Source organism: Pseudorasbora parva, chromosome 8 (assembly GCF_024679245.1).
Source record: "Pseudorasbora parva isolate DD20220531a chromosome 8, ASM2467924v1, whole genome shotgun sequence".
Lineage (NCBI taxonomy): Eukaryota > Metazoa > Chordata > Actinopteri > Cypriniformes > Gobionidae > Pseudorasbora > Pseudorasbora parva.
Window position 1 is genome coordinate 11,586,526 of NC_090179.1, and position 71,405 is coordinate 11,657,930.

General features: G+C 40.8%; 4 protein-coding genes and 1 pseudogene across 4 annotated transcripts; all 5 read right to left on the bottom strand.

The window, feature by feature from the left end:
- Nucleotides 1-3,606: 3,606 nt before the first annotated feature.
- LOC137084458 (olfactory receptor 52K2-like) lies at nucleotides 3,607-4,545 on the bottom strand. The gene has a single exon (XM_067450728.1). It carries the CDS (start codon nucleotides 4,543-4,545, stop codon nucleotides 3,607-3,609), a length of 939 nt encoding a protein of 312 aa, XP_067306829.1.
- An 8,354-nt stretch (nucleotides 4,546-12,899) lies between these two features.
- On the bottom strand, nucleotides 12,900-13,514 carry LOC137084459 (E3 SUMO-protein ligase ZBED1-like). Its single transcript, XM_067450729.1, has 2 exons — nucleotides 13,434-13,514; nucleotides 12,900-13,328 (listed from the first exon to the last, which is right to left on the bottom strand). Exons 1-2 carry the CDS (start codon nucleotides 13,491-13,493, stop codon nucleotides 12,900-12,902), a joined length of 489 nt encoding a protein of 162 aa, XP_067306830.1. The 5' UTR covers nucleotides 13,494-13,514.
- A 4,324-nt stretch (nucleotides 13,515-17,838) lies between these two features.
- Nucleotides 17,839-18,783, bottom strand: or55d1 (odorant receptor, family 55, subfamily D, member 1). The gene has a single exon (XM_067451570.1). The coding sequence runs from the start codon at nucleotides 18,781-18,783 to the stop codon at nucleotides 17,839-17,841; it is 945 nt and encodes a 314-aa protein (XP_067307671.1).
- Nucleotides 18,784-30,384: 11,601 nt separating this feature from the next.
- Nucleotides 30,385-33,193, bottom strand: LOC137084460 (zinc finger BED domain-containing protein 4-like; annotated as a pseudogene).
- Nucleotides 33,194-45,986: 12,793 nt separating this feature from the next.
- On the bottom strand, nucleotides 45,987-46,943 carry LOC137084461 (olfactory receptor 52E8-like). Its single transcript, XM_067450730.1, has one exon. It carries the CDS (start codon nucleotides 46,938-46,940, stop codon nucleotides 45,987-45,989), a length of 954 nt encoding a protein of 317 aa, XP_067306831.1. The 5' UTR covers nucleotides 46,941-46,943.
- Between the last annotated feature and the right edge of the window lie 24,462 nt (nucleotides 46,944-71,405).

The following is a 71,405-nucleotide window of genomic DNA, read 5'->3' on the forward strand; positions in this document are numbered from 1 at the left end:
GAAAAAAAACACATAAACATTTAAAATGAGCCATTATTTTCACTCATTTTTAAAATTAGCCTACTTATTATATTTAAACAGGACATTTAAATAATTAATAATGTCCTATTATTAAATATAAATTTTTTTTTAATTCCAAGCATATGACATTTTTACAACAGACAATCATTTGACTTACGACGCGTGCAGTGTTCCCAGGTGCGGACGAGCCCAAAACTCGCTCCTCCACCGGGAATAAATCGCCATCCGAATACACGAGTTTTATCAATATATCAATAATATCAATAATATTCTGATATAAGATATAAAGTGACCAGACGTCCAAAAGCAAAATATGTGATGTAGGATATAAGGTGATTTATAAAACCACACACTATAAATATGATAAAGAAGCAGAAACAGATAGTTAAAGTAAAAGGAAATCTTTAAATTGAGAATGAGGACATATGTCATGGTAGCTTGCTGTCACGTGACAAATTGGGCGGTGTTTGGGCCCGTCCACCATTTTGGGATCCGATGCTATTGGCATAGCTGCAGTTAAGATCATAGATATCCATAATAAAGGCTAGATGTCTTACGGTGGAGTCACCATCGTCATCACCGGCGGCCATCTTGTCACAGGCAAGCTTTCTGTCGGGCCCTGTGGAACCTGATGTAAGATGAGTGATCTTTACAAACATAAGTACTCTTATCTCGCTGAAATCTTGGCGGATTTACAAATGGTTTAGTTTCTTACAACCGTTATTAACATAGCTACAAATCTGGATGCTTTAACACGTTGAGATTGCAGCTGTTCGTTTCGGTTAACGACTTAATCGGGCAGATCATGTATCACGGCTAACTTACGTGCACTTTATCAAGGCTGAGACCACAATCGAGCTTTTCAATTATATAGGTTTTATTGACACCAATAACGATTTTATGACAACCAATCTTTTGTCTAGTTAAAATAAACTTAGTTTGCATGTTTTTTGTTTTAATTGTATTTTTTTATTTAATTTTATTATAATAGTGATATTCTTATTATAAAAGTATATATATATATATATATATATATATATATATATATATATATATATATATATATATATATATATATATATATATATTTACAGGTCCTTCTCAAAAAATTTGCATATTGTGATAAAGTTCATTATTTTCAATAATGTAACGATAAAAATTAAACTTTCATATATTTTAGATTCATTGCACACCAACTGAAATATTTCAGGTCTTTTATTGTTTTAATACTGATGATTTTGGCATACAGCTCATGAAAACTCAAAAAATTAGCATATCATGAAAAGGTTCTCTAAACGATCTATTAACCTAAGCATCTGAATTAACTAATTAACTCTAAACACCTGCAAAAGATTCCTGAGGCTTTTAAAAACTCTCAGCCTGGTTCATTACTCAAAACCGCAATCATGGGTAAGACTGCTGACCTGACTGCTGTCCAGAAGGCCATAATGGACATCCTCAAGCGAATAGGCTGTTCCCAGAGTGCTGTATCAAGGCACCTCAGTGGGAAGTCTATGGGAAGGAAAAAGTGTGGCAAAAAACGCTGCACAACGAGAAGAGGTGACCGGACCCTGAGGAAGATTGTGGAGAAGGACCGATTCCAGACCTTGGGGGGACCTGCGAAAGCAGTGGACTGAGTCTGGAGTAGAAACATCCAGAGCCACCGTGCACAGGCGTGTGCAGGAAATGGGCTACAGGTGCCGCATTCTCCAGTTCAAGCCACTTTTGGTCTACAGAGAAGCAGCACTGGACTGTTGCTCAGTGGTCCAAAGTACTTTTTTCGGATGAAAGCAAATTTTGCATGTCATTCGGAAATCAAGGTGCCAGAGTCTGGAGGAAGACTGAGGAGAAGGAAATGTCAAAATGCCTGAAGTCCAGTGTCAAGTACCCACAGTCAATGATGGTCTGGGGTGCCCTGTCAGCTGCTGGTGTTGGTCCACTGTGTTTTATCAAGGGCAGGGTCAATGCAGCTAGCTATCAGGAGATTTTGGAGCACTTCATGTGAAAAGTGATATCATAGATTTCATGTGAAATCTGCTGAAAAGCTTTATGGAGATGAAGATTTTGTTTTTCAGCATGACCTGGCACCTGCTCACAGTGCCAAAACCACTGGTAAATGGTTTACTGACCATGGTATTACTGTGCTTAATTGGTCTCCATAACACCTCAGCAGTGCCACAGGCTGATCGCCTCCATGCCACGCCGCATTGAAGCAGTCATTACTGCAAAAGTATTCCTGACCAAGTATTGAGTGCATAACTGAACATAATTATTTGAAGGTTGACTTTTTTTGTATTAAAAACACTTTTCTTTTATTGGTCGGATGAAATATGCATTTTTTTTTAGATTGAGGGAATTTGGGGTTTTCATGAGCTGTATGCCAAAATCATCAGTATTAAAACAATAAAAGACCTGAAATATTTAAGTTGGTGGGCAATGAATCTAAAAAGTTAAATTTTTATCATTACATTATGGAAAATAATGAACTTTATCACAATATGCTATTTTTTTTTAGAAGGACCTGTGTTTCAATACTTAAGTCTGCAGGCACATAGTTTCTTGTCTGGCATGCATAATACAGCGTTTTTAGTCATTTCCACAGATCCATGTGAACAGGAATAATTTTGGTAACTTTTTTATTTGTACAGAGGGAATGTGGAGAAGTTGATCGAGTCTAGTTGACATAATCTCTGACTGTAAATGTTGAAAATACCTTATAAAAAAAAGAAGTATGTTTTATGGGCCTGTTTCTATCTTTCCTATGGCCTGTGCATGTGCCCCCTCTCTCCAAATTGTGGTGTGCCTTTGCTGCCATCGTTTTGTTGTTGGATGAAAGGTCTGTTGACTATTCATTAAATATAATGAAAAACTGTGTCTGATTGGTCCAGCCGCTACACATGGAACTGTAATACAGTCAACAGACCTGGAACTACTCCATAGTGATTTATAGGAAAATTGTCCACCTTGTCAACCAATTATAATCAAGGAATCAGAAGCCCCTTGGCAAAAAAAATAATATAAAAAATGTATGTAGCATGGATTGAACCTGAGTTTTAGGTTTTGTTAAAATGCAGGGTATTTAATTAGATTTTTTTGAGATTCAAAAGGCCATAGAGCTTTAAAGTATTTGAATTGTATTATTAATTGTATGGAACTCTGTTATTTTTGTTGCAGATGTATCAAAATACTGTGAAAGAGAAAGAGAAAGATAATGAAATGAGAAAATGAAACCCCCAACCAATCCCTCTTAGCCCTCTGATGTTTTAAAACCTGGAAATGCCACTGAAGAGGCTTTCGCTTTCAGTGGCAATAAGGTTCAATGCTCAAATGTGTTGCTTCTATGTTTTCCATAAGCTGTTGTTGCACCTGAGGCAAGTAATGTGCAATCTAGACTCCAGACTGCATAAGAAATAGTCACCATAAATTCATAGACATAATCACCATAGAAATGCCATACATTATTATTATTATTATTATTATTATTATTATAGTATTTGTATTATATATATAAAAAACATACACTTCTATTAAAGTGACAGATTCTTTTTAAGAGTAGCATCCATATTTATTTGATTTATTACAAGGCTAATACCTTTGCAGTTTTATGAACTTTAGAAATGTTTCTCTTATTTCTTTTGTTCTCACTCCATAAATAATTGGGTTAAAACTACTTGGAAAAAGTAAGTACATTGTGCTCACAAATACACGACTACTGGGAGATAAATTATTTCTTATTCTGTACGACAAGAATGCAATCAGGGCAAAAGTCAAAGAAAATGACATAACGATGATGTGAGTAATGCAGGTGTTTAAGGCTTTCATGTTAGTTTTACCAGACTTAAACACAGAGGTAAAAATTAGAATGTAAGAAACATTGATAAGGACAAAATCCGCAGTTGGTATAAGGAAAGCAGTCAAAAGTCCTACAATATTATTAACAGATATATCTCCACATGCTAACTGAACCAACGCCATGTGCTCACAAAAACAGTGATCGATCACATTTGTTGCACAAAATGACAGTCTTCCAGCCAGAAAGACCATGGTGACCACCAGTAGTACATTTCTGATTACAGGCGGAAGAACAAACTTTAGAAAGTTAGGGATTTCCATGTGTTTGTGATAATAAAGAGGTGTGCATATTGCAAAGTAACGATCAAGTGCCATCCACAAAAGCAAAGTAGATTGAAATGTTCCAACAAAATGAATGGAAAACATCTGTATCAAGCAACCAGTTAAAGATATCCCACTCCAATTAAATAAAAAGCTAAGAAGCATGTTAGGTACAAAAAATATAGGCAATATCAAGTCTACAACAGCCATTAAACCAATTAGTACATACATTGGAGAGTGCAGAGATTTTTGAGAGGTGATTAAATATATGAGAATATAATTTGCTATGATTGCCAATAAAAACAATAGAAAGAAAGGGATACATAAAAAAGGCCTCCATTCTCCTAGGCTGTAGAAACCAATCAGTTTGAAGTCTGTGAAAGAAATATTTTCTGCAGGAAGATCCTTCATACCGATAAACTTCTTTGCACTTAGAGTATTCTGTTCAAATTATGTTGATGAAACTGAAATACATAAATATAGTTTATCAAGTTTCACTGTATACAACGCAAATACCATACAACATGCATTTTCTTCAATGTGAGCATAAACATATCTGTGTTGTGTTCAATCACTGTTAATTACAACTAATGGCATTTTCAGATACCATTCATCATAAAGGTCTTCACAAAGAATTACAAAACACTTTACAATACCATCAATAATAATAGTTATTCGATTTTAGTATATTCCTGACAATATGCCACATATATATTTACCTAAATTCTGAGCATTTGTTTATATTGTGATTTAACCTACACAAATGAAAAGAGAGAAAAAAGTCAAAAATAAATGCGTTAGTCATAAATCATAATTTTTTCTTTTTTTAGTTACTGCCTTGTCTTACATCTTAGTGTGAAATGAAAGGTAGATTCATACCATGGTCTCTAAATACACCATGTGTCCCCAAGAGTCTGTGCACTACTGTATTCCCATATCTCATCCTTAAAAACATAACATCATTTTACAGTGTAAAAATTAAAGAAATAAAATTAAGAAAATTGAATTGTCTATTCTTCAGGCATATGAATAAGATGCATGATTTATCAAATGTTTATACACTCACCTAAAGGATTATTAGGAACACCATACTAATACTGTGTTTGACCCCCTTTCTCCTTCAGAACTGCCTTAATTCTATGTGGCATTGATTCAACAAGGTGCTGAAAGCATTTTTTAGAAATGTTGGTCCATATTGTTAGGATAGCATCTTGCAGTTGATGGAGATTTGTGGGATGCACATCCAGGGCACGAAGCTCCCGTTCCACCACATCCCAAAGATGCTCTACTGGGTTGAGATCTGGTGACTGTTGGGGCCATTTTAGTACAGTGAACTCATTGTCATGTTCAAGAAAACTATTTGAAATGATTTAAGGTTTGTGACATGGTGCATTATCCTGCTGGAAGTAGCCATCAGAGGATGAGCACATTGTGGTCATAAAGGGATGGACATGGTCAAAAACAATGCTCAGGTTGGCCGTGGCATTTAAACGTTGCCCAATTGGCACTAAGGGACCTAAAGTGTGCCAAGAAAACATCCCCCACACCATTACACCACCACCACCAGCTCTCACAGTGGAAACAAGGCTTGATGGATCCATGTTCTCATTCTGTTTACGCCAAATTCTGACTCTACCATCTGAATGTCTCAACAGAAATCGAGACTCATCAGACCAGGCAACATTTTTCCAGTCTTCAACTGTCCAATTTTGGTGAGCTCGGGCAAATTGTCGCCTCTTTTTCCAATTTGTAGTGGAGATGAGGTAACCGGTGGGGTCTTCTGCTGTTATAGCCCATCTGCCTCAAGGTTGTGCGCGTTGTGGCTTCACAAATGCTTTGCTGCATCAACAACCATGCCACGCTCAAAATTGCTTAAATCACCTTTCTTTCCCTTTCTGACATTCAGTTAAGAGTTCAGGAGATTGTCTTGACCAGGACCACACACCTAAATGCATTGAAGCAACTGCCATGTGATTGGTTGATTAGATAATTGCATTAATGAGAAATTGAACAGGTGTTCCTAATAATCCTTTAGGTGAGTGTATGTCCAACTACTGCAAAATACATTAATTTCTACCTTAATTCCTTAAAAAAATTTTTTAAATAATAATGATAATAATAAATGTAGTCCATACATGGAGATTATACAGAATAAGAAGAATGTTAATGAAGTTATTGTGTATAACATATTTAGGTTTTGCATTAGCAAGCTTTTGACCAGCAGATGTCCTCAGCATATTCTGGAGTGAGTTAGATACTGGATCACTCTCTGATAGCTGTTGCCCATCTACTCCCTCTATGCCAATGAGAATATGCAAGTATGAGCAGCTGTGCTGTTAAAGGACAACTCCGGCGAATTTTTAAGTTTATCTTGATCGTTATATCTTTGTGAGTACAGTCTATAGAAAAAAACAACAACCGGATTGGTGCTTGCAACACGGAGTTATTACAGTTAATGCCCAGAGCCCCCCTCAGCTAAAACGGCAGCATTGGACGTAACGGGTGTCTTTGTACCTCTTATCAGACACAAAATGCAATTAAAATGTCTGTCCAACATGAACAGGTCCCTTACTCCGTTCAGTTACTCTCTCGTGCTCAGTATCAGCGGCTCGTGAGTTCATCAGGTATCTCAGCAAAACATGTAATATCTCATGTACATGTAAAACATGTAATATAACATGTAATTACAGCATTAACTGTAATATCTCCGTGTTGCAAGCACCAATCCGGTTCCGTTTTTTATCTATAGACTGTACTCACAAAGATATAACGATCAAGATAAACTTAAAAATTCTCCAGAGTTGTCCTTTAACAGCACAGCTGCTCATACTTGCATATTCTCATTGGCATAGAGGGGGTAGATGGGCAACAGCTATCAGAGAGTGATCCAGCAGATTAATAATAAACCTGCTATAATAGGTCCACTGGCTCCTCTTGTTTTTATGCATTATGAATGCTTTGGCCTGGCAGACTTGCAGGAGGCCATCACATGCAAGGCAGAACTGTCCATGTCGGTGGTCCATAAGGGTGGAAGTGCGAGATATCTACGAAGTGTATCTTCAGAATGCTCCCATTTTGCAAGGTGGCCTTTTCTGTGACACTGTCGAGGACTGTGCCCAAGTAGGGTGGGGCAATCAGAAACTGCTGAAACATGACCTCTACCACCAGATTGTTGTGAGCCGTCCCTCAGTCTGCTTGTTGCCAAGGGTCCGTCCCCCTGTGAAAAAAACAAAAAAATAAAACACGCATGCAGAGCTTCAGAACCTCAGAAAAGCTCTTATTCTTCCGCGGAGTCCAGCAGAAGAGAAAGGCGGTCTCCAAATATCACCATCGTTTGTGTGCTGTAGTGGAGGTGGTTAAACAGAAGTGATTATGCTTATGCGATACATACACAAGGAAAAAAGCATGAGGATGATTGCCATAGTGGACAGGCTGCAAAAAACAAGAAGCTGTGGAAGGTTATGGAGTTCCTCGCAACATGAACTGAATTTTGAAGGTATTAACGTTAGAGCATTTACATTAAACAGTGATTGACATTATATCATAGCATGTTCCCTGTACATCATTTGATCACACCTCTAGTTCAATATATTAGCTTGTGTTCTCTGTATAGGTAACCCTTTTCCCTCCACAGAAGCACGTCGCTAAACTAGTGAATGAACTTGCGCTCCCTGGGCGGTTCAGCGCAAAAAAGGAGACGTGTTCCGGCGCAAACAATCCCTGGTGCTATTTTGCTGTTCCATTAAACAATTGCACCACTGACCAGAAAAAACCTAGTCTAAAGTCAGTGGCACGTTGCGCGTTGTTCATTATGCTATTTTAAGGGCGCATGCTTGACCATAACGTATAGCGTGCACAACGCGCATACACTTTGCTCATGTAATCTACACAGATGCAACAGTTATTTTTGCAAATCATAAATTGTTACACTAAAAAAATATTAACACGAGATGACGGAAATCATTGTGGTGTGCCACGAAGATGTGAAAAAATAGGCATAAATCTAGCTTACAAATTATTCAGGCTAATTGTAGTAATTAAGGATCAGACGTGTTTGCCCAATAGTGGCAAGACATATATGTATATAAGGACATCTGACAAATTGGTTTGTCCGTCAAGAACCAGGAAATAAAATCGACTGAAAAACTGAAAAAACTGTTTAACCGACGCTATTTTGGGTGGGTTTCTCCCATCCCCATACAACACAACTTCTCTGTCTTTCACTGCTCTTACAAGAACATCAGTCTCATCGGCTGTGAACCGCTCCTGGCGTGCGCCTGGTATATAATAGCCTGGGCGCCATAATAATAGCAATCCATAACGGAACTTGCGCACCTGCTTTTAAAGGGAATGTTGGATGATGTTCTGATTGGTTTATTCACGTTACGCCCAAACCACATGCACCTATGAAAAATGAAGCTACTTTAGACTTTATCCCGCTGGGAAAATAGCAACAGCGCCGAGACCCGCCCACAAAGTTACTTGCGCTTCGCGCTTTGACACTTGCGTTTCAGATCGTTAAAATAGGGCCCAGAGTGTGTATCCCCGTCCGTGATTTAGCGAGGACAGGAATACACTCTCTGTACGATCGCTCGCTCGCTATAATCTCCTTCCTCTAAATATCAGTGTGAGTGCAAACTTGTGAAACAGGGGTCTGAACTCAGACACAAACAGATATTTAGGACAGACAAATGACACAGAGTGCTTGTTGAAGACAACAGAAGCTAACGGTATATGTTTGCCGGTGTGCTTTATAGTTTCCAGGTCTGTGACGTCACCTGCCTATGACCTGCCTATGTTCCGTCTTCCTATTGGACTGATGACATACGTGCCTCACGACGCAATCACGCAGAGGCGTTCACAGGGAAACACTGTTTTCAATATATGTCGCACAAATTTACAGTTTGATTTTATCTGTTCTCCAGGACATGGTTCACATTGTCATACTGCCAAGCAACTTCTCCTGCTGGTGAGTTGAAGTACTCTTTGTACAGTTCTCAGACAAATCTGAGCTATAAAGAAGATCATCTGCATAAAATGAGACCTTCTGCTCAATACCTAATCTAGTTATTCAGGTTTTTAAGTGGAAAGAGGCTCAATGGTATTAAATTAATGAAGTGAGCTTAGAGGGCATCCTTGGTGGGTGGAACGTTAAAGACTGAAGTATTCTGAGTGATTATTATTAGTTCTAACTGTGGCCTGGGGAGCAGGGCTAGACTGGTAATCAGGCATACCGGGCATTTGCCCGGTGGGCCGACGCACTTTGGGGCCGGTAGTGTTTTGTAAATTTTTTTTTTTTTTGTACCACTGACAACATGCAGCGATAGCGGCCCATTGGTTTGTCTTCTGAATTGACAAGCCGAAGCGACAGAGACCTCCCCTCCATATTAGGCGCTATTTTTCTATTTATTTATTAGTAGGCCAATTTGAGCGCATGGAACTGCAAAAGGCGAATATCCGCACAGCGCAGCCGCTGGCGAACATACACTGCGTTTAAATGCTGCTCTATACGGCACTTTGATTCCGAATTTAGTTTTATACAATCGTATGATATGGGAGTATAACAGGTTCTGTGTTGAATCAGCTGAAAACAGCCGCGAGCATGTGTTCATGACGAGGTAAAGTGGAAAATGGCAATACGCACAAACGTTTCACTTTAACCACAATTTACATTGCAGCTAACAGCAAAGAAATATGTTTTTTTGGAAGAAACATTTATTTAAAATGTTGCTATATTACTTAAATTAATATTGCAGAATAGAAATCACTTTTATAGAGGCTGTTTTCGTATTTTCTACAGGTGTTTACATTTTTTTTACTTACAAATATAATAGTTTATCATATATGTTTTATATAGTTTTAGAAATATAATGAGGAGCAAGGTTTTTACAGTCTATGTTTTTTACCCTGTGACTACCATGATCTCACATTTAAATGAAACTGGCCTACAGTTAAACATATAATCTCTAAAACAGTTTTAAAGTCTGGATCCCCTGATCAAAAGTTTTCTCAACTTTTTAAAATAGATTTAATGAAATTTAATAGCCTGATGAAAGATAGATATCAGTGTCTTACTTAAATGATGTGTTAACTTTTGAAAAATATGATTGTTCAACTCAAAAATGTGATCACTTACTCACCCTAATGTCATTCCAAACCTAAATTAATTTATTACTGTGTAGCATAAAATAAAATAATTTGAGTCTGTTTTTTTGTTCATACAATATTCAAATGGTAGCTTAACCAAAATGGCTTGGTTGCCAACAGTCTTCAAAACATCTTATTTTGTGTTTCACGGAAGTCATACAGGCTTGGAACGACATGAGAGTGAGTAAATGATGACATCATTTAAAAGAAGTAAATTTACTTTACTGCATCCTAGCTCAAAATCATCAGTGCTTTACTGCCAAGGGCATTTCTGTGTGACAAAAAAAGCAATATTAAGTTTATCTGCATTTGCAGCAAATTCGATAATATCTATCATTATTTGTCCTTGTCCTAGTTTTATTTATATACGCCAATTTAAGGCCCCAACCCCAGCAAAAACATTCACGGGGAACTCGTGGGCCGGATGAGCTGGGTATGCCAGAGCCGAATTTTAGCCCCAGTCCAGCCCTGCTGGGGAGCAGAATACAGCACCTTTACCCATGAAATATGATTTTCACCAAAACCAAATTTCTTTAATAGAAAGTATTCTAACCAGTAAAATGCCTTCTCAGTATGATATGGCAGCTTATGGGATTAGATGACAACATTACATAATTGCCTAATATTAAAAAAAAAAAAAAAAATGTCTAAAACTTGTCTTAAAATATAACTGATGGCAATATATATTCCAAATGCACAAGCAATAATTTTGACAAAAGATTGAAATTAACATTAGTAAACTAACAGGGCGATATGAAGTGCAGTCCAGATGATCTTTATCTCTTTCAGGATCAGGGAGATCAAATATTAAGTGTTTGAGGGACTTTTGATAACTTCAATAATTTAATTTAAAATGTATGGGGCAATTTGTAAAAAAAAAAAAAAAAAAAAAAAAAAAAAAATATATATATATATTTTTTTTTTTTTTTTTTTTTTTTTTTTTTTTAAATAAAATTATATCGGGTACCCATCTGGCCTGGGACATTTGCCACTTTGCCTAGAGTAAATATATTTGGCAAATTCACTGTAAATATCCAACTCACAAAAATGTAGGCTAAGGATTATGTTTTAGTTAAGTGGACAATTAAATGCAAAAAAGATGGCTTAACCAGTGAAAAGAAGTTAGTTCAACAATTGTTGGACTATACCTAGTATTAATTGTAAATTCAATTTGCAAGTTAACAAGCATAAAAGTTCCAACAAGTTAACAATGCATTCTGGGTGCATCATGCAAAACTCATTCCTGGCTCCCAGCATGCATTGCAGCAAGAAGCAGAGATTCATGAGCTGATTCTTGATGTCTGTGGGAGTAAATCTCACAGGAGGGCAAAGTGGTTAATTTACAATTGGTTTTAAACTTATTTAGCTTTTCTGATTAAAAACCGTGCTGGATCTTTTCTAGAATCACAATCAAACAAAGTTAATAGTATATTGCCCATATTAAACTCGTTCATAAAATCAGTGAATTAAACAACTACACAATTATTACATTCTTATTCAGCAGTATACACAGTTATAAACAGTAACATTAAAAAGCCATCAAACTTCCCAACTAAAAAAACACTAATCACCATGATGATGAAATAAATACAACCCCCCCCCCCCCCCCAAAAAAAAAAAAAACCTAAATCAGCTGAACAAAAGTAAAACTGAGTAACTGAGTAAAACTGCTTTGAATGTCTCTGCTGTTGGCTATCGTCGCGTGAGTAAACATCAGTAAACGGCACGATCGCGTGCTTCGTCAATCAAATGCGCTAACGTTACTCCATTGCCGTTCTATGTATAACGTTACACTAGTCTGACGTGCAAAACCGTTTTGCTTGCTACTGCTAAGATTTAGTCGCATACAATAGTCCATAAACCGAATCATGTCCTCATAAACTGCGAGTAAACAAGCGCAAATGTTGACAGGTCACTAAATACAGTACATACCACTAGGGCTGGGTTTCGATTCAAATTTCAAGAATCAATTCGATTCCGATTCTCAAGATCTTGAGTCGATTATCATTATTCGATTCGATCCGATTCGATCCGATCCGATCTTCGCAATTTAGATAAGTGTTTTTGAAGAAAGCATTTTTTTCCAGCTGTTACCTGAATTACAGGACTGTAGTTATGCAACATATTGATACTATTATTCTAGACATTCAATAGCAAATTAATGGAGTATTAAAGGTTGTAAAGAGCAATCCCCCTTCCAGAGTTTTGATACAACTGCTTTCACAAACTTGCTGGTGTAAACTACTGGTGTAGACGACAGAGGACGCAGAGGTATATCAGCAGCAGTAGACCAATTATTTAGACGCGAACCTGATGTATTATTAAAAATGACATTAAGAATTGACATTAAGATGCAAATGCACCTTGATTTTTTATTTTAATGATCAACATTTAGAACACATTTGGTTACTGGCTTCACAGTAAACAGACAACATTACACAGAATGTAAATACAATTTGCACTTACAAAACCTTTAGAAAACACAACTGTGTCACAATTTTGTGTAAAACCTTCAAGTACTCCAGGTATAAGACATTAAATTGCCTTTAAAGTGTATTTGTGTAAACTGGCCATTTTAAACTAAAATAGTAGATACAAATAAATAGTGTGAACTGCCATCACTCAGGAATGGAAAGATTCTTCTGCAGGAACAGTAGCTCATTGACATGCCCGGGGGTAAGGCAACTTCTTTTGGCAGTTATGATATCACCTGCAGTCGAAAAAACCCTCTCAGATGTGATGCTGGTTCCTGGGACACAGAGATATCGCTTTGCCATCCGAGCCAAAAGAGGATACTCCTTTTCATTCTCCCACCACCAGATGAGAGGATTGTCCTGCAGTCCCGCAGGTCTCCTTGCCCTGTACCTTTTGATCTCGTCTTCTGCCTCTGCCACTTTAGTTTTCTGTGGTCCTACTTCCTGTTGTGGTCTGTAGGCTTCCCCAAGGAGAGACTCCAAAGCACTGGATTGCTTGAATTGCTTGGGTGCTGGAGGTTGGGGTTCCACCTCTTCCTCCACTCCATCAACTTCATCAGCAGCAGCATCTTGCTGTGTAAGAAGAGAGAGAGAGAATTTGTATTTTATGGAGGTGTGTGTGAGTGAAAGAGAGAGTGGACTTTTTCCACTGAGTTTCTTTTTAAAATGATAACTTACATTATATGCATCTTCCTCCATCCCACACACTGCTTCAGTCTGGTGTCTGGAAAAGGTCATGTCTCGCTCATGTCAAAGTCCTGTCTCGCTCCTCCTCATTCAGGAATGGCAGAGCTTTGAAACGTGGATCAATAGCTGAAGCTACGTACAGCATGTCCTTCTGGTTTACATACCTGGAATTTAAATTTCACATCTTGATCAATTTATCCCCCTTGAGGAGCACAATAATGTCTTTAATGAAGTTACCATATATATATATATAATGAAGTTTCCTTATATACCGGATATATATTTATTTGTGTGTGAGTGAGTGAGAGAGATATATATATATATAGTAAAATAGTCTCACCTCTCACTCTCACACACACACTCTCTCTCACACACACACTCTCTCTCTCTCTCACACACACACACACACACACACACACACACACACACACACACACACACACACACACACACACACACACACACACACACACACACACACACACACAGGCCTACCTTGTGCATAAGTTTTTCTTGATCTCATCCTTCATGTCCTTAACAACTCTGGAGTCTTCTGGGAGACTGGTCATCTCTTTCAGCAGCAGAGCATGCAGAGGTGCTATCACTGAGAGAGTTGGGCACTTTTCCTCTGACATCACTTGAGTGGCTGTCTTCATTGGCTTTAGAGCTTTGACCACATCTTCTGCATCTGTTATGTCCTCTTCCTTCAGACTGCAAAGATCCTTTTCATTTCTCCGCACATCAGGTGAGAGCAGAGCGGCAGAGATCACGGGTTGCTGCTCTAAAAAGCGCTCAAGCATTTCTAGTGCACTGTTCCAAAGAGTCACCACATCAATTTTGAGCTTGTGTGCATTCAGCTGCAGTAGCTTCTGCTTTTCTTTGAGGATACGGGTGGCCGTTGTACTGCGATGAAAGAACTTTGCGATGTGCCTTACTCTCCCAACAAGGCGTGCAACATTCGGCAGTTTGAGACCGGCTTGTGAGGCCAGGTTGATTATGTGCGTGAAGCAGCCGACGTGGGTTAGCCCCGTAATCTCAACCGCACGGATCATATTCGCCGCGTTGTCGGTGACTATGGCTGGGTCTTTACTCAGCAGCCCCCACTCCTCCATAGCTTTGGTTAACATTACAGCTAGACTGACAGAGCGATGGTCTGTTTGAACTTCGGTTGTCTGGAGCACGTAAGACACAAGGTTCAAGAGCTTGTCTATGTAGTGTGCGGTCACACTCATGTAAGATTCCGTAGCTACGGATGTCCAGGTGTCACTCGTAATGCCCACCCTCTCTGCGGTCTTAAGCTTACACATTACACCATCTTTTACTGTCTGGTACATGTTGGGGATCACTTCTTCAGACAGACGTTTGCAAGAGACAATGACATAATTTGGTTCCATTACCTTCATTAGCCGCCTGAATCCCACATTCTCAACAACAGAATACGGGCGCATATCTTTGCAAATTAAGCCCGCAATCGCCTCAGTTATTTTGACAGAGCGTGCAGAATTAGTTGGTAGTTGTAGAGTTTGTTTCAGTGTCATCTGTTGCGGTCCGGTGGCGGGCTTGGATATGATGTCTTGATGATGTCAAGTCATGTGGTTCCTGAGATTAGTAGTATTTCCACAATACTTCACCTCCATTTGGCAGGCTTTGCAAATTGCTTTGCTTTTGTCAAGCTCGTTCTCTTTAGTGCTTCTAAATCTGAAATGGTGCCAGATCGCCTTGATGATGTCAAGTCATGTGGTTCCTGAGATTAGTAGTATTTCCACAATACTTCACCTCCATTTGGCAGGCTTTGCAAATTGCTTTGCTTTTGTCAAGCTCGTTCTCTTTAGTGCTTCTAAATCTGAAATGGTGCCAGATCGCAGCTTTTAGCGTTTCTGGAATTTTCAAAGCTGCCATGTTCGAGTTTTAATGTCCTTCCCCCCTCGTGCGCACGCGTGAATTCAGTGACACGGCCAATTAAAATTCACAGGGAAAATGCCTATTATTAAATCGATCCTCTGAGTTACGGATCGATCTTTAGACATTAATATGAAAATCGATTCAGAATCGGTTAATCGATTTTTTCAACACAGCCCTACATACCACAGAGACAGACGTCCTGCTGTTGCTGTTTCTCCTGTTCAATTTATTTCAGCCTCAGATTTGATTCTGGATCATATATGTATTAGCTGAGATCGATAGCCATGGGTTTCTCCACGCTTGAGGACGTCACTGCTTTGCGCGCTCGTCATTCTTTAGCTCCGCCCACACGATACGCCTCCAGGCGCTCGTTTTTTTCCGGAAAGACTCAGTACAGCCTATATTTCTTTTATAAATATAATAAAACTAAAGACTTTTCGGAGATATGAAGGATGCAATACTACTCTATAGGTACTCAAGATTGACATGAGATTGACTGAAACTGAGTTTTTCACCCCCCCCCCCCCCCCCCTGCTCAAAAATGATCTGCAGCAAGTTGCCTTACAATTTTAAGTTATGCCAATTTTTCTTTATTTACGTGATGGGTACTTCCAGCTGATCAACCAAATTTGAATCAACTGCAGGGATATTGAGGGTACAAAAAAGTCGAGAGGTTGGTGGTTTGTTCAGATTCATAAAGGGAAGTATAGTAATCTTTAAAATGATAGTTAATTAATATGGGATCTGTTGTTATCCCTGAAGGTTTTTTAATCTAGGGATTAAGGTGAGAAATGAATTCCTGCTGCAGCTAGAGAACCAACAGCTGACCTGCTTTGTCTCCATCTTTATAATAACTAGACCTAGTTATAAGCAGCAAATTATCCACATATCTTGTTGATAGTATATCGAACTTTGCCTGTTATGATTATCATTCCTTATAAATATCTGAAGATGGAGACTGCAACATGTTTAAAGTGAATGTATTCACAAGTAAACAGGTATACAAACAGGTATACAAGTAAAATTAATGAAATACATCTTGCAAAACACTGAAGGTGGCACACGAAAGAAGAGAAAGAAGAGAGAAAGAAAGAAAGAAAGAAAGAAAGAAAGAAATAAAGAAAGAAAGAAAGAAAGAAAGAAAGAAAGAAAGAAAGAAGCATCTCTTGAAACAAGACAGACACAAACCTCAAGACAGACACAAACCTCTCCTCTGTCCAATAAACGAACCCTTAACCTAAATTACCATTATATAAACCCTATGGCAACATTAGAGCTAACTAACTCATGTCATGTTGCTTTGGGGTATAAAGGTGTGTATATATATATATATATATATATATATATATATATATATATATATATATATATATATATATAAAATCACATGAAACGATCTTGTAAAACATTTAATAAAATTCAGAGTTTTAGACTTATCATCTTCAGATCTGAAATATAACATGGTCAGACTTGTGGCTTTAGCTGTAGTGCATTTCTAGAATCCTCAAAGGCCAACTTCAATTTTATTTTCATGAAGATATTTCATACAAATATATTTCTAATAACTTTACAAAACTTTGAAGCTTATTATAGCTATTTTTGATTATAAAAAATATTATAATTTTGACTTTACAGTAAACTGCCAAGTGTCTGCTTTCAAATGAGACCATAATTATGCTTTTAGTGCAAATGATTCACAAACTGTATTTGTTTTAGTCTGAGTATGCATTTCTTAGGATTTTTTCAAAAGTTGGGATTCATCTTAACAGGTTAAAGTGCATTTATACTCGATTGCAAAAGACTTAAGCATTTAATTGATATTTAAAATGTGATGTTTATTATCATTATACAGCAAATGTTTCAAGTCAAGTCACCTTCATTTATATAGGACTTTATACAATACAGAGTGTTTCAAAGCATATTTACAGTGATAATTATGCATTTACACTGTGGTTAACCTGAATTCAGTTCAGTCTAGATTCAGTTAATTGATTATTAAATTAGTTAATTTCATCTATAAAGCAGTTCTGCAAACAATAATGTCATCGTCCAGCTTTGTTAATTTATCATACAACAGTGCCAGTACTGTTAGATCAATGATATTGTTGAAAATTAAGCGGCTTTAGCTAAGCAAGTCAGAAGAGACAGTGGCAAGGATCCCAAACTCCATCAGTGACAGCGTGGAGAAAAAACCTTGGGAGAAACCAGGCTCAGTCCAGGGGCCATTTCTCCTCTGTCCAATAAACGAACACAGTGTCATTATGATTCAAGTTACATCATACATCAGAATTCAGATTGGGATCAGTAGAATTCAAATATTTGTGCAGTTACTTTTGCTTGAAGATTGATTAATCACGCCAACACAGAGCCAAAGCAGGCCATAGGGTTTCCATAAATAGCTGAAAAAAACAACAACTTCTTCTTCTGTATGGATATGGTAAAGGGTCAGGTTATAGCTAAACACGGCTGAAAGCACAAAATGATAGAGATAGTGTTAATATGATTCAACCTTATTATAAGATAAATATTTAACAACCTGTACTCTGATTTCCTTTGTTCTTATTCCATAGATTACTGGGTTAAAGCAGTTTGGAATAAGATGATATGACAATGTGCTTAACACGCGGATATCTCTAGGTATGGTAGGCACCCTATAACCAACAAATGCAACAACAACACAGAAAAATGCCACCGCTATGGCCATTAAATGTGTGCTACATGTCAAGATGGCTTTTTGGCGTGACTCATCAGAAGGAGAGCGAAATATAATGACAAAAATAACAATGTAAGAGCAGATTACAAATGCGCAGTCACACGATACTAAGATGAAAGCGATTGTTCCAGCCATGTGGTTCTTACTCACATCACCACAGGCTGCATTGACAACTGATGTGTGCTCACAAACACAATGATAAATTACATTTGATTTACAGAAATGGAGAGGCCCAATCAGGCTGACCATCGAAACAACACAAAGCAAGTTACGGAAAAAAAATAACAAACTGAGTATTAATGATGTTTTAAAGTTTACATAGTCATGGTACTGTAAGGGGAAAACAATGGCAAAAAATCTGTCAACTGCCATCAAAGCTAAAATGGTTGACTGGAAAAAAGCTGCCATATGCAGACAAAACGTTTGAACAAGACACTCATCTTTGTAAATCATATTTCTGCCAAACAGAAAACTGATTATCATTCTTGGAACAAGAATTATTGGCTGTATAAACCCAAGAGCTGCAATAAACCCGATCAGAATGTACATGGGTGCATGTAACTTGCTTTCTTTTACAATCACCAGCATTATAACTGAGTTTGCAAACAACGTGAATGCAAAGATAATGAGAAAAGGAATGAAAAGGTATGGCCGATACTCTTGCAGATCCGTGAATCCAATCAAGTAGAGTTCCTTATGAGAGAAGTTGAATGTTTTGTCATCCATTCCTTGGATCAAAGTTTCCTTTGAAGACATGAAAACAGTTAACAGTTACAGTTAATACACAGAAAACATCTTTACTGAGGCATCTGACAATATAAACAACAACTATATTTACATTTAAGCACAAACAGTGTCCTTTAACCTTCAAATATGGCTTGCATTTTAAGCTCAGACCAGCATCAAAGGAAGCTTAGAGATTTAATAAAGCATGCTAAACTTTAGATCAACAAATATCTTTCTATTTTTGTTTCTCATGTCTGTAAAATGAAGGTAAACTCTATAACATCATGTGCAAAAGCTTTTTAAATCGTATTATTGTATCTGGCTCATTTCAACCACTCCCCCTATTCTGATTTAGGACTTACTACTTCTCTTAAATATTCCCTGCTCCCCTCCCCAGATACCGTGTTAGGACAATGACTTGCCATTATTTATTACTGTGTTTTTTTGTTGTTGTTTTAAATAATTGTTTTTCATGAAATTCATTTCATTATAACTTTGGTTTCAAACGGAGTGGTTGCAAATAATTTTGAGGGGATGTCCTGGGACCAGAACAAGGACAGGACATTCTTGTCAGTAAAAGTGCTAATGATCAAAACACTGAGTACTTACTGTTCTATGTAGCACATCCTGTTATAATCATTTCTTTTAATTATTAAAAACCTTCTCATTAAACAGGGAGACATGAACAAACATGGGTCGTCTTATGTAGAGTTTATTTACTAGAATCAGTCAGACCAATTAATTTCGGTTCACTATCACTTGGTGTCTCACCAACTATTGTCATAAGTGACCAATTATGACCAGATCTGTCCAGTAGCGTGTGATTTAATAAGCTTCAGACTGATTAAGAGTGGTCTTGTCTTTGGATACGTTCCCAACTTTAGGGACCTCCACTGTTCCCTTGGCTCATTTTCTGTTTTCACTGCTTGAACAGTCCACTGGGAAACTTGGATTAAGTACCTGTGATAAAGTAGAAATATGATGGTAATAAATCTAGTTCCTGGAACACCGAAATATAGGATAATTTCAGCAACTTCATCCTTATCCTTATATCCTTAATAATTAAAAGATATACATTTTTACATTTTACAAGTGCCCACAGAAATGTTGCCGTGTATTCATCTCTCTTGTGGTTGGAAAGAGACTGCTCTGATATTAGATAATAGTCAAAATGACTTGTCTAATGCAGAGGCCTACAACACTGCTCCTACTGCTTCCCACTGTCCAGCAAAGTTTATTTCCAACCTGCTTCAGCACACCTGCCTGTGTATTTTCAACATGTGATCCCGAAGAGCTTGATTAGCTTCAGCTTTCTTTGATTTGGGTTAGAGCTAAACTCTGCAGGCCAGTGGGTCCCCGGGAGCAATGTTGAAGACCTCTGGTCTAATGAGTCAAACATACATGCATATAAACAAAAACAAACAAATCATGTTAGAGGGTTGCCAAATTTAGTAGAGTTACCTTGGACTACCTACTATAATTATAACTAGGGCCGGGACTTTAACGTGTTAATTAAGATTAATTAACTACGGGACTTTAATTAATTTCGCAAAAAACAAAACAAAAAAAAAAACATAATTTTAACCACACTTATTTTTGCACCGCGGAACGTTTTTCAATAAATGAGTTTCGACGTACATGAACAAAGAAGCTGATGAGACCACTTTGCTTGGCCCCGTGGATGGGAAATTTTGTTTTAAAAAAAACGAAAGGATGGAACCGTCGACAAGAGCATGGTTGTGTGCAAGCTATACAACAAGGAATTTGTGTATCACCGCAGCACATCGAGCCTCAAATATCACAAATATGATTTTGCTACACTTAATGGCAAACATTGCACTGGTCTGCTGGACTGAAATAAATAAACAATATTTTGTTGATTAAGTTTATGTATTCAGTCATTATTCAATGGTATACTAAAATCCATGTGAAAAATTACTTCTCATTGTTCCAGGTCATATATTTATATGCAAATAAAATGCGATTAATTTCGATTAATTAATTATAAAGCCTCTAATTAATTAGATTAATTTTTTAATGGAGTCCCGGCCCTAATTATAACATAAGCACACAAGGCAACTTGCACTCTTTGGTGGGCACATGCTGCCGACAATGCCACCATTTTTTTATGATACTGTAAGATTGTATCATAAAAGACTGTGCCGCTGTTTATGGCTTGCCGTCCATCTCTGCTGAGTTTATTGTTGTCTATATTATTTGTAATTCAAAATATGTCAACGCTGCTGATTTATGATCGCCTGACCCTGTTGAAGATCCGGGACTCCGTGAGCAACTTGCTTGTTCGCGGCATCAATTGACATTCAAAATCGCCGCCACCCCTCCTAGAATCTATACTGGCCTATCTACGGTGGCCTATCATTCTGGATTTCCATCGAATCAAGGCATGTTTTACTACTGGCGCTCTCTGGAAGACTCCCATTGGTGGCTCAAGCCAGCTATCCCTGACGGCCTGTCAGGCTCCAGAGTCGGGCTGCATGCTGGGGCACCTCCGCCCGCTCACACCCGTTTCACACATACTCCGTCTGCAGTGCGTATGCAGTACGTGTTGCGGTGTGTATGCGGTGCATATGCAGTGCAGGAGCCGCACGCCCTGTTGTGCTTTTACATAAGCTGCGTTTGCAGTGCGCAACTGATCTGCTATTGCATACCACAAACACCGCATTTATTCATTATTTTTTATTTAAAATCCAAAAGTTGTTACTGAACATGGCTTGTCGGAATTGCAATTCTCTTTGTTTACTCTTTTATAGACATCAGGTTTTAACGTACTACATTTAAACAACATTTTATTTGTCATTAATTAATATAATAGCTTAATACTTTAGATTTAGCTCACACAAGTGGCAAATCATTTAAACATAGGTTATAGCCTAAAATCACAACCATTTTAAATTAGAAACTTACAACAGGCTATTCAAAAACAGCCGACTCTCATCTTTTCTTTAGTTCCCGTTCATGGGAACTCGAACTGCATTACTGCTCTGGGAACGCCTCTGCGTGATTGCGTCGTGAAGCACGTATGTAATCAGTCCAATAGAGAGACGCAACGTCATAGGCGGGTGATGTCATGGACCCGGAAACTATAAAGCCTGCCGGCAAACACACGCCCCCAGCTTCTGTTGCCTTCATCAAGCGCTCTATGTTTCATTGTCCAAACTGTCTTTGTGTTGTGTCTGAGTTCAGACCCATATGGAAAAGTCTTGCTAAAAACATATGTGATTCTTATATGTTCCAACAGAAAACTATAAGGATCATATATGCTGCAAAAACCACATATACAAATTGTACAATATTCATGTATTTTCAGTCATATATGTCCTACACTGTAAAAAAAATATATGCTGGATTGTGTTAAATACAACCCCTGCAAATCAGTGAGAAAATATTTCCTTATATATGTGAATGATAAATATATTAAATTATTTAACTGCATATTAAAAATATACAGGATAAATATATTACAATATTAATTAATACATGAGGAATTGCTGCTTTCAATTAGAAAATTATGTGACAATATATTTACTTATATATCATAATGTATGTCATTTTATTTGATGTGCATGTGATGATATACCCAAAAATATATTGAACAAAATAATATATATTACAAAATAAAAGGAACTGTAGTCCGTTACTGAGAAAGTGCTATTATATTACAGTTACTTATGAAAATGTTAACAATTACAAAGGGTTATATATATATATATATATATATATATATATATATATATATATATATATATATATATATATATATATATATATATATATATATATATATATATATACACACACACATACAGTTAACAATAACACAAGTCAAGCACACTGGCATGTTCCTACATATTAAGCAAAGAGCTGTAACTGCTGAAAAGTGCACCAACATTATTGTTAATAAAAGTAACAGTTTTACAGTTTTTTTAAATTGAGCAAAACACATGAAATAACAATTAATTTTAACATTTAACCTCCTTTAAATCAGAAGTAAAGCATGATGGGAAGTAGAAATTTGTTGTAACTCATTCTGTAAAAGTGTTTATGTGTGTACATGCATTCACATTAATATGGGAAATTCAATATACAGTAAGGCTACACAATAAAGGATACAACTTAATGGATATTACATGTAATACTATTTATATCTTAATTACTAAATATTGTATGTGTTAAAATATAGCCATATTTTATAAATAAAGTCAATATGCATACATTGCAGTAGCTATATTAAAAAAGGCTTTAGTTTCCTTTATTCCTTTATATTTCCTTTAATATAGGCTATTTTGCATATAATTGCAGTATATTCCCATATATTTGTTTCGTAATGTTCTACCCATACAAACTATTTGTTAACAGCAATATCAACAATATTAAAAAAAATAATAATTAAACACTCACTCTAAGCGTTAGGCTTAGACGATGAAGATTTCTGTAACAAAAATAGCCTTAGTTCTGTCATCGCAAACTGCGCATGCGTCAACGCGCCGCGGCCAGGCGGAAATCAATCGCGGGTTCTTGTTGTCCCCGTGATATGATTGCCTCCCAGCGGGACCGCGAAGTGTCGAGCTCCAGGTAAGATTTGTGTTTGTCATGTCGTTCTCAATGCAAATGTTAACTTATTTAATGGCAAGATTTGCTAAAAGATTTGTAAATTGTTCGTTTCTGTTATCATGTCGGTGCCACAGCCTTAGTGTTAGGTAACGTACAGGTAACGTTAAGCCTAATTATGCTGCGCGCACATGCAAAAAATAAATTACAAGTATTTAATGTGCAAAAACAAGTGAAAAATGCTTATATTTGTATTAAAGTTATTAAACTATATGATTGGTCTCATCATTTGTTAGTCCCTTTGAATAAAAGCGTCTGCTAAATGATCAAATGTAAAACACAACTATTCTAGTTGTAACTATGTAATTTGGTAACTAAGTTAAACCCTAAAGCTCATGGTTTGCATAGATAACGTTATACAACGATTGTGTGACACAGTGAAAGCTGTGTGACACTGACAAAACGCAAAGGTTAGAATAAATGTAATGTGATTTGTTTACCGGTATGTTCCTTTTGTCATCATTAATAGTCTATTTTGTGCCAATTCACTTTAAAAGAGTTAATGTTTTAGTGAACTTGAGTTTGCAAATTGCTGTAATGTAGTTAAAATATAGCTAAAATATAAACTTCTATAATTTGCATTCATGTAACTGCAACATATATGAATCTAAATTATGTACAATATTACAATTTTGTAATAGAAAGTAAGTAACTGTATAAGAATATATTGTTATACTGTAAAAAACATTATAATGAAACGTGTTTCTAATATTCATGTATGGGGTGGTCAAGAAGATTTTCTTTTTCTTCCACAGAAAGATCTTCATGAAAACATTTGAAGACCACGCAAGAAGAACAGGTTCAGCCGCAGACTGTTTCATCCCATGAGGACTGGTTCAGTTCTGAACGGGAAGTGTTGAAGAAGTTTATGTAATGTGAGTTGTAAGACTTGAACTAATGTTAACAAATGAGACTTTATTGTAATGTATTAACTAACATGAACTAACAATGAGCAATACATTTTTACAGTATTTATTAAACTTTGTCAATTTTTAACGTTTAGTTCACCCAAAAATGTATGTTGTTAAAATGACCCTCATGTCGTTCCAAACCCATGAGACGTTCATTTATTTTCAGAACACAACAAATAAAGCTTTAATATGTGTACTATAATTACTATGTGAAATAAGTTAATATAGTAATTGATATAGATACTGATATAGATATCCATATTTATAACCTTATTGACTAAAATAACCAGCTCATGGCAGACGACTTGCGACCAGAGAGTGACCTGAGTGATGCGATGTAGGGGTAGCGTAAGCTTCAACGTCTCTCTGGGCAACAAAATCAAGCGCTTCTCTTTTATCGAATCCTCTTTAAATTCAAATTCGTGACCAGTGTTTTGTTTTCCTCTATTCTCTGCATAACCGCATTCATCAATACATCATGCTTCAGGTCAGAGGTCACTCTTTTGGTGTAAGTAGACCCGCACGGTTGACTGCCAGAAGATAGATATTTTAGTCTAAAGTCAAAAATATGGATATTTTTTTAATAAAAAATGCATAGCTTCTCTTCAGAAGGCCTTCATTAAAAGATTTTTTAAAATGTCCTGATAATTTACTCACCCCCATGTCATCCAAGATGTTCATGTCTTTCTTTCTTCAGTCGAAAAGAAATTCAGTTTTTTGAACAAAATATTCCAGGATTTTTCATCATATAATGGTTTTTAGTTGCAACCAAAATACTGAAGGTCCAAATCAATGCAGTTCCACCTCCGTGTTTACAAAGCACTCATGTGAAGACTAATACAAATGCCCTCTAGCCAAAAAAAATAATATAAAACAACGATACTGGATGATTTTGAAGTTGAAAATTGAGTGTTTTTGCTAAAGGGCGTTTGTATTAGTCTTCACATGAGCGCTCTGTAAACACGAGGGCGGGACTTCTGCCTACGTCTATGTGACCATTTCCACGTGATTACGTCATCCTTGGCACCTCGCAGAGCTGAGCAAGTTGAACAATTAAGGTTGAAAAGTATATTCATTTTTTTAAATGACAGATCGTTTGACTAGATAAAACCCTGTTCCTCATCCGGGATCACACAGAGGCTATGAAGCCCTTTGAAACGGCGTTGATCTGGACCTTCAACATTTTGGTTGCAACTGAAAAGCATTATATGATGAACAATCCTGGAATGTTTTCTTCAAGAAACGTAATTTCTTTTCCACTGAAGAAATAAAGACATGAACATCTTGGATGAGATGGGGGTGAGTAAACTATCAGTCAATTTTCATTTTGGGGTGAACTAATCTGTTCATTATCTTTGATTGATGGCCATGACACTGTGTTCAGTGTATTTTGTTGTTGTTTTTTGGGTTTTGTTTTTTTCCTGAGCAAAGTTCAGTTTGCTATCAAGTTGGAATTGTAAATTACTCATGTGGAGTATAATTTGATTATTTTATTTTGTGTTGAAATAAAAGTGTTTCCATCACAAATTTGTGTATGTCATTGACTGAAATCATATATGGTTAGTATATGCAGAGATGTAATATTGACTGAAATCATGTATGATTATTATATGTAGTTTATATGTATATTATATAAACTTGAGCTAACACACCATTTCCCTATTAAAAAAATATGAAATCTGTATAAAAACCATATAAACAAATGACACAAAATATAAATAAATCCTATATGACTAGCATATGATTCAGTATAAGAACTTTATATGATTTGTATATGAATATCATGTATTTTCTACTAATACCATATACCATTGCATACAGTTTACATGTAAAACTCATATAAGATTTTTGCAGGATTCATACATGACCCAAAAGTTTTCTGTGTGTTTTTTAGTATGAAATGGGCCATAAACGGTCTGATTTTGTGTATGACATATATGGGATTTACGTTAAACATATAAGATAATTCTGACTGATTTAAGTAAGGAACATATATGGTCGCATATATGAACCATATAGGTTTTTTTCATATGGGGACTGAGTTCAGATTTTCTCTCACAGAAAACCACACACATACTGACAGAGAGATTATGGCGAGCAAACAATCGTTCAGAAGGTGTTTTCCTCCCTGCTAGCACTTCCTTACAAGTGGGGAAACACTCGATGTACGTTGTTTGTTTGAGTGAGCAACACGTGCAGTCAGCACTTGAGGGTGGCCGCTGTGTGCAGTGTGAGGCTCTGCCCCGCCCTTTCTCAACTTTCACCCGTCAGATCCATAGCTGGTTCTCCGGGTTCGGGAGCCTGCTCTGCGGTTTTTCCCGCCCGGGGTGTGGCCGTGGTGCTGCAGTTATCTTCCTCCGAGGAGGTTGATATCTGCAGTATCGACGCAGGGGTTGAAGACTCACCTCTTCAAACCCTGCTAGTGAGGAGCTTGTGGAGGTATTGAGAAGGGCTGTGGCAAAATTAAATTGATTGGCCGAATGAACAGCAGGAGCGTGCCTCAGTAAAAAGCAGGCTTAATGAACGCCTTCTGCCAGCCTGTTCTACTCAGCCTCCACAGCGGAGCTTGCCATTTTTCATGGATCTCCACATGGAGGTGTCGAGATCGTGGAAAGGCCCATATCTGTACGAGTTTTTAACCCCCACACAGCAGTTTATAGTAACATCGCAGGGTTGAAAAGACATGGTTATGGTTCGATGCAGAGGGTAAAAGAGACGCGAGCCATCTCTCTCCCCATTTGGCATCGACCATTAAAGCTCCTGCTTTACCCACTAAACCCCTAAAAGCTACATCTTCTTTAGTGGGTAAAGCATACTCGGCAGCAGGTGAGGCCGCCGCATGTCTGCATACTATGGCTATTATGCAGGCATACCAGGCTGACCTGCTGAAGGACCTGGGGAAAAGTGATGAGATCGGGGCTGATGTAGTGCATGAGCTCCGATCCTTGGCAGATTTAGCTCTCCGTGCCACCAAGGAAACGGCCAGATGTATAGGCCGTTCTATGGCAGCCCTGGTGGCCATGGAGAGATATCTGTGGGTAAACCTGACTGAGATCAAGGAGAAGGATAAGACCTTTCTGCTTGATGCGCCACTGTCTCCTGAGGGCCTGTTTGGTGACACTGTCACTAGCGTTAATGACAGGTTCCAGGAGGCAAAAAAGCAGGCAGCGACCCTAAAGCAGTTCCTTCCCCATAAACCCCAGGCCTCATCTGCTGCTGTGAAAGAGCAGCAGATGCCGAGTGCAAGCTCCTCCCATCGAGTACAGCAAAAACAGAGCATCGCCACCCGCACACCCCTGCAGAAAGGGTGGGGCGGTGCTCTCAGGCGCAGCCTTCAAGGTGTAGGACTGATCTGAGGACAGTCATTATCTCTAAGAAGGCTGCGTCGAAAAAGTCCTGATGCCGGTGTGGTCAGGACTGTGAGGGTGGATCAGGATTCACACACTTAAACAGATTGTGTCGCAGATCAGGTCCGAGGACTGGTTTGTGACCATAGATCTAAAATATGCATACTTCTATATCTCCAGCCTTCCGCAGCACATGAAGTACCTGAGGTTCGCATTCGGGGGATAAGCGTACCAATATCAGATACTTCCATTTGGTCTAGCTCTTTCATCACCACAAGTTCACAAAGTGTGTGGACGCGGATTTAGTGCCTTTGTGTATGCAGGGGATTCGGATCCTCAATTACATCGACAACTGCTTGATTCTCACTCATTCAGCTCACGTGGTGGCTCAGCATTGATATGTTGTTCTCGCTCACATGAGGAGGTTGGGACTGAGGCTCAACTCCAAGAAGAGCGGGTTCTCGCCAGTTCAGAGGATCATGTATTTAGGGGTGATTTGGGATTCGGTCTCTATGCGGGTCCATCTATCAAAGCCTCGCATTGGGTTGATCCTCTCATCAGTCAAAGGGCGAAGTTTGACCAGTCCCTCACTGTAAAACAGTTTCAAAGACTGTTAGGTCGAATGGCAGCAGCAGCCAACGTGATTCCTTGCAGCCTGTTGCACATGAGAATGTTACAGTGGTGGCTCAGGACTAAAAGATTTTCCCCAAGACGAAACCCCTTTCGTGTAATCAATTGTCACGTGGCGGTGTCTCCGCGCTTTGGTTATGTGGAAGGACCCTTGGTTTCTGGCCCAAGTTCCATCCCTGGGGGCACCATGTCAGCGTGCGTCTCTGAACACAGATGCCTCCCTGACGAGCTGGGGGGCAACCATGAGTGGTCGCTCGGCCCAGGGCCTGTTGCAGGAGGGCCAACGTTTATGGCATATAAATTGTCTAGAAATGTTGGCTGTGGTGCCTCTGGAGACAGTTTCTGAGAGGTTTCTGACTCTCAAAACCATTTTTCTACTGGCTGTTTCTATATCTACTAGTCAAAGCAGAGGATCAGCCAGTGGGTGGTCGAAGCCATCTCACTTGCTTATGTGGTGGTCGGACAGCCTTCTCCTTTTACTGTGTGAGCCCACTCAACCCGGAGTATGGTGGCCTCTCAGGCTCTTCTGGCAGGGGCCTCCCTGCAAGATGTATGTGATGCGGCAGGATGGTCTTCACCTCACACTTTTCTCAGGTTCTATGAACTTGACATGAACTCTACTCCTGGGGCTCGGGTGCTCGCCCCTTAGACAATTCTACAGACGGGCACCCGTCTCGTATGGGGACGTGGGTATTCTCATTATCAGAGCGGTGGCGCAGCTCGAGTTCCCATGAACGGGAACGTCTCGGTTACGTCTGTTACCTTAGTTCCCTGAATTGGGAAGTAGACGCTGCGTCACCTGGCCATACTCCCCGCATGCCATCTAGTGTCTTGTTTCAGGCTCTTTACAGAAGCTGGGGGCGTGTGTTTGCTGGCAGGCTTTATAGTTTTTGGGTCTATGACGTCACCTGCCTATGACGTTCCGTCTCTCTATTGGACTGATTACATAGGTGCTTAGTGACACAATCACGCAGAGGCGTTCCCAGAGCGGTGACGCAGCATCTCGTTCCCTATTCAGGGAACTAAGGTTACAGACGTAACCGAGACGTTTTTAAAGGGGTCATATAATGGTACATGCACTTTTACAAGCTGATTGTATGGAAATGTGTGTTGGCAGTGCCTGTACACAACCATCCTATAATGATAAAAATCCATCAAGTGTTTTTTTTTAATCTCCTTATATATGTTCCCCTGTCTCAAATCAAGCCGCTTGACTATGTAACGTCACATGGTCGGATGCTCCTCCCACGACTGTTGATTGACAAGCAGCGTTTCAACTCAGACCCGCCCTGAGTAAGCTCAAGCTGTCGTCATCATGTCTGCCATTGTGGATACACTGGAGCAGAATGGCATCCCCTCAGCGATAAGGCATCCATGCTCAGAGATACCCGCTGGCATGGTGCCCCTAGTAACGGGCCTTGGGCTAGAAAGCAAGGGTCTCTCCACATGACCAAGGAGCGGAGACACTGCCGCGTAACCTTGATCACACGGAAAGGATTTCACCTCGGGGAAAAGCCCTTGGTTTTGAGCAGAGGTGGGTAGAGTAGCCAAAATCTGTACTCAAGTAAAAGTACAAGTACTTATAGAAATATTTACTCAAGTAAAAGTAAAAGTAACAATCATAATAGTTACTTGAGTAAGAGTAAAAAAGTATTCAATGAAAAAACTACTCAAGTACTTAGTTACTAGTTACTTTCGATCTGATTTATAAGTGAAAACCCTGAATTTCAGACTACTTGGAGAGCTTTCACACAGCTCTCCTTGGAAGTCTCCTTGTTTTGCTTATATATGTAAAACCTAGGTTGAAGTGAAGCAGGCTCTCTCACAAATGGGATGTTAATGTACCCATCACAGGACTATGTGTTACATTGTGTCATTTGCAATAAAATCTTAAACACACTCAGACGTTTTTCTAACAGTTGACTCTGTTTATTTTCACGTTCACAAAACAAACTAGTTAGCATCTGCCTTCAAACAAGCTAACAGATAACAAAAGAGAAGGTGTGTGTGCAGAGTGTTATTATTTTTGTGTATAAACTTGTGTTTATCTGTATTTGTGTTTCACTATGTAAATGTTTATTTGGTCAGGTTCTTTCTTGGAACAAACAGATATACAGAATTTTACTGTTGAACTTCAACAGTAATTGGCTTTCAAGAAATGTACAATGCAGTCTTGATCTTTTAGCTGTGAGCTGGAGTCCCGCATGACTAAAAAGTCTCTCACAGGCTGCAGATGCTGGGATGGCTGTGTTTACTTTTAGAGACAACGTCTTGACTTGTGGAAAGGAGTGTAACAGATCCATACCTCCAGCTGATGGACATGAAAGGTACCTCTCCAGTTCTCCTGTTTCTGAGTGTCCCATTTTCATGGATCCGAAGAAGTCCCCTTCATCTGAAGGACTGCTGTAGGAGAGGGCTTCATTTTCCATGGTGACCTCCAGTTGATCTTTTATGTAGTCTAGACCTGTGCCAAGACAGATTTATACACTTTACCTGCATAATCCTACATATTACAATATATTTCCTACATTTCCACATTATTCACACTACCAGTCCAGACTTTATTACTTATTAAACTGTAACTCACCACTAATAAAACAAACAGAGAACAGGTCTTTTCTCAAGGTCAAATAAGTAGCATTTTAATTGACACATGAATTAAGAGATGCATTACCTGTTGTCAAGATGCTCTGGTCTGTTGTCCAGGCAGTTCTGAATTTTGGAAGCAGTATAGCTGCAGCAATAAGCTCTGGCTCCTTCATGGTCTCTCAAAAGCGTTTGAGGATTCCTCCGCATAGGGCCTTAAGGATGGGTTGACAGGTTTTACAGGTCGACTCCAGCCTCTTCAGCTTTTCCGGGAGTTGATGAAGTGTTGGCAGCAGAAAACCCATATGAACTGATGATTCCCCTTGGAGTAGGTTGAGGGCTATTGCCAATGGCTTCATTACAATAGCGTACTCAGCCAAAAATCCCAATTCAGCTGTATTGAGCCTACAACATAAAACACAAAAATGTTAATAACAATAATGACAATAAATGTCAGCTTTGTCATTTTATAATATATATATATATATATATATATATATATATATATATATACACACACACACACACACACACACACACACACACACACACACACACATACATACATACATACACACAACTTACATTTTTATCTTTAATGCTGTGCATACATTTCGGATTGCTTGTTCCCCTTGTTCCCTCTGGATGCGCACCAACCTTTCTACAGCAAGAAACAGTGAGTTCCATCGGGTCTGATTGGGTCGAAGAAACTGCAGTTTGCACTCACGTTCCACAGTTTCAAAAGCCAAGGTTGATCTGCTGGATTTGTTCCAGAGTGCACTGCATTTGGCAAAAGCTGACCGTGAAAGTCTCTTATATGCTTCACTTCCAGCTTCTGCTGCTGAAGCATCAACAGTAGCAACAAGATTAAGTAGTTGGCATGCACATTTTTGATATCTGGGAAGTTGGTATTCCAGGCCACAGTCCCCATCTAAAATACCAGAAAGCTCTTGGTACTCCATCTCCGATTCAGTTTCGTCAGATTCATCATCAAGTATGAAGTCTCTCTCCTCCTGTGCATCATCTTTCTCCACCCCATATATTCGAAAGGCCTTCAGAAAGTTTGAGCCACTGTCTGTAGTCGTCCTTGTAATTTTCCCTCTGATTTTGTACTCTACATGTATTTCCTCTAAAGCTGCAGCTATTACATCGAATGTGTGTGATCCTGTCATCCGTCTGCAAGCCAAGGCTGCTGAACATCTCTCGAAAGATGTACTGTCTATCCAGTAGCAGGTCACCCCCAAGTAACTGCGCTGCCTGGCTGACCAGCAGTCTGCAGTTGTAGCAACATACTCAGCATTGTTTAGTTTTTGGACAATTGCACTCTTCATATTTTCAAATGCATCCTGCACTTTGAGACGCAGCGTTTTTCTTGTCATGACTGTGCACTGAGGTTGCAAGGTTTCTATCATTTTCTTAAATGATGGTAACTCCACAATAGAAAATGGCTGGTTTCCTTCACAGACAAAATTTATCAGTAGCTTGTCAATCACTCCTTGTGTTACCTTCGTTGCAGGGCTAGAATAAGCACTCATGATCTTTGGATTCTTTTTTGAATGAGGTTCGTCAACCACGACTGAGTCTGATGATCCTCGTTTTCTTGACTTGATTAGTTCCTCATAAACCTTCAGCTTGTTCGGGTGAATCCTCTGATGAAATAACAATATATACATGTTAGATTACATTTGGTTTTATTATTATTTACATTATCACTTTAATTCTCAATTAATTGGTAATGTATCTACAGGCACTTTCCAGAAATAGTAGCATATTTTTTGTGAGTGTGTGTGTGTGTGTATGTATATATATATATATATACACACACACACACACACACACACATACACATATATATATCTCACACTTTTGAGATGTCATTGTCATTAAAGTGCAATTACTCTGAACATATTAATTCATAGTGTAAATCAATGGTGTGCTGGGCTAACCAGAGCTCTTCCTTTTAAAACATACTTGTTCTTATATTTAGTATAGTATATGCGTTTTTTGGGTAGTAATAAAATACAATCCCGTTTTTATTTGTATTTTCTACACTTTAGAGAGGTGTTTGTTCGTGAATATGTGTTGAAGGTTCAACGATTTGTCATTGCGTGCACAAGAGCGCATATGAGAAAAACACCATAGTATTACAATAAGGGAAAAGTGCCCGTAGTTACCAAATTACCATGAATAGTGTTCAAATATAGGCATCATTGTGACACTTACTGCTACATGTTTCTTCAGGTTGGAGCTGGAATTTCGGTATGCTGAGATGTCCGTTGGTTTTAGTGCACACAGCTTACATTGCATTATAAAACTACTGTTTTTGACATTTTGCAGTGAAAACATTGATTGAACTTGAGGCCACGGGTGCTCTGCCTCCCGTAGCTCACACACCTCTTCTTCGGCCATCATCTTCCGACTGAACGCGCGCTAATTCAAGCGGGTGATGAGTAGCCACCTCTCGCGAAGCAACCTCTCCAACGTCTCGCAACTCGCGAGACTTGCATACGTACTTATTTAAAAATATATATTAATTTAATTATTACCATTTGACAGTAGCGGAGGAACGCCAACGAATGTAATGAAGTAAAAGTAAAAAAAAATCACTAGAAATGTACTTGAGTAAGAGTAAAAGTACCCATTTTTAAATATACTCTAAAAGTACAAGTTACCCCAAAAAATTACTCAAGTAAATGTAACGAAGTAAATGTAATTCGTTACTACCCACCTCTGGTTTTGAGTCACCTTTGTAGTGGTCTCATGTACAACAGGCCGCACAAAATGATATTGAATGTTGCTGCCATGAGACCTAACAGCCTCTGAGTGACTGGCCTAGTTTCATCCCTCTTAAGGCCGAGCCGGTCGACCCTATGTGAAGCTCTGAAAAACGGGCCTACATAGAGACCGAATCCCAACTCATGCCTAGATACGTTATTCTCTGCACTTAGAGAAAGAATGCTCCTCTTGGAGTTGAGCCTCAGCCCTAACTCCCTCATGTGCGTGAGAGCAACATCTCGATGTTGAACCACAAGACGAGCTGACTGTGCTAGAATCAGCCAGTCGTCGATTTAATGCGTGGCCACACTCTGGTGAACGTGCGGGGTGAAAGTGCTAGACCAAAGGAAAGCACACGATATTGGTAAGCTTCTCCCCTGAAAGCAAACCTCAGGTATTTCCTGTGCTGTGGAAGGATGGAGACATGAAAATATGCATCTTTGTGATCTATCATGACAAAGTCCTTGGACCTGATCTGAGACACAATCTGTTTGCGTAAAAGCATCCTGAACTTGAGCTTTGCTACACAGCGGTTCAGAACGCAACGATCTAAGACTGGGCCCAACCCTCCGTTCTTCTTTGGCACAATGAAGTACCGGCTGTAAAGCCTGACTCCCTGCTGGGCAGGAAAGCCCTCTCTATAGCCCCTTCTGCAGCAGTCTGTACTTCTTGAGACATAACCAGAGCCTGCTCAGGGACCACCACCGTGAGCAGAACCCCGTTGAAAATGGGTGGACGACATTGAAACTGAATGGCTTACCCTTCTTATAAACTGCAGATCAGTATTATAGTTTATAGAATTAAATAAAACCTAATTCATAAATTTTATTTGTATATTTAGTTGGATAATTTTGTTGATCATAATTTTAGTGTCCCAAACTGAGCAAGCCAAGCCAAAGGCGACAGTGGCAAGGAACCAAAACTCCATCAGGGCATGATGGAGAAAAATAAACCTTGGGAGAAACCAGACTTAGTCGGGGTGCCAGTTCTTCTCTGGCCTATTAACACACTGTGTATGATTTTTTTTCTGGCTACCTTACAGTTCAGAAATCATATTAGAACGGAATATTCAAAATTTCAGGGTATAATGCAAGAGACAGGTTTATTTATCCCCAGGTGAGGTCAACAGCTGCCCATCACCACTGTAGACAGTGTTGGTAAGGGCATTGCTTTTCCCTCCTGAGGCGTCGAACGGTTTGCCAGAATCTCTTCGAGGCCAACCGATAGTCTTTCTCCATGGCCTCACCGAACTCCTCCCAGGCCCGAGTTTTGCCTCCACAACTACCTGGGCCGCAGTCCACTTGGCCTGTCGGTACCTGTCAGCTGCCTCAGGAGCCCCACAAGCCAGCCAGGCCCGATAGGACTGCTTCTTCAGCTTGACGGTATTCCTTACTTCCGGTGTTCACCACCGGGTTTTGCCGCCTGGAAAGGCACCAGAGACCTTACGGCCACAGCTCTGAGCAGCTGCGTCAACAATAGAGGTGGAGAACATGGTCCATTCGGACTCAATATCTCCAGACTCCCTCGGGACCTGGTCGAAGCTCTGCCGGAGGTGGGAGTTGAATATTTCTCTGACAGGGGGTTCAGCCAAACGTTCCCAACAGACCCACACAGTACGTTTGAGTCAGCCGAGTCTGTCCAGCTTTCTCCCCCACCATCGGATCCAACACACCACCAGGTAGTGATCGGTTGACAGCTCCGCCCCTCTCTTCACCCGAGTGTCCAAGACATACGGCCGGAGGTCCGATGAGACTACCACAAAGTCGATCATCGATCTTCGGCCTAGGGTGTCCTAATGCCATGTGCACTGATGGACACCCTTATGCTTGAACATGGTGTTCGTTATAGACAAGCCATGGTTAGCACAGAAGTCCATTAACAGAACACTGCTCGGGTTCAGATCAGGGGTGCCGTTCTTCCCAATCACGCCCCTCCAGGTGTCTCTGTCACTGCCCATGTGGGCGTTAAAGTCCCCCAGTAGAACGATGGAGTCTCCAGTCGGGGAACTCTCTAGCTCCTCTCCCAGAGACCCCAAGAGGGCCGGGTACTCTGCACTGCTGTTCGGCCCATATGCACATGCACGACAGTGAGAACCTATCCACGACTCGAAGACGCAGGGAAGCGAGCCTCTCGTTCGACGGGGTGAACTCCAACACATGGCAGCTGAGCTGGGGGGGCTATAAGAAAACCCACTCCAGCCCGCCGCCTCTCACCATGGGCAACTCCAGAGTGGTAGAGAGTCCAGCCTCTCTCTCGAGTGGTTCCAGAACCCAAGCTGTGCGTGGAGGAGAGCCCGACTATTTCTAGTCGGTATCTCTCGACCTCCCGCACAAGCTCAGGCTCCTTCCCCGCCAATGAGGTGACATTCCACGTTTCCGTGTCCAGAGATTGGGTCATCGGGAGTCTCGCCTTCGACTGTCGCCCGATCCACTATGCACCGGCCCCTTATGATCCCTCCTGCAGGTGGTGGGCCCACGGGTGGGCGGCCCCAGGTCGTTATTTCGTGCTGAGCCCGGCCGGACCCCATGGGGGATGGCCCGGCCACCAGACACTCGCATATAAGCCCCAACCCCGGGCCTGGCTCTAGGGTGGGGCCCCAGCTGCGCCATGCCAGGCGACGTCTTGGCCTTTGGTTTTGAAACAATCATAGTGGGCTTCTGAACCGCTCTTAGTCTGACCCGTCATCAAGGACCTGTTTGCCTTGGGGCATATAGCCCTGGACAACATAGCTCCTAGATCATTCAGGTACTCAAACCCCTCCACCAAGAAAAGATGACAGTTTGAGGAGGGGTAAATTAAAGATGAATCCTTATTAAACTTACACAAGCTATTTAATCAAGAGCAGTGATGTCCATATCTTTTGTTTGACATTAAACAGAGTAAAGGTTACTGCTCCTTTAATACCTAATGCAGGGATATTTTGACTGTATAAAGTTCACTTAAGGCAGGGGTCCCGATCTCGGTCCTGGAGGGACCTGTAAAGCACTGTCCTGCAGAGTTTAGCTCCAACCCCAATCAAACACACCTGAAACAGCTAATCAATGCATTTATAGATAATCAATACATTTATGAACTGCACACTCAAGAGCTTTAACGGTCCGTGAACTGTTTGCCCAAACACAAGCTCAACAGGACTAAAACCCAAAGATTCCTGAACAGACTCAGGAACATTAACAAAGGCAACCTGTCTGCCCAATCTTCTCCTGTCTCCACACAGAAGGCACGGATCATAGTCTGATGGAACCTTTCCAGAGCTCCCTGTGATTCAGGATGGTACGCACTAGACATTTTATGTGTTACTCCCAACTCAGCAAGCATTTGTGCAAATACTTTCGAAGTAAAATTTGACCCTTGGTCAGTCTGAATCACTCGATGCCGACCAAAAGTAGTACAAAATTTCACTAACTCTTTCACAATAAGAGGAGCTTTGATTGAGCGCAGCGTAATAGCTTCTGCATAACGCGTTGTTTTAGATTTGGGCAGCGGGCCCACACAATTGATAATCAATCTCTCAAAAGGTTCACTTAACACAGGAATGGGATACAAAGGTGCCACAGGAATCTTCTGATTCATTTTCCCTACGTGCTGATATACGTCATGCAAATGGCAGAAATCTGAGACAGCAGATTTTAATCCAGGACAGAAATAGTACTTAGAAACACGCTGAAACGTTTTCAAGACTTGCAATCTGTACCCGATTGGTAAAACTATCTGATACCTCACCTGCCAATCGGCCGCATCAGAATGTGGAGGTTTCCATTTACGCATGAGGACCCCACCATCCCAATAAAAAGATGTATCTAGGTCAGAAATATCATAAAAGGTTAACAGCCATCTCACAACAATTTTGTAATGTGGGATCAAACTTTTGAGCTAGAGATAACTGATCTCGACCACATGTCAATACACTTCAGGTGTTGAAGCTTCTGAACTAGATTTTATTCCAGCTTCCACAGCTATATAATCCTTTCTAGGTTCAAGGTCAGAACCAAACAAAAGTATCAGAAATGTCAATTACATCGTTAAACTCTTTTGATTGCGATCTTGTTACCACACAAGCAGGAAATACTAAAAGGAACTGAGCAAACAAATCAGGCTGATTACAGACAGGTTTGTTAACCACCACTGGACATGGGAAACCGTTGGCACCAGCAAGGATTTTTGAACTCTTCCAGTAACAATAATTCCTGGAGTTGATCAAAAGTTACAACTTGACTCGCCACTATCTTTTCTCTAGCAAATTCTACACAGGTTTGTTTGGAATACTTTGAATGCGACCTGACTTTTTGACGATAGGCCTTTGGGACTAATTCACACACCCGTAACACTGATGCTTTAATGATTTCATAATCAAGTGATTGATCTACAGGCAACACAGCACATACTTCCTGGGCATTCCTTGACAAGTTGCATTGCAACATTAAAGCCCACATATCTTTAGGCCATCTAAATTTCACCGCAACACGTTCCATGCGATGAACTAAGAATCAACCTCTTCCTCCCTAAAAGGAGGGACACGTTTAACATACCTAACTCTCTAAGTTTAACAGTAAATTTAGTTTGTTTATATGATTCAGAAGCAATATCTCCATCGAAAAAAACTTCAGAAGTCTCCGCAAAAGCTTCAGACTCCTTCCCAGGTGTTAATATTGACCAGGCAAAATACCAGCAGAAACTCATCAAAGAACTGTTCTTTAATTACCTGCTTCGCAGACACCTTTGGAGCGTTAATATGAAGAAAAAAAAATCAGCTATCAGAAGTCTTTCTTCCTACAGCGATCATAAATCTCTATAGTCGGATTAAGAGAAAATTCTACCAAGTCAAAATCCATACTCTTAACCTTAACACTTCTGCCCCACCCACAAAAATTCAAAGAATTCCAAACAAATTCATAGGCTGCATTTACACTGCAGGTCTTGATGCACAATTCCGATTTGGTGACTATATCTGATGTTTTTGACGACCCACTTACATAATCTTCTCAAACGCGACCCGCATCGGATATTTGCATTTACACTGTACACTGGCGAAACAGCCCAAGACGTTCTTAACCGGTGAAAGGAAGTAAAACAGCACGATATGCAATAGACGCAGACAAAATGATTGCTCAATGTTTTGCTGTCTGCACTGTTCCATAAATATTTAAAGGTCGGCAAAACATTTCTCTCTTAAGGCGGAGAAAAAGAGGAGAGCCCTTGATGGGGTTGCCAGGTTTTCACAAACCTGGCAACTCAAAACTGTGTTAAAGTAGCCCAATTCTGCATGAAAACCGCGGACTTGCCAACACTGGCCCTTGATCGCAGTTTGTGTCCACCTGAGTTGACGTCATTCACCTCCGTCCTTTTTTCAATGACACACGACTCACATTTACTGGGGAATATCCAATTTGACCGCTTACATGGCAGACGGTAGGGTCACTTGAACCATGCAGTGTAAATGGGGCCTTAGAGAAAGGAGTACTTACAACCATTTGAAAAGGGTGTTCAGCGGCACCTTATACCGGATTTCCTAATAAGAGACACATCTCCAAGTTAATTAACAATTTAAATCAAACAAGATGGGCAAAAGGAATGGCCGAGGCCCCAATTGTTACATAACCACCCGTCTAGGGTTGGTGGTCAGTAACAATTGGGGGCTCACACAAGTTACAACCCATATTAAAGATGCGTCATCAGATTTGAGATGAATCGCGGTGCAAGTGCGTGCTGGCACCTTTCAGACGGCACCCCTGCTCACGTCAGACGGCACCTGGTTGGCAAACGCTGGTATAGAGCCAGCTTCCAACCCAACTTTGAGAATAGATAAATAGCGTTATTTTTATAATTTATCGTCCAATAAGAGTCTCACGTTAACGCCGGTAATGGCCCACCATTAATTTATATACAGTCCCTGACAAAAGTCTTGTCGCTTATCTATTTTGTAGAAATACCTGATATTAACCTGACTTTTAATTAACCAATTGGTGTTAGAAATAGCTCATATGAAAAGCTAAAACCCTCCCAAATGATGTTTAATGCACTGAAATAAATAATTTTCACAGAAGAAATATTTATCATTTAATCAAGACAGAAAGGTCAAATTTTGGCAAAACAAAAGTTTTATCGCCTATACAGAAATGTAACAAATTTACTGCAAATACAAAAATATGTCAGCAAATTAAGTTGTGGTGCTGTGAGATCCAAATTTAATATCTTAATATTCTTTAATATTCCATGAGCTTGAAGAACTGCATCCATGCGATTTGGCAAGGATGCATACAATTTATTGATGAAGTCATCAGGAATAGCTAAGAAAGCAGTCTTGCATGCCTCCCAGAGTTCATCAATATTCTTTGGTTTCGTCTTCCATGCGTCCTCTTTCATCCTACCCCACATATGCTCAATGATGTTCATGTCTGGTGACTGGGCTGGCTAATCCTGGAGCATCTTGATCTTCTTCGCCTGAGGAACTTTGATGTGGAGATGGAAGTATGCGATGGAGCACCGTCTTGCTGCAGAATTTGGCCTCTTTTATGGTTGGGAATATAAGAGGTAGCTAAGATTTCTTGGTATTTTAGACTATTGATGTTCCCTTCCATCCTGCAGATCTCGCACACCCCCATATTGGATGTAACCCCAGACCATGATTTTTCCGCCACCAAACTTCACTGTTTTCTGGGTGAATCTCGGATCCATTCTGGCTCCAGTAGGTCTCCTGCAATATTTGCGGCGACTGTGGTGTAATTCAACTGAAGATTCATCTGAAAATCCACCTTCTGTTCCAGCGTCCATCCTTTTAGCAGGCTGTGGGCCTTGGCAAATGCCACATGGTTTTTCAATTGTCTTTTGTTTAATGCTGGCTTCTGGGCACTGATTCGACCATGGAGGCCATTTCGAGACAGAATCCGACAAACTGTTCTGGTTGACACAGGGACTTCAGGTGACCAGGTCTCGTGGAGCTCTGCTGCAGTGGAAAATGGGCTGGCGTTGGATTTTCGAGCCAACAAACGGTCCTCTCGAGCAGTTGTCTTGTGGGGTCTGCCTGACCTGGGCTTGTCAAAAACGTCTCCGGTCTCTTCAAATCTTTTTTTTATCCTCTGTACTTGACGCTGAGACAAATTGAAGGTGTCTGCCACATCAGCAGTGGATCTGGTCTTCAGCCTCTTGATAATCAAAACTTTAGTCTCAGGGTGAATCTTAGGCATGTTTGCAGAGGTCTAGTTGCAGTTGATGTGAAGGTCTAGCATACTGGGGTTCTTTTTATACACACTTGAGACCTAATTGATCCAATATTAGTCACAGGGGAAGCTCATATGACAAGGTGACAACACTTATGTCTCTGCAAAAATTGACTCAATGGGCTTTACCAAGCTGTGAATATTAGAATACTTTTTGAAAGTTTAGTTTTTCACTGAAACATTATCACAAAAGCTGGTGGGATTAAAATGAGCCATTTCTTGTAAAAATATCTTGATTAGAAATATATTTCAGCGGCACTTTAGGTCAATTTGTACACAAGCGACAAGACTTTTGTCAGGGACTGTATACTGAAATCAGGTTTAATAGTTACAATAATCGTTTAGGGACGTTTGTGGCATCTCCTTTTGTCTTAGTCATGGGAAAAAAAGGCTGTCAATTAATTTTTTTTTGTCATATTTATAGAATATTTTAGAAATTGACACTAGTCAGAGCAAACTAATAAATTTGAGTATTAATAGCTTAATACTGCCTGGCCTTAAACATGGGCTGGTTAAATGCAAATTTAGGGTTTCTACTGATTTGACAGGAGCTGGTTTTGTGGGTGTTCGCTGAAAGGATTCCCTGTCTATGAGGCAGTACCTACAAAAATATCTGTTTTTTACTGAATTTTCAGTGTGAGCCTAGTTTGTCCGAGTTATAGCGATCATTGCATCCCTCACAATGTTCCCATCAGGACTATGAATTCCAGTGTCTTCCATTTCTATCAAGTCACAAACTGCAGCTGAAACACATTTTCTTGGCCCACAAATTGAAGACCTCATCCCTATACAACAGGGGCCCCCAATCTCGGTCCTGGAGGGCCACTGTCCTGCAGGGTTGAGCTCCAACCCCAATCAAACACACCTGAAACAGCTAATCAATGCCTATAAATGCATTGATTAGCTGTTTCAGGTGTGTTTGATTGGGGTTGGAGCTAAACTCTGCAGGAGAGTTGCCCTCCAGGACCGAGATTAGGGACCCCTGCTATACAACAAGACAAGCTGCATTGAATCAATGGAAGACCTGTTGTGTTGTAATCTCTGCTAGTGTCATATACACTGCTGAAATCGTATGTTACTTTCTTCCAGATCTTGGAGGGTTAGCAACCTCAAATTAATTAAATCTGAAAGAGAGGACACATACTTTAAAGGACACATACTGGCAAAATCTCTCTTTTCCATTCGTACTAATACCCAGATAAACCGGGGTTGGCTCAGCATAATTGAACTTATTCTTGAAGAACGTTTTTTTGCATCTGATAAGATCTAAATACTCCTGCTGCATCTTTCCATGAAGTAATTTTTGGTAAGATTATTTCTAATTAATATTAGCATTTTAGCTTGCATTTTAAGATAAAACAAGGCCAGGGTGTACACTGTAAAAAATAATACCCTATATCTACTCAATAAAATTGTGGCAACAGATTACAAGCAATGTTATTAATTAAATTCAACACACTTAAAAATTGAGTTCGAATTAATCAAATGAGCACATTAAAAATCAACTATTCAAAATGAGTAACTGCAAACATCACACAAAATAATTAAGTAAAATTTAAACAAAAATATTGGTTTCCTTGGACAAAAACCTGACTATGGTAATGAATACTACTTAATGGAATTGTTTTGATTTAACACAAAATTAAGTTGGTATTATTATTTTTAATGAGTGGATTAATTAAAATCATTTAATTAAATCTGATTGCAGGTATGAATAACAGACAGACATCGAAGATGAATTACAAACTCATTTTATTGCCAACAAGTCACAAATTTTGTATTCTCAGTGTGAACATTGACTATTCTTTACCATCACAACTGCAACTTCAAGGCCTGTGAGAACTTCCAAGCATTCGATAACGATTCCAGTGTCATTTGGACTGTCACTTTTAGCTCCTGTCCTGGTCACAATTACTGCCATCACAAGCTGTTGTGATGGCAGTAATTGTGACTGTTCTTGACTGTTCTTCATTTTCCTTCAATCATAAACAGCAGTGAGACTCATAACCTAAGAAATACTGATTAAAAGAGAAAATCTAAACTCTGTTTGTATCTTACAATACTGATCAAACAAGTTAAGTCTAGTCAACAATATTATGGTTAAGTAACCAACAATAATTTATTTAAATTCACACATTTGGTATATTGAAATTAAGTTTGCATACGTTGAATTCTTTGATGAGATCTCCTGTACGTTCCCCAAGGAATTCTGCCATGCAGCGGATGTCCACCTCTCGTCATATCAACAGGACAATGTTCATCCTAAAAGAAAGAAATTAATTAATGATATCTCCTCTAAGGGCCGTGACATTTACCAAACATGCTCTAAACAGTGCCAATAGCATAGCAACACCCTGGATAAGCAATCAAAATCAACAGCACATTTTAGATAAGTTAAATATGTGAAAAATAATGCTTTTTCCTTTAAAATTTACTGAAGAAAACCAGATTAAAGGGTTAGTTCACACAAAATAAAATTTCATGTACTCACCCACGTCATCCGAGACCAATTTTTTGATTAAATCTGATCCACACATAGACAGCAACGACAATGCACCTTTAAGGTCCAATAGGCCCTATATATTAAAAATGACATTCATATTACATCAAGTAGACAACTTGTACAATTTACAACAGCTTTTTCAAATATAAATTAAATAATAGTCCTTACCTTTGTCAGAAATGAGTCTGCATCGAGGAACACCAGTGCATGTGTGCCTCGTGCTGTGAGCTGCATTAAGAATGCGTTTTAACAGGAAATGCTTCTAAATTGAAAACAGCTCATTTGTATCATGTTGGATTAATTCAATATTCTCTCGAGTTGAAATTATTCAAAAATAATAGCTAAATCCTTAACAACCACATTTAGTAGATTTTATTCCAGTAATTTTTAAATAATTTCAATGCAAAAAACTGTCAAAAAAAAAACAAGAAATTAATTTTGTTAAATAAAGTTTACATATTAAATTCAATGAAATCTACAAACCCACAGATTGACTTTTTACAGTGTATCATTCTCATCTACCAATTCATTACTTGCATTATCCTCATCCAACTCCTCCATAATCCACTCCATCATTGGCATCATTATTGTTCCCACCATCCAAAACTGTTGGAGTCATTTCACGGTTTGATGAGATAGCTGTGCTGACAGTCACAGTACCAGATGTGCAGTGATATTTAATTTCTATCTTTGTGACTTATGTGCGAGGAGAACAGTGAACTGAGATTAACAAATTTGGAACAGTTGTTATAGGGGCAATGCAATTTTTCCCCATTCTTAATATGCACCCAAAGATTATCGCATAAGCTTGAAATATGGTTGGGGTTCATGCATGCTGAGCTTTTTACACTGTTAAAATTCCCAAAATTGCCAAAAAAATAAGACGTTTGATGGTGGACTGAAATTACTCATTTACAAATGCTGCTTGAGCCCAAACACTTCGTCAGTCACTGAGATTCAATTTTAGAGATACTTTTCCAAATAAATAACGTAAGTTACTTTTTCCCATTCATTGAATGACAGCTCAGAAAAATCGTAATTGCAGACATTGTGTGTAAACATGATGGATATTGTATCTCATCTCACTTACAGAAAAAAATTATTCAGTATTCCTTAAAATTAATAAAATCAGTGAAATGCAAAATCAGAATACTATGCAAACCACCAATAATTAAATATGTTACATAAAACAAATATTGGTATACATTTAATCTCACTTTATTGACCAATGTACTTGCTGCTGACCTTGGATACTTTTGGTACTTGCTGCTGACCTTTTGCATAAGCAAAATTATTATTATTATTATTTTTTGCTGAAGTGTTAACTGAAATCACTATAAGCTTTTGAGGTTGTTGTAAGGGACCGGTTTTGGATAAAATGAGTCATTACTAGTGGATTACCATGATCGTCACTTTACTGATCCAAATAATGCATGTTAATTATGAACCTGTAGTTCTTAGAAGTTCAGAGGTATGAAAACAATAGTAGTTATTGATTAGCTAAAAGTGACCTGCCTCATTCAAATGAGCACTACTACTTAATAATTTGTTAATCCGAGTTTATTGTTAGTTAATAGTAGTTACTAGAATGTTGATATGACTTTACTAATTTGTTCCTGTGTAGTTATTCATTAATGACAGAACAGTATACACTTAATGTCTTGAACAGCATTTTGAAAAACTGTTTGTGTGTAATCAGTTGAGTCAGATTGTGTTTGTCTATAATTGTGATTTGGATGTTATTTAGCTTTCTCCCTGTTTTTGCCACTTGTTGCTGAAGTTCCCAATTTTAAAAGGTTTTAAAAACTGACAAAAAAGAAAAATTGTGTTACCAAAGTTTTGTTTTTGTATTAGTTTTATATTGAAAAAGAAATGGATGCATCTTCATTATGAACCTATTATCTGGACTTCTATATGGATTACTCTTTGATCTTAATTTAACACACAATAAAATAAAATAAAATGAAAACACACACAAAAAAGAACTTTAATAACACGTTTGCTTACTTTTCTAAGAACGCAATAATCATTTGTATATTATTTTATTGAATACAGTGAGTAATCATTCCCAGTGCAGGATGGAAAATTTAGCAACTAATACCCTCAAAACACATGCATATTTTCTTATATTTAAACCATTATCAAATTGCCCCCACTAGTTGATTTACTTGTGTGCTTAAGGATTTACTTGGGTCTTGTTGCATTACCTGAAACTTCATGTCATGAAAAAGTATTTTTCTCCTTCAAACTTTCCACCCTTTGAAACACTTTTGAATCCATTGTCCCTTCAGTTCTTGCAAAGTGTCCATATCTTGAGGCAGCTAAGCAGTGCTAAACCAAGATGATTCTTTTAACATTCTTCATAACTGGAATGATGTTTTGGTGTTGATGAGCGGTGCAATTTTTAAAGCAATGTTTGTCTCAAATGTCCACAGACAGAAAAGTTACTACCACTTAATGTCTTGAAAAGCACTTAAAAAACTGTTTGTGTGTAATCAGTTGGGGGGGGGGGGGGGGAGCCTGAATGGATGTTCTTTACATATACAAGCTCATTGTATTAAGGTCACATTTCACTTCGTATTATGCATTCATTTATAATAGCCATTCACTTATTTAAAAAAGGCAAGACCTTTCCATTCTTTATAAACTTGTAAAATTTTTGCCTTATTTCTTTTGTTCTCCATCCATAGATTATTGGGTTAAAACAACTTGGAAACAGAATGTATATTATACTCATAAATACACGGTTGTCAGAAGAAACATTATTTCTTATTCTGTATGACAGATAGGCAATCAAGGCAGAAGTCAAGCTAAGTGTCATAACAATTATGTGAGTAATGCAGGTATTAATAGCCTTTAAATGAGCCTTTCCAGATCTAAACACAGAGGAGAAAATGACAACATAAGAAACAGTAATGAGAATAAAATCTGCAATTAGGATAAGAAAAGTAGACATAAGTCCTACAATATTATTAACAGATATATCTCCACATGCTAATTGAACCAGTGCCATGTGCTCACATAAGCAGTGATCAATTGTATTTCTACAAAATGACAGTCTTCCAGCCAGAGAGACCACAATGACCACCAGTAATCCATTTCTGATTAAGGGAAGAAAAACAAATTTTAAAAAATTAGAAATTTCCATATGTTTATGGTAAAAAAGAGGTTTGCAAATTGCAAAGTAACGATCAATTGCCATCCACAAAAGCAAAGTCGACTGAGATGCTCCAACAAAATGAATGCCAAACATTTGTATCAAACAACCTGTCAAAGAAATCTCACTCAAGTTAAATAAAAAGCTAAGAAGCATTTTAGGTACAACAATTACTGGCAAGATCAAATCTAACACTGACATAACACCTATTAAAACATACATAGGAGAATGCAGAGACTTGTGAGTTTTGATTAAATATATAAGAATAGAATTTGCTGTGATTGCCAATAAAAACAACAGAAAGAAAGGGATAAACAAAAAAGGCCTCCATTCTCCTAGGCTGTAGAAACCAATCAGTTTGAAGTCTGTGAAAGAAATATTTTCTGCAGAAAGATCCTTCATGCTAAATAAAAATGTTTATCATACAGTATTGTACAAATTATGCTGACAAAACTAAGGTAATAAATATAACACTTTGATGTGAAGCAAAATCATTGTCAATGCCACTGCTAATGAAAAAAGGAAAAAAAAATTTTTTCCACAGATAAATGTCTTGTATGTTAGAGAAATAAAAGCCTGGCACATATGCGCTCTTAATATACTGTCTTATGCTCCCTTGTGTCTATGCACCTCTCCCATAGTGGAACAGAGCTCATTTCCTTTTTGTGGTATTTGCTACTGTGGTAGCTGTCATTGTTTAATTTCAACGTTTTTATGACTGACAATCAAAAGCCATTCCATTGGTTATACACACACATACCCCTCAAAAGAGATTTAAATTGTGTTATGTTGCATGATAAGACATTTACGCATTGAGAGACTTTAAAGGAATGGAGACTTTTTACTGTGTCATGATTGTGTTCATTAATTTGGCTATTTAACTATGTTCATCCATCATCTGTCTCCAATATTAATCCTCTAAATCAGTGGACTTTGCTCTTTTTTCAGGAGAGCCACACTGATAGGACAAAATCAATAGGCGATCCACTTTTACCGCAAAGTATAAAAAGTTTCATCCAGTTGCATATCTGCTTAGCAATCTGTTATCCCTGAACATACACTATGCAATGCAATAAATACAAGAGGCAAAAAACCCCCCCAAAAAACAAAGACAGTGTGGCGGGGCGGTAATTGGTAAAGATTCACAAAGATTCAGACTACGCCACCCCGTTCATAGAAACACAGCAAAAACACTCAGTGAGAGAAACACCACCACCACAGGGTCAAACAGCTAGCTTCCCCCACTGGAGGCCTACAGCTCCTGAAATAAACAAAAGAAACAAACAACAATTAATCACAGATTTTCACAATTTGCATTGGATCAAGTTCAAATCATAGATGATGAATATGGACAATTCGCTGCCCACAATGGTTCAAACGACGGTAGAACCAGTTAGGGTTGAACCAAAAGCTCATGAACCTATCACAATAACAAATCTTGAGAAAAGAACAAAAGCAGAATGAAAATTTAAAACAGAGCAAAAACAGAGTTCAAATCAAGTCACAAATTAATCAAGAAGAGAATATTAGAGATTAGCAGAGGCTCAAATCAATACATTTAAACTGAAAAAAACCCCCACTAAATGGAACCTTCCAAGGTCCAGATATTAAATGTCCTACCAAGGCGTCCCTAAGAAGAACACAGGCCAAGAGGAAAATGAAAACAACACGCTGCAGGCGTCGATTACCAGTGGCACTAATGTGCTCTATTAACGGCACGTCGCCCGTTAAGTGACGGCTCAAACCGGCCACCGTTCCCTTAAGCCAACAGCATCAGCGCGAAGCAGCAAAAAGACGGGAATCAAATGTCAATGGGCACAGAATATTAAAATATAGCAGCAGATCAAGCAGTGCAGTCTTCAATGTCGTATAAGGAGTAACTTATTCGCCCTGCAGTCCACAGTGATGAGATGCTTGAGCGTGTTGTATAAGGAGTAATTTATTTGCCCTGCAGTCCACAGTGACGAGGTGCTTGTGAGAAATTGCCCCCACTAAAATAGACACAAATGAAGACAGATCAATCAAACATCAACCCAATAATGATCAAGGGACTCGATATACATACCCAGAAGTAGATCGCTAAACACACAGGTTCAGTTTACTTGCGTTTTTTATCCAAAATCAACGAACGGCAAATATGCGGGTGTTCCATCAGTGCATACACAGACTGCAATATGATTGAGGCATAAGTTACGAGTCACACCACAAATGTTAAATCCACTAGAATCAACATACCTGGAGAGAAAGTCAGCCTGTACCTAACAGCAACGTCGTGCCAATCCCAAATACAACCTGGCTGCAAACAAATACACACTTAACAGTGCATAAACACCAGAAGCAACATTAGCCAAACAGCTACATACCTCCCGCAAAGCTACGTGCACACGCCCACATATGACAATGAATGCATCATGCACATTCAGGTGGCGTAAACTACGTCTTAAATACACATGGAGCGGCAGCCGATAGGCTGTCACACCAGTCAATCAGGCGATAGTTAGGTTAAAGAGGGCGGTACCCAGACTGCCCCACTACAATCCACCCCTGGTTCTTGCATCGTCGCCCCGGCGGTGGACGAAACCCTACTACAACCAGAAAATGACTTAGTGCCAGGGCCTGAAAAGGGCATAAACAGAATTAGATGCGGGAACTATCTTAGAAACACATCTCTTCCTCCCTGCTTCTACTGCCTGAGGGAGGTGGTGCAGATTAGAATGATGACCAGCGTTAGCTCGCCTCGTCCGCCACAAGGCAAGTTCACCATTACTAGACTGACTTACAGGTGAGGGTTCCCTAACTGGCTCTACATCTGAAGATACCACACCAGATGGTCCAGGAACCGCTAAAGTTATAGGGGCAATATTTTCAGTTGGGCATCGAGGAACAAGGGCAGGAAGAGACACTGGGTCCCTTACTGTTAACCCACCAACACCCTGTGGAGTTTCGGGTACCAAGACCCACAGATCGACCTCCTCAGAAGGAGAGTCCTCAAATGGTGGAACCTCCACTACGACAGGGCCATCTGCAGGACTGACAGCAGGAGAATCTCTTTGCATACGGGTCTTCAATAAAGAGCGGTTAACCCGTTTTACCTTACTCAAATCATCTACTTGCGCAATTGTGTATACTGACCCACCTACCGGAGGCGCTCTCAAAACCTGATACACCACTGGGCTCCACAGGTCCTGGATCTTATGGCGCCCTCTCACGCCATAATCACGAAGGTAAACCAGCTGACCCTCCCCCAATGGTGTATCACGAACTTGCATTTCGTGCTGCTTCTTGCGACGCTTGGCCAACACCCTCAAATGCTCTCGCGCCCCCTCAAAGGCAACCTGCAAGCGGGTTTGGTGCTCCAACACCCACACATTCACGTCACCTGCTACCATTTCCTGGCTTCTACCTAGCAGAAAATCAATAGGGAGCCTTTGCTCTTGGCCAAACATCAGGAAGTAAGGTGACTCACCAGTCGCTTGATGAGGGGTAGTGTTGTAGCAAAAGAGCATCTGAGGGCAGGAAGAGACACTGGGTCCCTTAGTCTTAACCCACCAACACCCTGTGGAGTTTCGGGTACCAAGACCCACAGATCGACCTCCTCAGAAGGAGAGTCCTCAAATGGTGGAACCTCCACTACGACAGGGCCATCTGCAGGACTGACAGCAGGAGAATCTCTTTGTATACGGGTCTTCAATAAAGAGCGGTGAACCCGTTTTACCTTACTCAAATCATCTACTGCCGCAATTGTGTATACTGACCCACCTACCGGGGGCGCTCTCAAAACCTGATACACCACTGGGCTCCACAGGTCCTGGATCTTATGGCGCCCTCTCACGCCATAATCACGAAGGTAAACCAGCTGACCCTCCCCCAATGGTGTATCACGAACTTGCATTTCGTGCTGCTTCTTGCGACGCTTGGCCAACACCCTCAAATGCTCTCGCGCCCCCTCAAAGGCAACCTGCAAGCGGGTTTGGTGCTCCAACACCCACACATTCACGTCACCTGCTACCATTTCCTGGCTTCTACCTAGCAGAAAATCAATAGGGAGCCTTGGCTCTTGGCCAAACATCAGGAAGTAAGGTGACTCACCAGTCGCTTGATGAGGGGTAGTGTTGTAGCAAAAGAGCATCTGAGGGAGAGCCGAGAACCAATCTGCCTTTCGAGAAAGAGGTAGGGTACGTAGGAGATTATGCAGGGTCCTGTTAAAACGTTCGCACTGCCCATTACCTGCTGGGTGGTAAGGGGTAGTGCGAGATTTCTCAATCTGATAGAGACTACAGAGCTGTTGTATTAACGAAGACTCAAAACTACGGCCCTGATCAGAATGAATACGTCCAGGGACACCAAACTTATAAAACCATTTCCCCACCAACGTGCGGGCCACAGTTTCCGCTCGCTGATCCCGAGTGGGGACTGCCAGGGTATATTTTGTGAAGACATCGTCATCACTAGGACATTTTCTAACCCTGAGCGAGATGGTTCGAGCAGTGTAAAATCAATGGCCAAGATTTCATTTGGCCTAGAGGCCAACAGATGACCCATGAAACTGCAAGCTACTGGCTGCGTATCCTTGGCGACCTGACACCTTTCGCACTCCCGACACCACTGGGCTAGTAGTGGGAAGTTCGGATCATTTTACTGACTCGGATCTTTGAGTCTCGTTCAGCAAAATGAACGAATCTTTTTTCGAGTCATTTCGAGTCATTTCGTTCATTTCACCAAAATGACATGTTAAATAGCCCAACACATCTAGTACTTATGAAAATGTTGATTACATTTTAAAACTACATACAAATAAACTATAGGGTACAGCAACCAAAGCCAAATTATAAGAAACTGAAATGTTTAATTAATTGATTAGTTGTTGGGTCAGGCTATTGCAGTTTCTCTGTTAGTTCACCTCACCTCCTGATCCAAAACATTCTTTCTCTTGCAACTTCATATTTATCACGTTTGTTTTCCGCCTCTCGTGTCTTCGAGCTCCTCGAGACGTTAGCTGTCGACTCGTCTGTGTCTGACTCTGATCAGATCGGGGGGCTGGGCCGCCCGGGCCGTGCGTGACACAGGTCCGGAAACAAAAATGATTAGTTCTTTCGAGTCTTTCGGGTTTGAGTCTTTCGTTCTTCCTGTTAGTCCCATAGAGTCTATGCTTTCAATAACGGAAACAGAAAAGATTAGTTCTTTTGATCGAGTCTCGGGTTTGAGTCGTTCGTTCTTTTGTCACGTGACTTGTCACCGTATAGAACACAATTTCACAACCTTTTTTAGTAAAAAGCACGTAGTTATTTATTTTATTTTTTATATTATTCTCAGTTAATATCAGACATATACAAATATGGGAAATATATTGACTATTCAAGTCTAACATCACAAATTCAATTAGACTAATTTTGAATCAACTGTGTGTGTGTATATATATATATATATATATACATATGTATATATATATATATATATATATGTATATATATATATATATATATATATATGTATATATATATATATATATATATATATATTGTGGCATCATAAGAGGGCGTGTGGTAGAAGACAGATACATTGCTCTAAGATGGCTGGAGCAAGAGGGCGTCTTGTAAAAACTACCCTTCCCAGGGTACCCCACGTGGACACGAGGGGGCAAGATGGCGGCCTGTTAAGGACTACAAAACCCAGGCTGCCTGAGAGAACAGGTGCAGCTAATGAGATGAGGAACAGGATATAAGCGAGGGTGTGTGGCTGTGGAAGGAGAGGGATCGGGAGCCACAGAAGGATTAAGTTGTCTTGTCGTGAACAGATGTTGAACTTGACTTCTCTTTTTGTTTGATCATTAAAAAATTGCACGCCTGCATACTAAAGAAACTGTTGAAGTGGTGTTTTTCCAGGGAACCTGCACAATGCTAAGATCCTGAACCTCTCATGGTGCCACATATGGTGGAGAATGCGGGCACTTGGATGACTGCTGATGTTCCAGAGTGAAGTGGAGGACCTCACAGGCCTGTTTTCTAAGCTAAGTACCCAGTCAATTGATAGTAAAATGGAAGACTTACTGAAAGCAATGATAGAAAGTAGTAAAATCCAGCACCAAATCCAAGCAGCCTTACTGGAAGAACAAAAGAGGGCTAATAACCTTAAAGTTCAAGAATTGAAACTAAAACAAACTCAAGATGGTAGCAAGATACGGGCTGGTGACTTTATTCCGAAAATGGGAGAGAATGATGATGTTGAAGCTTACCTGCACGCTTTTGAGAGTACTGCGGTCAGAGAAAAATGGCCAACAGAGCAATGGGCCAAGCTATTGGCACCATTTTTATCGGGAGAGGCACAGAAGGCATTCCTAGATCTAAACCCTACACTAGCCAATAGTTATGACTCCCTAAAGAAAGAAATACTAAGTCGTAGTGGCCTTACAGAGTTTGGGAGGGCCCAACAGTTCCATGCATGGTGCTTCAAGAAAGAACAGCCACCCCGTACCCAGATGCATGAGTTGATGCGCTTGGCTAAGAAGTGGTTAGAGCCCGATAGGCACTCAGCGACCGAGGTTATTGATTCCTTGGTGATGGACAGGTTTGTGAGAGCCCTACCCCTTGAAGCCAAACGATTTGTCTGTCAGAATAACCCAAGTTCCCCCCAAGACATGATAGAAGCCATTGAACGATTTCAAGCCAGTGCAGATATGCTGAACACACGGTTCCCATTCAGTGGACCGCCCCAACAAAAGTCCCCTAGAGCCCCTAACCCCAGGTGGGCAGTCCACAGACGGGAAGGCCCAGCCAGCAAGAGTCTCCAGCTGAAAGCAACTTGTACAAACTAAGGACGTGTTACAAGTGTGGGGAAGTAGGAAACATTTAGTGGCAGTGTAATCAGGCAGACGAGCCGATGCCTACAGCAGAGAGTTCAAGTGGCTTGAAGAATAACCTCTTTGCGGCTTTATTGGGGACCTCTGCATTCCAAGCCATGACATGCCCTGTAACAGTCAATAGCCAAGATGTAGAGGCCTTATTAGATTCTGGAAGCATGATTACCCTGATTCACAAATCGTTGGTAAACCCAAAGCAAGTCTCACAAGAAAACCCAGTTCCAGTTTCATGTGTACATGGGGACACCTGTAACTACCCCACATCTGCAGTAACACTTGTCACCACTAGAGGAAAGTATGAAATTCAAGCTGGGGTGGTGGCTTCCTTGCCAGTACAGGTATTGATTGGTCGAGATTGCCCTGTGTTTCACATGTTATGGCAGGATGTACAAGCAATGAGAACAAGAGAACCACAGCGGCTCCAGGGTAAAAGCAGAAAAAAGGTAAAAAATCATGTAAATCAAAACGATCAAAGTGTAATACACCATTGCCTTCCAGTGCAAACATGGACGGATGGGGGAGACAACCCGGAAGAGACAGAGTCTGCCTCTGAACCAGCAGAGGAGCCAGGGTCAACCGAAGGAAGTGAGAGTGGTCCAGAAGTGCCAGGGGGTCAGAGGTTAACAGGCCAGTATGGAACCGCCCAATTAAATGACCCTACGTTCATTAACGCTTTAAAGAACGTGAGAGTAGTGGATGGGGTAGATATCAGTGGTGTCCCAATAGCCTACCCGTATTTTGCAATCAAGAAAGGATTGCTCTACCAAATAAAGAAAGAAGGGGAGGATACGATAGAGCAGTTGCTTGTTCCTCAAACCCATAGGGCCACAGTACTGCAGTTAGCCCACACTCATCTGCTTGGGGCACATTTAGGGGTGGAAAAAACTAAAGAAAGAGTGTTAAATCGGTTCTTTTGGCCTGGGGTGCACAAGGAGGTAGAGAATTACTGTCGTAGTTGTCCGGAGTGTCAGCGCTCCGCTCCAAAGCCTCATTTTCGTAGTCCCTTGGTTCCTCTACCCATCATTGAAACCCCTTTTGAGAGGATTGGGATGGATATTGTAGGGCCACTCCCAAAGAGCGGCCGAGGTCACCAATATATTTTGGTAGTGGTAGACTATGCAACTCGCTACCCGGAAGCGGTGCCATTAAGGAAAGCCACAACATATCAGATTGCCAAGGAACTATTCATGATTAGTAGTAGAGTGGGCATCCCAAAAGAAATCCTTACAGACCAGGGGACCCCGTTCATGTCTCGGGTAATGAAAGAGCTTTGCACCCTCCTAAAGATAAAGCAGATAAGAACATCAGTGTACCACCCACAGACAGATGGACTTGTGGAACGTTTTAATAAGACCCTTAAGCAAATGCTTCGTAAGACCATTGGCAAGGATGGCAGAAACTGGGATCAACTCTTACCCTATCTGTTGTTCTCAATTAGAGAAGTGCCGCAAGCCTCCACAGGGTTCTCCCCTTTTGAACTTTTGTACCCATACAAGCCAAGAGGACTGCTGGATATAGCAAAGGAAGCATGGGAGGAACAACCTTGCCCCCATAGGTCTTTTGTTGAGCATGTGGGGGAAATGAGACAGAATGGCCGCCATTTACCCCATTGTTAGGGAACACATGGAGAAAGCACAACGCGAGCAGCAGGCTATTTATAACCGTCCAGCCCAGCCAAGGGAATTTCAACCTGGAGACCGGGTGTTAGTACTTGTGCCCACAGTAGAGTGTAAATTCTTAGCCTCCTGGCAGGGACCCTTTGAGGTCATGGAAAGGGTAGGGGAGGTAAACTACAGGGTTAGGCAACCAGGCAAGAGGAAGCCTGACCAAATATACCATGTCAACCTCTTGAAGCGCTGGCACCCTAGAGACGTAATGGTGTGTTCTCTTCCCCAAAAGAAGTCCAGTGATTCAGCACGAGAAGAAGTCAGGGTGAGCCCAGATCTAAACCCACAACAAAGACAAGAGGTGATGGAGCTAGTTGATCGTAACAAAAATGTGTTTTCCCCAGTTCCAGGCCATACTAAAATCATCCAGCATGAGATTCATACTGTTCCAGGGAAAACTGTACAGCAGCGCCCTTACAGAATCCCAGAGGCTAGGCGAGAAGCTATCAAGGAAGAGGTGAAGAAAATGCTGGAGTTGGGGGTCATAGAGGAGTCGCAGAGTGCATGGTCAAGCCCTATAGTGATGGTCCCCAAGCCAGATGGTACTGTAAGGTTCTGCAATGACTTTAGGAAATTAAATGAGATATCAAAGTTTGATGCATACCCTATGCCCCACATTGATGAGTTGATTGACAGGCTAGGTAAAGCCCGCTTCATTACAACATTAGACCTAACAAAAGGCTACTGGCAAGTTCCCTTGGCTCCGGATGCCAAAGAGAAGACTGCTTTTGCAACCCCAGAGGGGCTATACCATTATACGCATTTACCCTTTGGCCTTCACGGGGCACCAGCCACTTTCCAAAGGCTCATGAACCGTGTTCTTCAACCCCATCAGCAGTATGCCGCTGCTTATTTAGATGATGTGGTTATCCATAGTTCAGACTGGGAAAGCCATCTTGGATTGGTACAGAAGGTACTGGATTCCCTTAGAGAGGCAGGCTTGACTGCAAACCCCAAAAAATGTAAGATTGCCTACAGCGAAACAGAGTATCTAGGCTACACAATAGGCAGGGGCTCAGTACAACCTCAAGAAGCCAAAGTTGGGGCAATTAAAAACTGGCCTAAACCACAAACCAAGAAACAAGTAAAGTCCTTCCTAGGCCTGGCCAATTACTACAGGAGGTTTGTGCCCAACTTCTCCAGTCTGGTTGCACCCATTACAGAACTAACATCTAACAGACACTCCAGAATGGTAAGATGGAGCAAAGAGGCAGAGGAGGCCTTCTCCAAATTAAAGCTGATGCTGTGTTCCAGACCAATCTAGAAATCCCCAGGCTTCACAAAAGAATTCATGGTGCAGACCGATGCCTCTGAGGTGGGTCTAGGAGCAGTCCTGTCTCAAACACATAAAGGTGAGGAACATCCTGTACTTTACATCAGTAGGAAACTGGCGAAGCACGAGAAAAATTATGCCACCATTGAGAAGGAGTGTCTGGCTGTTAAATGGGCACTAGAGACACTCAAGTACTACTTATTGGGGAGGAAATTTGTATTAATGACAGACCATCAACCGCTGCAATGGATGGCCCGGAATAAGGAGAGCAATAGCAGAATAACTAGATGGTTTCTAAGTCTGCAAGCATTTAACTTCTCTGTTGTCCACAGGCCAGGACTGTACCATGGAAATGCTGATGCCCTCTCACGCAAAGATGTCCTCTTCACAATGGCCTGCCAACCAAGGGCCTCAGAGCAATGGAGGGGGGTATGTGGCATCTTAAGAGGGCGTGTGGTAGAAGACAGATACATTGCTCTAAGATGGCTGGAGCAAGAGGGCGTCTAGTAAAAACTACCCTTCCCAGGGTACCCCACGTGGACACGAGGGGGCAAGATGGCGGCCTGTTAAGGACTACAAAACCCAGGCTGCCTGAGAGAACAGGTGCAGCTAATGAGATGAGGAACAGGATATAAGCGAGGGTGTGTGGCTGTGGAAGGAGAGGGATCGGGAGCCACAGAAGGATTAAGTTGTCTTGTCGTGAACAGATGTTGAACTTGACTTCTCTTTTTGTTTGATCATTAAAAAATTGCACGCCTGCATACTAAAGAAACTGTTGAAGTGGTGTTTTTCCAGGGAACCTGCACAATGCTAAGATCCTGAACCTCTCATGGTGCCACAATATATATATATATATATATATATATATATATATATATATATATATATATATATATATATATATATATTATGTAGTGATTTTTACTTTTGTCCACCCAAGGACACTAAGTAAGGTAGTGATTGGTATTCACGTCACCGCTGACGTTGTGAATTTTGGATCACACGTCACTTAAGGTGTGGTTATGAGTACATCAGATGACCACCTTCCTTCCTGTTAGTTTGGGACACTAGTCAAGGTCTTTTACCTTGGCTGTATGAGAACACTCCGCACAGGAGGCTGCCCAGTCATTTATAATGAATGAAAAGGGGGGAGAGTTGGTCAGCTGATTTATCTGAAAGATTGGTGATTTCTAACTTGTAGAGCCTTTTCTGCCTTATCAGCACAAGGAAGACACAATTGTAATAAAATAGATTTTATTAACAAAAGATAAACAGAACATTTAACACAACTACTAAATGAATACAATGAATGATAAAGGAATAAAGTGCGTAAAATGCATAAAATACATGTGAGTAAGTAAAGTGTGGCTATAGAAGAGTTACGTTATCTTATGGAAAGATAAACTGTTGTTTCTCTGAAACTAAGGTGAAGAACCTTATTATGCATTAAACAAATAAACGACAGATTATTTGTTATTAACTAGCATCAGTTATATTACCTCTAATGTAAATTAGAAAATCATATACTAATAATATACAACAATGCCAAGGTCTCTAGAAAGAGGTTTGGTTAAGTGATATTTACGTTCCACGTGGTTGAGTAAGCAGTCCGATGGTGATGACTTCTTCCACTGGTTTTGCTGGGAGACAGTGCAGTGAAGAACGGAGCGGGAGTCTGTTTCAACAGCCTTGAACACGAAGGTCTGTGGGATGCTGATCTCCTGTGGCACCAAAGGGTCCTAAAATCTGGAACACGCAGATGAGGCCCTGAAGTAGGTGCAGAAGGTCCTTAACCTGGAACACGCAGATGAAGGAACCTTGAAGTGAAGGTTTGCTCTCCTGAGCTTAACCTTGTTGCAAATGTCTCTTGTGTCTTCTGCCTCTTTGGAACAGACACTCAGAAGTTGGTCAATCTGCTCTGGTCTCTAGCATGGAGACTCGGGACGTGCTGTAGTCGTCTTGCTGGACTAAAACTCTGAACGTAGTGTTGGTTAATGTCTCTTTCCTCACAGGCTGGAGGCTCAGAATGTTGTCGTATCTGTCACTGCCTCACAAGCTGTAGATTCAGATCCTCGGATCTTGTGTTGTCTCTCTGGTTAAACCAGAGGCTCAGAACTTGGTTGCTCTGTCACAGTCTAATCCTCGGCGGACAGACTCAGAACTTGGTGAACTGTTTGTCTCTCGGATGTGGAGACTCAGAACCTGATTGCTCTGTCACAGTCTAATCCTCAGGGGACAGACTCAGAACTTGGTTGCTCTGTCACAGTCTAATCCTCGGCGGACAGACTCAGAACAAGGAGTGTCTATTGAAAGGGTACCTTTATCCTTTTCCGAATAGGAGGAGATTGCAATTTGGTGCTTCTTCATTCCAGTGTTGCTATTGGCTGCTGGCATCAGAGGGGGCACACAGTGTGGCCCACCCTTCTTTCCCCTGCAGAACTCATTTGCATACTGTACACAGTTAGAAGTCTTTAAAGGGTCTTTAAAGTTCATCAATGCATTTCTCACTTTCCAAACCACCATCAGAATACCCTTGGCAACATACTAAACAAATAGACACCAAACATGCTGGAAAAAGATTGAACTGTCATGTGTTCATTCATTTGTTCATTAACAGCTGAATTTGTGGAAGATGTTGCATTACAAATAGCTGTCACTGAGAATACTTATTTCTCTGAATAAGTATGAAATGGATGTGTGTAGCTTACACCAGTCTTAAGGTTTCCAAACATAGTTGTGAATGGATTTGGATGGATGAGTTTTGGTCTTTCTTTGTTTCACCCACTACTGCTGAGGTCCTGAGGAATGTTTATGGCCGTCACAAATCAGGACATTAGGGATCCGTCTCTAGATGGGTGAAGGGCAGAAACTGCATGTGGACCAGTGAGAAGTCCTGTCCTTCCTGGGCTTGGTACTAGAGGTCTTCTTCTTGCCCTCAAAGAGGTGTCTGGCTGTTGTCCAAGCATCTTTATCTGATGCCATTGGACATTTTTTTTGTGCTAGTCCAACAAGATCCAATCAAAATGTAGCAAACCTTTGTCCACTGTTACGGGCAAAGAGGGGCCCGGCTATAAACTGGCCCTGGAATGTGCTGTCCACTACATACCCCCCTGATCGGCTTGATCGAGGACCTGAAGTCGTTGATCTGGGCGATGCACTGAAATGGAACAGCAGGAACAAAACACACACACCTCACCTCTCCCTTTTAACCAATGGCATTGGAAATAAAATTTGGCTCAATATGTTCTTTACAGAGTTAAATGAGCCAAATAAAAGGTTTGATAGAATAATTTCTAAACAGGTTAGAAGCTTTCTAGAGAAGGTACCTATGTGTGGATGAAAATTACATTTCCTAAATTTAGCTTAAACAGTTTAGAATATCGCAAGAGTATTCGTTGTGAGAGTAAACACTTGAAATGTTTGATTAGATTTAGCAGGAAACCAATTATTTAAATGTCTAGATTGACATAATTTGGTATAGCACTATCCAAGCTGTAAGCTTAGTGCACCTGCTTGGTTTACTTGCATTGCCTGATTAACAGAATCCTCAACTAGTTCACCTGGTACCACCAATGACAAGATTTTATCTTTCATCGCCTTATCAGGAGCAAAGCTCACAAGTAATAATTGCATTATTATACAGACTAATTAATGGGAGTAGTCAAGTTGTATGACATCCATTATCTTGGCTATAATAGAAGCTCAAGCGGCTGTATGTTGACCAGTACTGGGGGTTGGGAATTTGATTGCTCTGCCTGACGTTTGCAGCTTCCTCTGGAAGGCTGTACCACAGGTCTAATCCACTATCTCTTATTTTTGGAGGTCTCCAATAAGAAAGTTTGAATGGCTGCAATAGAGAACAAATTATCTAACCCTGGCTGAGATCTGCAATATTTTACTGTATGAGTGGACAGTGAATTAGTTGATCGTAAATATCATAGGAGGCTTTGACCCCCCTTTCATGACATCCAAAGGGATTGTCATGGGCATGCAAAATCATAACCTTGCGATTTATAGATATTGACTGAAAAGTCTAAACTGAAACAAAACTAAAATAAAAATGTATGAACCCTTCTTAGGCTGAAGTTGAAGTTTAAAAGGTAACAGGGACTTGATGTCTGCTGAATCTGAAAGACCCTGTTCAGTTATGGGCTACTGCTCTCTCCCCTGACTCTTGTCCACAGTCTGAGATGTTAGGTGGAGGGGGAGGGCCCTGACCTGATCATGCTTAGAAGACCAAGTCTCTGTCAGTGGAGTGTAACTCCTCTGACTTGAGGTCTTTGAGGGCTTTAAGAAGTATGTGCTGGATCTCTGCTAAGTTCTCAGCATCCTTACGTTCAGTCCCTCTAGATTTCCAATTCTGACTATTCTGTTTTTGGCCATTCTCAGAGTTATCTCTACTCTTCTTCTGTCCTTGCAATCTATCCTCCCACTGCCAATGCTTGCTCTCCTTTCTGGGGGCATACCTTTGATTGTTATGACCCCTGTAACCTGAGAGTTTAGGGCTCTGGGAGCTCTGCTGGAAATTGCTGCAATGGACTAATCTGTTTTGGGGAAGTTCTGACTCTACCATATGAATGGGAGTCTTACAGTCATGTCTAGATTCAAACAAGGATGAATATGGCTGCCTGTCTTGTCTGTCTGAGCCTACCTTTCCACTGTCCCAGGCTCGCATGGCAAGCTGCCTCAGTTCTCCTGCAGACATCTTTTCAACATTTACCAGGAGTATGAGTGGTTTCCTAACAGTAGGGTAAAGATTACTTACAAACAGACTCTTAAACATAACATCCTCCTCTGCCTTGGGGTCATCTTTGCCAGCAAAATACATTTTCCTTAAGCGCTCATAGTACTCTCTGGGAGACTCATGGCGGCCTTGCTTAATTCGGAAAGCTGCGAGACGAGAGGCAGATGGGTTCTGATATAGAGTATACTCTACCAGAAGAGCTTTACACAATTTGTCATAATTGTTAGCAATATCTGGGCATTGTCTATCCATGAAGCCATGGACAATCTGTGATGTGGTCTTTCTCAGAAGAAAGACTTTGTCAGTCGTGCTGGCCTCAGGAAAGTATGTCAAGGCTGCATTTACATCCTTTAAATACAACTCTATGTTGTGTTTAGTTGTCTCAGGGTTAAAAACCTCTATGTCATGTGCTAATTCTCTAAGAATATGCAGTCTGTTGCTAGATGGTAGCATGTTAGGAAGCTTAGGTAAGGAGCGGAAAGTTTTAGGAGAGTCACTCACAGTTAGGCTGCTTGAGACTATGACATCACTGTCCTGATGATGCTTTCTCTGTTCAAAGCTATACAACAGGGGGTCCCTACCAGCTGAACCAAAGGAGCAGGGGTGCACACTTTGTAGTTCAGGTTTCTGCTGGGGGAGGCACTTGACTCTATCCAGTTGACTTATCCTGTCTGTATGCTCAATTTGTTGGAGCTTCTTCAGGTCAGAAATTTTGAGCAATGCTGAACTTAACTCAGCTTTAGTCCTTGTCTCACTAGAGCTCAGAGAATTTAACTTCTCTGACTGTTCAAGCAGGTTATTTTGGGTATGGGCCAACTCTGTCTGCAGAGTGACCATATCAGTTTTGACTCTTTTAAGTTCTGCTTCCTGAATCTCAGTAATATACTGTAAGCTTTTTGTCTCAGATGACAATCTACATATTTTAGCTCTTAATCTCAAATTATCCCAACGCAGATCAGACAGCTCATTTTTGAGTTCCTGAAACACATCTTTATTCTGTTCTTGAGCAAGGGATATTTTGTCTGTGGCTTGGGTTTGTTGTACAGGCCAATTTAGTGATAGGCTAGAAAGAAGCTTTATTAGTGAAGCACCCTTTAAGGCCTGGCTCACTGCTTCAGCGGTCATATCAGCCATCTTTATTTAATATATATACACTTGTGTTGTATATATAATAAATAAATACACCACCCAAACCAGCTAAACTCTGAAAGTTTACCACAAGTGTAAGCAGCTCTAAGCCACTACGACAATGAATGTCACGCACACTAGGGGGTGAGAATTCTAGCACTTGTCTTCAATTTGTCAGAAGGCACTACCCTTATCTGACACGTTCATAAAAATTTTAAAACAGTATGGTAGACTTAGGTGAACACCATATGCTATTCTTATATTAGCAATTAGTTATAATCAACAATTACAACGTATGCTAAAAAAAAACATTGCGAGCTCTGTGCCACAATACAATTCTATACACTTTGCAACTTATCCTAGTCATAAATCGTACCAAGGAGTTGAGCAGGGAAACTATCAATCAGGCTTAGAGAGAACCACTCGTTGCAATGCAATTGCTTTCTGACTTGGTGAAAGACTTAGTTTCCTGCTAAAGTTACTTCCTTTTTTATCTTTCAGTGTATTAACTTGTGTTGACAAAACAGAAGGCTCATTTCATTCTAAGTTAGCCCACCCAGGGACGCCAATTATGTAGTGATTTTTACTTTTGTCCACCCAAGGACACTAAGTAAGAGAGTGATTGGTACTCACGTCACCGCTGACGTTGTGAATTTGGATCACACATCACTTAAGGTGTGGTTATGAGTACATCAGATGACCACCTTCCCCCCTGTTAGTTTGGGACACTAGTCAAGGCCTTTTACCTTGGCTGTATGAGAACATTCCACACAGGAGGCTGCCCAGTCATTTATAATGAATGTAAAGGGGGAAGAGTTGGTCAGCTGATTTATCTGAAAGATTGGTGAGATTTCTAACTTGTAGAGCCTTTTCTGCCTTATCAGCACAAGGAAGACACAATTGTAATAAAATAGATTTTATTAACAAAAGATAAACAGAACAATTAACACAACTACTAAATGAATACAATGAATGATAAAGGTATAAAGTGCGTAAAATGCATAAAATACATGTGAGTAAGTTAAGTGTGGCTATAGAAGAGTTACGTTATCTTATGGAAAGATAAACTGTTGTTTCTCTGAAATTAAGGTGAAGAACCTTATTATGTATCAAACAAATAAACGAAAGATTATTTGTTATTAACTAGCATCAGTTATATTACGTCTAATGTAAATTAGAAAATCATATACTGATAATATACAACAATACCAAGGTCTCTAGAAAGAGGTTTGGTTAAGTGATATTTACGTTCCACGTGGTTGAGTAAGCAGTCCGATGGTGATGACTTCTTCCAATGGTTTTGCTGGGAGACAGTGCAGTGAAGAAAGGAGCTGGAATCTGTTTCAACAGCCTTGAACACGAAGATCTGTGGGATGCTGATCTCCTGGGGCACCAAAGGGTCCTAAAATCTGGAAAACGCAGATGAGGCCCTGAAGTAGGTGCAGAAGGTCCTTAACCTGGAACACGCAGATGAAGGAACCTTGAAGTGAAGGTTTGCTCTCCTGAGCTTAACCTTGTTGCAAATGTTCTGAGTCTGCCTGCCGAGGATTAGACTGTGACAGAGCAATCAGGTTCTGAGTCTCCACATCCGAGAGACAAACAGTTCACCAAGTTCTGAGTCTGTGGACTGCATTTATATAGCGCTTTTATCCGCTTTACATTTTTGCCTCACATTCACCCATTCATACACCGACGGCGATGTCAGCCATGTAAGGCGCCATCCAGCTCGTCGGGAGCAGCTGGGGTTAGGTGTCTTGCTCATGGACACTTCGACACTTGGTCAAGTGGAACCGGGGATCGAACCACCAACCTTCTGGTTTGTAGACAACCTACATGAACCACTGAGCCACTGCCGCCCCGATACGGGGCAACCAAGTTCTGAGTCTGTCCCCTGAGGATTAGACTGTGACAGAGCAGTCAGGTTCTGAGTCTCCACATCCGAGAGACAAACAGTTCACCAAGTTCTGAGTCTGTCCGCCGAGGATTAGACTGTGACAGAGCAACCAAGTTCTGAGCCTCTGGTTTAACCAGAGAGACAACACAAGATCCGAGGATCTGAATCTACAGCTTGTGAGGCAGTGACAGATACGACAACGTTCTGAGCCTCCAGCCTGTGAGGAAAGAGACATTAACCAACACTACGTTCAGAGTTTTAGTCCAGCAAGACGACTACAGCACGTCCCGAGTCTCCATGCTAGAGAGACCAGAGCAGATTGACCAACTTCTGAGTGTCTGTTCCAAAGAGGCAGAAGACACAGAGACATTTGCAACAAGGTTAAGCTCAGGAGAGCAAACCTTCACTTCAAGGTTCCTTCATCTGCGTGTTCCAGGTTAAGGACCTTCTGCACCTACTTCAGGGCCTCATCTGCGTGTTCCAGATTTTAGGACCCTTTGGTGCCCCAGGAGATCAGCATCCCACAGACCTTCGTGTTCAAGGCTGTTGAAACAGATTCCAGCTCCTTTCTTCACTGCACTGTCTCCCAGCAAAACCATTGGAAGAAGTCATCACCATCGGACTGCTTACTCAACCACGTGGAACGTAAATATCACTTAACCAAACCTCTTTCTAGAGACCTTGGCATTGTTGTATATTATCAGTATATGATTTTCTAATTTACATTAGACGTAATATAACTGATCCTAGTTAATAACAAATAATCTTTCGTTTATTTGTTTGATACATAATAAGGTTCTTCACCTTAATTTCAGAGAAACAACAGTTTATCTTTCCATAAGATAACGTAACTCTTCTATAGCCACACTTAACTTACTCACATGTATTTTATGCATTTTACGCACTTTATACCTTTATCATTCAGTGTATTCATTTAGTAGTTGTGTTAATTGTTCTGTTTATCTTTTGTTAATACAATCTATTTTATTACAATTGTGTCTTCCTTGTGCTGATAAAGCAGAAAAGGCTCTACAAGTTAGAAATCTCACCAATCTTTCAGATAAATCAGCTGACCAACTCTTCCCCCTTTACATTCATTATAAATGACTGGGCAGCCTCCTGTGTGGAGTGTTCTCATACAGCCAAGGTAAAAGGCCTTGACTAGTGTCCCAAACTAACAGGGGGGAAGGTGGTCATCTGATGTACTCATAACCACACCTTAAGTGACGTGTGATCCAAATTCACAACGTCAGCGGTGACGTGAGTACCAATCACTCTCTTACTTAGTGTCCTTGGGTGGACAAAAGTAAAAATCACTACAATATATATACATATATATATACACACACACACACACACACACACACACACACACACACACACACACACACACACACACACACACACACACACAGCATGTGACTGACAGCAAGAACGAAAGACTCAAACTTGAGACTCAAAAGAACTAATCTTTTCTGTTTCCGTTACTGACAGCATAGACTCTATGGGACTAACAGGAAGAACGAAAGACTCAAACCCGAGACTCGATCAAAAGAACTAATCTTTTCTGTTTCCGTTACTGACAGCATAGACTCTATGGGACTAACAGGAAGAACGAAAGACTCAAACCCGAGACTCAAAAGAACTAATCATTCGGAGATTCAGAGCTGATTCAGAGGCCATATGTTGCGTAATGCGCATGCGCGGTCAACACAAAATGAACGAATCACTATCTGAGACAACTCGGTAGTCCCGAGTCATAATAAAGATTCGTTCAAAATGAACGAATCGTTCATGAACGACACATCACTACACTGGGCTACATCGGCTGTCAGTCCTGGCCAATGGTAACGCTGTCGCACTAGCTCGGTGGTCCGTTCGACCCCTTGGTGTCCATGTCCCTGGTGCACTTGTGTCAAAACTTCACTATGCAAAACAGCTGGCAGGACTACCTGGAGAATCTCCTCACCACCGCTAGAACGAAACACACGGCGACGCAGAACCCCTTCTTTCTCCAGCAATCGATCCCACTGACGCAGTAAAACTAAAGCTGCTTTGGGCAGCTGGCGTCGCTCTTCAAAGCTGGGAGGTGCTCCCTGTCTCCAGAACACCAAAATCTCCCCAATCACTGGATCTACCTCCTGTAATGCCTCCATGTCACCTACCAGACTAGGAAACACAGAAACTACAGCCTGGGTAGCTGGCATCACTAAATCTACCCCTGATGCTTGTGCCAGGACCTTTGGTACCTCAGTCCCTGGTAACAAACCTCTCACCTCACTATAACTAGCAGGGTCCTGTCTGGAAAGGGCATCGGCATTCCGGTTACTCCTCCCTGGCCGATAGCGGATACTAAAATCAAATGCTGCAAGTTGAGCAGCCCAGCGCTGCTCGGTAGCCCCCAGCTTCGCAGTGGTCAGATGGCTGAGAGGGTTGTTGTCCGTGTACACAACACACTTCTGCCCCAACAAGTACTCCCTAAATTTCTCAGTCAAGGCCCACTTGAGCGCCAAGAACTCCACCTTCATGGAGCTGTAGTTGGACATATTCCGCTCAGTGGGCCTAAGACTGCGGCTAGCATAAGAAATTGGCCGTAATTTACCTCCATGTTCCTGCGAGAGGACAGCTCCTAAGCCCCCATAGCTGGCGTCTATCTCTAGGATGAAAGGCAAGGAAAAGTCAGCATAGGCGAGTACTGGGGCAAAAGTAAGCCTTCTCTTCAGCTCATCAAAACATTGCTAGCACTGCTCAGTCCAGGCGCCAGAGAAACCCTGCCCAGTTCGTGTTCTAGGCTTAGTAGCGGCCCATTCAGCTACCATCTTATGGAGAGGGGCTGCCAATTTCGCAAACCCCTCAACAAAGCGCCGGTAATAGCTTGCAAAGCCTAGAAATGAACGCAACGCTTGCACACTAGTGGGGAGTTGCCAATTAACTATGGCCTCAATTTTACTGGGGTCTGTGGATACTCCCTGAGCCATCTTTCTTCTGAACGAAGAAAAATCCTGCTCCAGCAGGAGAGGAGGAATGGCGGATGAGCCCAGACTGAATATGGTCTGAATATGGAATATGGTCTGCCCAGACAGACCAATATACTTGTCCATAGCCTCTCTTTCAAAACCAGAAAGGGAATAAAGACGACCCTTAGGCGGAGAAGTGCCCGGGAGGAGCTCAATGGCACAATCGTAGGGACGATGCGGAGGAAGTGGGGTGGCCCGAGACCTACTGAAAACCGCCCGAAGATCCAGGTACTCCGCAGGAACGCCGGTAAGGTCAGGAGGATCCACCTGCGAATCACAAGACACAGAGACAGAAGAAAACGCAGCACCTAAACAAGACACATGACAAGACTGACTCCAGGCTAAAATTGAATTATTGACCCAATCAACCTGCGGGTTGTGCTTACGCAACCAAGGATGCCCTAATATCAACACCGCATTAGGAGAGTCTAAAACAAACAGTTCAATCTCCTCACAATGGTTACCGGAACGTGAAAGGCCTACACGAGGTGTGTTATGGTAGTGAGGGGACTACCTGCCAGAGACCATGCTACAATGGGTTCAGCCAAGAGAATGGTGGGAATATTCCATTCGCGAGCAGAGGCAGAGTCCAGGAAATTACCCTCAGCGCCTGAGTCTATAAGCGCTAGGCCTGCGTGGACGTTCCCCCGGAAGGCGAGCTGAAACGTCATCTGAGTGCGTGTGGCTGGAGAGTTAGAACAGGAGAAAGCGCCCACCAGGACTCCCCAATTCACTGGTGGGCCTTGGCTTTTAACGGGCACTGAAGAACAAAATGGCCCAGCTTGCCACAATATAAGCATAATCCTTGGGTTAAACGCTCCTGTTTCTGCCGTGGTGTTAATCAAAGCCGACCCAGCTGCATCGGCTCAGCCTCAGCGGACAATGAACTTGTGGCCTCCTGCGAGGAGGACTCCAGGTGGCCCCACGGAGCAGTAGACAGACGGCGCTGCCGGCGACGATTGAGACGCCCCTCAACACGGAGCGCGAGATTAATTGTCATCCAACCCCCGGGGAAGATCCAAAGCAGCCAGTTCATCAGCAATGGCATGATCCAGACCATCAAGGAAACGAGCACGTAATGCCCCCTCATTCCAGGCACAAGCGGCCGCCAAAGTTTGGAACTGTATCGCATAATCAGTCACTGAACTCTTCTTCTGAGTCAGACTAGACAACTGCGCCGCCGCCTCGTCTCCCTGAGCTGAACGATCGAATAACTTCGTCATCTCTTGACGAAAATCCCTTAAAAGAGCCACAACAGTCAGCACGAGAATTCCACACGGCCACGCTCCATTCGCGCGCGCGCCCGGAGAGAAGGGTGATGACATACACCACTTTAGTCTCCTCTCGCGGCTGTAACACGAACACCAGAGCGCACTGACAGAGAAATGCTTGACAAGACCTCGGATCGCCGTCATAAATCGGGGGATTGTTGGCGTGTGGTTCTGGTTCGGGAGGAATAGCTGCGCGAGGAGCGGGCGTCCGATTAGCCGCCTCCTGCTGAAGTTTATCGACCCGTATAAGCAGCTCCGTGATACGGCCATTCAGCGCCTCCACTTCCTGAGCAGTAGTGTTGATCTGGTTGGAGTGCTGGCCCAGCAAAACCCCTTGCTGAACGAGAGCAGAACGGAGCGTGTCGGATCCCGCTGAATCCATCGTTGGTCAGACTGTTCTGTCAGGATAATAGGCGGGATTCAGATGCGGGTGCAAACAGAAAGTTTTATGAACAGGAAAACAACTGAGGAGTCAGATAAACAGTTCGTGGGTCAGAAAAAGCCGCGATCGCGGCAATCGGCACCACCAGGAAGGCTGCTTACAAATCCAGACCACCGTCACTAAACGGGAAGGATGAACGAGTCCACAAAGAGTACCGTAGAATGGCGAGGGAACTTGCAGCCACGAGCACTGGAGCCTGAATGACACGGGAAGAGACGGGACAAGACAGGAGTACAAATACGGATAATGGCAGTCAGAAAAAGCGGTATAAACCATAACAGTCTGACAAAGGACAGAGACACATGCGGGGCTATAAAGGGAACTAATAACGAGGAGAACAAGGACCAGGTGAGTGAAAGAGCTAACGAGCAGGCACAGGTAGGGGCGGAGACACAAGCACGTAGCGAGCTGTCAAAACAACGCCACGCACGTGTAACGGGTGTAATATTTATTTAATTTCACTCAAAATCTCTCCGTTTGTCAATTATTTTACATTTATATTTTTTTGTATTCTGAAAAGTATTCTTTTAATATTTCATTTCATTTATTCTTTTGATATTGAATTATTTTGAAAGAGATGTCATGTTTCTATTGTTATATGTCCATTTTTCAGTGATTTGGTGTTTTGTTAAATAAGGCGCGTGGCCCCTTTAAGACTCTTGTTCCGGTTCCGCCCGCTCTCCTTCAGTTCGCGGTAAATGCGACTGAAGAGAGGTGAGTTGTACTGAAGCTCCGTATAAAAAGTTTTATATGAGATTTGTTTACTGAAGTAAAATATGCAGTTTCGTTCTTAAATGCACTTTAATATTATTCAGACGTATATGAAGTTTGTGTGAGTGATGTAAAGCAAGTATTTTTGGAGAGTATTCATTAAGCACAAGCAGGCTAATTCTGTGGCTAAAATAATGCCTTTCACTAACAGGCAAACTTGTGAAAGAAGGCCACAGATTCCAGCTTGATCAAATTTCATTTTATTCATGCAGGTATGTTTTCACTCATGTTCTTGTTATTGTTAAATTCATGTCAAATGCTTTCTTTTTTTATGAAATATGTTAGCACTATTGATTTCATTATGTGAGAGAAATTAAGTGTTAAATGTATCTGAGTTCGCGGTAAATGCGACTGAAGAGAGGCAAACTTGTGAAAGAAGGCCACAGATTCCAGCATGATCAAATTTCATTTTATTCATGCAGGCAAAATAAAATATGGCATGAGTGATTCCCGTTGACCAGTCTCGTTCATTTACCACCCTACACAACGCAGAGTGGAGACCGGTCACAATGGTGCCGTGACTTTTAATTGATGCAAGTCATCATGGATCCTCTTTGATCAACGTCAGCTTGGTCGCCGGGGTTTGCTGCATTCAAGGACATCCAAATTCTGCCTGCACACCTGTATCGAAAAAAAAAAAGGTTGGACATTAGACTGCACATAATTCAGAAAAAGGTTTAAAGTTCATATTAACAGAAGAAGAAGAAGAGAAAAAAAAAGGACTTTCGAATCTGATAACATTTTTGGTTGATTATTTGGTACACATGAACTGTTTTTTTCTCCTGGGGTCATTATCTTTTCTATTTTACTTTTGTTGATCTCTAAAACGAAATGGCACAAAATAATGAGAAGACAAGTTACTCCCCTAGTGATGGGTTTGAATTGGGTTTTGCCAGGGGGCGTATCTTTGGTGATCTTGAGCAGACACCACTTAGAAGGACTGTTAATATTGGTTCTCCTGATTTCTGTTCTACCCGTAATCCTGATAGAGTACATACTACTGAGTCAGAAAAGTGTGAAGGTTCTGTTTCAGACAGCCGAGACTGCAGTAATGCTGATTTGAGTAGTTTAATCACACAGCTTGCTCAACAAATAGGGCAGTCAATATCTGATCAGCTGAAAAAAGGCAGTGAAAGAAATGAGTGTCCTGATAGTCAAAAGCAGAGTCTAGAGATGAGCCAGGTTCTCATGGAGTCGCCTTCTCTAAATTTGACTGGTATGAAGTTAGTGATGAAGCCTGATGTTAAAGTGCCTCCCTGTTTCAGAGGGGATGGATCTGACAAACTATCAGTACACGAATGGGAAGAACTCATGGCGGTTTATTTGAGGAAGAAAGGTGTTCCTTTAATTGAACAGGCGGATGAGATCATGTCGAACTTAATGGGGAGAGCTAAAGATGTAATCAAGATAACATTACGCAGCAATCCATCACTGAACCCGAAAACAAACCCAAGGATCGTCACAGACATACTCAAACAGCATTTTAGCGATTTGACATATTCATCCATGCCGCTTGCTGACTTTTATAGCACTTTACCTGTAGCAGGAGAGAACGCAATGGAATATTGGATTCGGCTTAATAAAGCTGTTGATGTCGCTGACGAGTGTTTGAGGAGACAGGGCAGAAGTATCGAAGAGCCTACACGTGAGGTGACACAAATGTTTGTTAAACATTGTCCTGACCAATCTCTTTCTACCATTTTGAGGTTCAAATCTGCTGATAGGTGGACGGCAGCCGAAATACAGGAATGTCTCGATGAGTATCAAGTGGAGAAGAGAACACAAATGAAGACACAATCCAACC

What these genes read in the sequence shown, in the direction of transcription:
- LOC137084458 (XM_067450728.1), bottom strand. Translation starts at nt 4,545, where the DNA reads ATGAAGGATCTTCCTGCAGAAAATATTTCTTTCACAGACTTCAAACTG.
- LOC137084459 (XM_067450729.1), bottom strand. Translation starts at nt 13,493, where the DNA reads ATGACCTTTTCCAGACACCAGACTGAAGCAGTGTGTGGGATGGAGGAA. An exon ending in TGGAGGAAGATGCATATAAT is followed by an intron (nt 13,329 to 13,433) that starts GTAAGTTATCAT and finishes CTTCTTACACAG; the next exon opens with CAAGATGCTGCTGCTGATGA.
- or55d1 (XM_067451570.1), bottom strand. Translation starts at nt 18,783, where the DNA reads ATGGATGACAAAACATTCAACTTCTCTCATAAGGAACTCTACTTGATT.
- LOC137084461 (XM_067450730.1), bottom strand. Translation starts at nt 46,940, where the DNA reads ATGAAGGATCTTTCTGCAGAAAATATTTCTTTCACAGACTTCAAACTG.